Below are 72,089 nucleotides of genomic sequence, written 5' to 3' on the forward strand. Positions count from 1 at the left end.
TCAACTTGACCATTTATCAATAATGTAAAAAGTCACTACCAGACATTTGAGACACTAAGTTGAAGACCAGGAAAAGTAATGAAAACCTAACTTATAATTCTCAGATATGACATTGAAAAACTAAGATAACACGAGTAGTAAAAAGGATTGTTATAGTGCCAAAACAGATTTTCAGGCTTAGAAATGTTACCTGATGACAAAGTACAAATAGATTTGAATATTTATTCCAAAAAAGTTGAAATCTTTCTGGAATCTGCCAACATCACAATCAGACAGCGAAAACTATCAATCCTAGATTTTAAGATACTATCTACTTTCAGTTTATGGTGATAGTTTTACTATTCTTAAGTAAATATTACTAATTTGGGAACGAGTGTTATTTTCGAAGGGAGCGTAATTTTTACCATTGGTTTCATTGTAGTGTATTACAGGGCAATGTAACCTAGGAAAACAACTACTTATTCTTATAGAAAAAATTACGCTCTCTTCGAAAATGACACTCGTTCCCGTCGCAAATGAATAGTTTCAGAAATACATATACATCTATATCCACCGATAATGGGGGACCCCCAGTGGGAACTCGGGGTTTTGGGAGGGGAAAACATACTGGGGAATCGATATATAAATGTAAAACAAACCTTTTCTCCTCTATACACTACCTTCTTGAAATTATAATAACCGGAGGAAAATACAAAACAGTATATCTGGATAAACTTTGGAGGCGCCGTTGCAAAGATTGTGTCATGAAAAAATACAGTAACCAGTGGTGCCAACGTCCGATGTAGATCAAATGTTATTTTGTGACCTGTCATACTACTAGGCTAGGTTAGGTGGGTTTGTTAGGTTCTGTGCCCTTTTTGTACTTTTTATATATTGAGTAAAACTTATATGGAGAAATTATTTAAAATACGTATGGAAATATCTATCATTACTGTCGTTAGTAATGTCAGCGTGCCGTTGGTAACACTGTGTATTATTGGTAACATTGCTAATGTTATCGTTCGCAGTACATTCGTAAGAGAAGTGACACTGTGCAACTAATTGGATGATCTGTTTGTTTCCGATTGAAATTAACATAAAATTCGGTTAATTCACGTTATTTACAATAGGAAAACATATATTTTCTGTTCGAAATCTCACCCTGTAATACAATACAAAATTACCGAAAAGGTAGTTGGTATCCTAGGTTACATTGCCCTGTAATACACTACAATGAAACCTAGGTTTTACTATGACTAGCTTACAAAATCAGACTTTCTTAACATTGAATTAAATTTAGAAACTAAGTAACATTATCATGACAAAAGCCATAGGGCCTAATGTGGACTTACCTGGCTGCTCAAGTCTGGAGGCTACGTCCTATTTAGTTTAGCTTGTCAAGCTTAAATATCCTTTTTCAGACAGTACCTAGTCTGAAATTATTGATTATCTTGTAAATAAAAACACAACACAAAAGACAGCTTAAATTCATCGCACACTTAATAAAAACATGACTTTGTAAACGTTCAAGGAAGAATTTTACAAATTACAAACGTTCAGGTTCTGGGGTGAGGCATAGCCTTTACAACGGCGCCTCTAACATTTATCTTCTTGTACTGTTTTGTCTTTTCTTCCACATTAGATTTAAAACTTCTTTTTTCTTTTCTATATTTGTTTCACTAAATAAAAATAATCCTACTATTTTCTTTAGGGCTTCGTCGTATGGTTGTTGTAGCTCAATTACTCCATTCCTTTCTTTTCTATATTCCTGGCAAAATAAAAAAAAAATGTATCAAATCCTCCTCCTCATTTTCACAAAAATTACAGTTTACATTCCCTCCATTGTGTCTATTTATGATATTTAGTTTTAACGTATTAGTTCTTGCTCTAAAACATATCACTGAAGCACATGTATTGTCATAAATTAACTCTTCTTTAATTTCTTTCTTCCACGTTCTATATATTTCTAAGCTCACTTTACTTTCTATTTCTTCTTTCCACTTTTCAGTATCCCACTTTCTGGTTTCCGTTTTTATTTCTGCCTTGTTCATTCTTCTTATTTGTCTTATGCCTAAACTTAATTCTTCCAAATACTTTGCAGGTTGTTTCCACCATCTTCCTTCTTTTTCTTGAATATCCTGGATAATTATTTTCAGTATTTCCTTCTTTCTATTCAGGGTACGATTTAAGTACTGCAGCTTCCCATCCATCACCCTTGCTTTCATAGAAGATGCACCTATCTCCCCTCTTAGAGTAGTATTAGATGTGCTTTTTGTGGCACCTAAAATCTTCCTGTATACCCCATTCTCTATTCTTTGTAGTTTCTCTATTTCAGTTTCTGTTAGATTTATAACACTTGTTCCATACAAAATAGATGGTAAAGCAATACTTTTCCAGAACGTTTTTCCTATCATTACTTTATTGCAACTTTTCTCTATAACTGAATATGTTAAATTAGCTAATTTTTGTGCCTTTTCTATCATTACCCTTTTCTGAGTTTTAAATATATTCCTACTATTGTCTAGCTTTATTCCTAAGTATGTCAAACTTTCTACTACTTTGATTCCCTCTATGTTATCTGGCTTTTCTTTCATATTGTAAATCATAAAATTACTCTTTTCTTTATTAATTTCTAACCCACGTTTTTTACGTGTCTACTAATATCTGGATGTTACGCTTTGCATTATGTATATCCTGTGCAATTATTAAGGCATCATCTGCAAAAAATAATGATTCTATCTCTATTAATTGATTTATGAAACCGTTTCCTTCCTCTTCTATTTTCTTCATAACAATATACGTAATCAATTTAAAAAGTGAAGTTGATCCTGTGCAACCTTGTTTAATTCCACTCGTAACCTCCATTTCTTGTTCTATACCTTCTCCTAAGTCAATGGCCGTAGTATCTCCTTGATAAATATTTGCAATTGCACTTATGATTTTGGTGTCAATTTTGTATTCTTTTAAAACTTCTATTAATACCTCCCTTTTTACAGAGTCAAATGCTTTACTAGAGTCTATCGCAGTTACTATTAGGGGTTTCTTGTTACTATAGCTCTCTTCCACACAATACTGTAATATAAAGATATTGTCCTCTATCCTGCCTCCACCTGTAAATCCTGCTTGACATTCATTGTCTTCTTCATTCATTCTTATGTGGTCTTCTGTTTCCTCTTTCACCATCATCATGAATATCTTAGAAGAAATATTTAATAGAGCTATGGGTCTTAGGCCTTTTGCCATTGGCCTTCTTTTTCCGATCTTCCTGGCTTCATTTTTTTATATTGTATCTCATTTTACCGTTTTTATTTTACTTATAGCCATATTAATACGAAAAATATATGTATTCTATTATATTTTATATCTTTTGTATGATAATTAGCATTATAATAGTATATATTATCTAACATATACTTTTTGTATAAAAGGAGATATAGGTGACACTACAATAATTCGTACTCATTCATGTGGTACCTTTTTGTTCAATCTTGAGAATGATGGACGTAATATATTATTATTATTATTATTATTATTATTATTATTATTATTATTATTATTATTATTATTATTAATAGCTAAGCTACAACCCTAGTTGGAAAAGCAAGATGCTATAAGCCCAAGGGCTCCTACAAAAAAAAAAAAGAAAAAAAAATAACTTAGTGAGGAAAGGAAATAAGGAAATAAATAAACTATATAGGACGTAATACACAATTGAAATACACATCTACAAATTTGTGTATTACATTAATGGATTAATTCCAAAGGTTTCTACGATGAAAATAGTAAATGAATTCTTTGAAATAAGCTTACATAGGCCACCCCCAACTCTCTGATATTGGCCTCATAAACCAAGCTAGGACCAGGGAGGGCCAGGCAGTGGCTGCTGGTGACTCAACAGATAGATCTGTAGGCTCCCCCAAACCAACCAACCCCCCACCTTAGCTCACAAGGACGGTAAGGTTGCAGACACTAATGGCACTAACGAGTCTGAGCGGGACTCGAACCCCCGACCGGCAAACACCACGCAGAGACGTTACCAATCAGGCCACAGCAACCTAGTTCTCTATGAATGGCTAAATTAAAAAGGTATATAAGAACAGAGGTTTTAAGGCTTCCCATGAGGCAGAAAATGTATTTTATGGCTTCCATTATTACAAAAGATTTAAAATATTTAAATTCATAAACTATGAGGTAAGACCTCCGCCATTGCAACCATTTTGAATTTTTAAAAGTTCCATCGATTCAACTGCCAGATGAGGAAGAATATTCCAGGACCTGGTTAAAACTGGAATTAAACTAATGGTGATTAGCTATAATTAGTGCTCTCTCTCTCTCTCTCTCTCTCTCTCTCTCTCTCTCTCTCTCTCTCTCTCTCTCTCTCTCTCTCTCTCTCTCTCTCTATCTGCTCAAATGTCTGACACCAATGGATGCAATAAATTGATTAAAATAAAAATTTCTCCTCTCTCTCTCTCTCTCTCTCTCTCTCTCTCTCTCTCTCTCTCTCTCTCTCTCTCTCTCCCCTCTCTCTCTCTCTCTCTCTCTCTCTCTCTCTGTCTCCCTCTCTCCTCCTCTCTCTCTCTCTCTCTCTCTCTCTCTCTCTCTCTCTCTCTCTCTCTCTCTCTCTCTCTCTCTCTAGTTATGCAGTTAATTCTAATAATCATGCCTTCTCCATCATGAGGCTCAACACTAGGCCTACACAATAATTTATAAGTTTTATTCCACCTGCGACCAGATTATGGAATGATCTTGCAAATCTGGCAGTTGAATTGGTGGAAATTCAAAAGTTCAAACTTATATCTTATGAACCAAACAATTATTATTATTATTATTATTATTATTATTATTATTATTATTATTATTATTATTATTATTAGATAAGCTAAAACCCTAGTTGGAAAAGCAGGATGCTATAAGCACAAGGGCTCCAACAGGGAAAAGTAGCCCAGTGAGGAAAGGAAACAAGGAAAAATAAAATATATTATATCTGATAATGAAGAAGACGTAAGAAACTTAATCCTGATTGGTCCGGGACTAAAGTTACTCTCCACCAATCAGAAATAAGATAGAAGAGTTTCAGTAGGCGATGGGTGCTAGCAGTGCACCTTGTGAAGTGCACCGTGGGCAATTCCTTACGGACTCTGCATTATCCCCTATGACTATAGTTGCACCTCCTTTTTTGCTTTCTAATTTCCCTATGTTCCCACTATATGGGGAAAAATTCGTGAATTAAATATAATAAATATAATGTAAAATCAATAATAGAGACATATTTTATAAAACATTGTATTAGAAATTATGAATTTTAGATATATCAAAATAGATAACCGATTTTTTGTAAGATCATAAAAATTTCAATATATTTGTTAAAAACTTAATATTAGATATGAACTATAATAGGTCTAGAAATTAGTAAAACGTTTATGATAAAATATTTGAAATCAATGATTAGATAAAGATATTTTTGATAAATATTTATAACTTATTTACATTTAAAATATATTCAGTTTATTTGAGAAATAAAAATAATCGTAATGGTTTAATTCTACGTCACTGATAAGGCCAAATGCCAACAAATTCTGTCAGGTGGTAAATTCGAGTTTATATTTCTAAGCTTTTGGTTATGTATAATTGTTTTTTTTAATAAATATATAGATAATTTTATTATAAATAACATTTATTTATACCCATAAACCACTTAAATGCCTTAGAATAACTTATAAAAGGAATAAAGTAGAGAAAACAGTTGCTTCACAGGATGCGCAAGAATTTGATAAATATTTTTTTTACGGTTATGGCAATATATAATTACTTTTATAAATGAATAAATATATTATTTGTTAATAATATAATTTAAGTAAAGCACTTATATGCCTTAAACTTACTTATAAAAGCAAAAATCTAAATAAGAATATCAGAGTGTGCACGAAAACCCACAAGAAAAGCTGATGACGTCACATGTAAACAAACATGGCTCACCTTTTCCAAGTTGATCGAGTTCGCCTTCTCTGTTCTTGCGGCCTTCCGAGGCCCATTACTTCAATTTACTTTTGCAGGCATTGTCTTAAACTGCGATGTGGGAACTGCGTGTCACACGAGGTGAGAATTTACCGAAGAAATTATATTTTAAGGCTATTTTAAGGTTGTCCTATGTAGTTTTCTGCTACGCCGATCTGTCTTATGACTCTTGGTTAGATTGACCCGGTATCGTAAGAATAGTAATTATAAGGGTAATTATTATTAACCTGTGGTAGTTACCTTGAGGGTTATTACATTAGTTGATGGTTTTGGTGGTAAACTTTAATTAAACACTGTCATTGGTAGTAGGTTAGTGTATATATATATATATATATATATATATATATATATATATATATATATGTATATATGTGTGTGTGTGTATGGCAAGGCATTTCCGCCTACAGTAACCATTATATCGTAACATTATCATTTACCAATATATATAAAAATGTTAATTTTGTTATTCTCCTTTACGAAATGTTAGGCTTAAGTGTGTAGTCGGATTCTAATTGCTGAAAGCATCTTAATGATGTATATATTACTCTAGGGGTAGTTTGTAGAATGACGGGAACATCCTCGGGGTGTATATATGACAGCGGCTACCTGTATGTATAATTACGGCTAACTTAGAATATGGCAATGGAAGGGGGGGTCGCATGGGGGCGTTAACCCCCTGTTAGGTAAATAGGTAAGGACACGGCTTGTAGGTTAGGTTGGCGGGGAAAGTTTAGGTTAGTTGATGTCCATTTGTAATCCCAATAGAAGGAACTGTCCACTGATATACAAATGGTTTGTGGTTTGTAGAATGTCAAGAGTATCTGCTAACTTGTTTTTTAAGATAACTTTGTGGGTTGTAGAGCAGCGTAAGCTCTATTTGACACTGTTGGTAGTAATATACAGTATATATATATATATATATATATATATATATATATATGTATATGTATATATATATAATATATATATATATATATATATAGATATGTAATATAGATATATTAGTGTGTTAGTCAAAACTGCTGTCGTTAAAATTTCTTATTAATGACTAGTTATGATGCATTTGGTCAATATTTACTGTACTATGAACAATGCATATATAAATGCTTGAAGGAATTAATTATTTTTAAAATTGTAAAAGTTATGACTAGAATATCAAGTGTTAAAAGGGAAACAAACTTAACCCAACTTAGGAGCCGTATCCGTACCTGCTTGCAACACCAAGGGATCATCTTTGTCTTAGTCTGATGTATCCTTAGTTTACCTGAAGACTTAAGTTACAATCTTATGTCTGCTTCCCAACCAGCTAGACTGATGAAACAAACTTTTCTCTGATTTATTTCCCAATTTTGCTCATATATAAATCTTGAAAAATAATTATTTGGGGTCTTTGTATAATGACGGACAGGACTTCCCTCGTTCATAGAACACCTCCTAACCTATAAACCGTGTCCTTACCCATTTACCTAATTGCCTGTGCCCTCTCCTTAGACTGGCGTATTCTTAGCGATACGGTTTTATATAAGGCAGTTAAGTGGTATGGCCGTCATCATACATCGCAAGTATGTTTGACGATTAACTACGTCGAAACTGTTCAAAATAACTATAAGTACTTATTATTTCCTTCAAAAGGAAAATAGCCACTTGTTTTGGGATGATATTTATAAGCACATCTGGTTTAAATGATTATAAAAAAATTGAAAAGGCTGTTGTTGTCCAGGGATGAGTTAGTATTAAGTGTTGGAGCTTCTATTGTAGTTGTGGAGGGGTGAGCTTGGGCAAGAGAAGATCACATGACAGTTAGAACAACTCTTGATATGAGACTGGAAGTGGTTAAAAGTACTAATAATGCAGAAAATGATAAATCAAAGATTGAAAGAAGCGCCACTTGTCTGGAATTTTCTGAACTGTTCTCAGGAGATGCTTATGTCAAAACAGCAGGATTGAAAGATTTTTTTTTTTTTCAATGAAATTATATGCAGTACAGTAAACCCTCGGCTATCATCAGTGTTATATATTAAACTCCCTTCCCTGTGATAGCTGAAAAACTGCATAGTAAAAACTGAAATTTACTGTATATTTATTTTGCATTACTTTTATAATTTTTCATTATTTTATCTATAAGTTAAAGGTTTTATAAATTCCAAAAGGACTATGAACAAAAATAATCATATGAAAAATACTGTATACCTGTGCTGAAAAGTTTATCTGCCCTGAGAAACTCATGATATAGAGAGGAAGCCGCCGTATATATTTACATATATAGTTATAAATCTGCAATACAGTATGGCAAGGGATTGCTGTATCTTTGTTATGGTTTTCAAACAAGCTCTTTAGTAAAGTTAAATCACTTTAATTATATTGTATTATAGTAAAGTAAAACCACTAATCCTTGTTGAGGTGACTTTAGGCCCACTCAAACGTCCTTCTGGTAATTACATTGATCTAGGTTAGATTACAAGGGTACCTTATGCTAGGAACTCCCTCTCTGATATAGCAGAATAGGATTTAGGTTCCCTTTAAGCCTCTGGTAATCCTGGCTGTGACAAAAGAGTTGCCAGACTCGGGACTTTAGCCGGGGAACAATGATGTCACTTGTCAACCCACTTAACGTCGATGTTTCGTGTCATTAATAAAAATTGTTTGAAAATAGAAAAAACTGAAGATTGCAATAGAGCTGAATATGTCTTCTATATATCACTTATGGTAACATGGACAAATGTTTAATTAGTTAATAGTCTTTGATGTAGTATGTTGGATAATTTTGGACTTTCAGATACAGTAATTATCTTACAAAATTCTGTTTCAGGTTAATTTCCGTTTGATATGTGTAGTTTCAGAGATAGAGAATCCCCTTGGAGTAGAGTAAGACCCTGGGATTGTTTGGCGAGAGAAAACGGTATACGTAAAATACAGAGAAGCGTCAGCCTTTAGCAGCGCACACCTAACCTAACTTGGGGCATACCAGGTGCTCTTCACTTAACACAGGGGGAACTTCATCATTCTTTGACCCCATTTTCCTAATTTCACTTAATATTTAATTTTGAGAACCTTACATTAACAACTTGCGTAGTTAGGTGTGTGACTCCTGTATTATTCAGAACAAGACGTTGTCGATCTATATCTTCCTGGCTTAAACTTTAGAATAATTTTACTGATTTTGTGTTAATTTGGAATTTTCAATATTAAACTTACCCGATAATCATGTAGCTGTCAACTCCGTTGCCCGACAGAATTCTATGGAGGGATACGCCAGCTATCACAATACTAGAAGGGGGTGTATTTACCAGCGCCACCTGTGGCCAGGTACTCAAGTACTTCTTGTTGACACCTCCTCAATTATTCCTCTGTCGTGCTTCCGGCAAGACGTTCTGGGATACGCTTATGTTCTTGGAGTATTTTCACGACTTTGGTGAAGTATTTCTCTTTGATTTCGGCTGTCGCTTTACTGGAAAACTTCTATATTAGCTTAGTTAGCTTTTGGAATTAATTTGATTAATTTTGGTGACGAGAGAGTATGAACTCTCGTTCACCTTTCAATGGCCGACCCTTCCCTTAGACGGAAGTGTTGGTGTCTAAGAGAGTATAGACTCTCTTTCTTAATTTTGCTTAACAAAAGTTATAGATTTATTTTATATCTCTCCGCCTCTTATAGGCCTCTTCGATTAACTTCCTTTTATTATAAACTCATTAAAATTAATTTTTATATTTGTTTATATTCGACCTTCCTAATAGTAGGCGGTCTTTTACCGAAGTTAATAAACTTTGAGCCCGTCATTTCGGTTTTACCTGTTAACATATTATGCTATTTCCGCCACAGAGTTTGAAAGATTTTCTTTGACAGTCTCGTACTGTTTTCAAAGCTGAACTAACGTTTTGTTTTGTCTCTGCAGTTGTTGACGTTCAGAACGTTCAACTTGCACTCTATCGTTACGATAGAGAAAGAATGTTCACGGTTTCACGTTGCAGTAAGAGTAACCGTGTCTAGCGTTTTGTTCATTCTTTCTTAACTTAATGGTTTTGATCCTAATAAAGGAACTTTTCAGTTTTTTTCCTTTAACAATAATATGTTTTAACGATATATATGATTGGGCTCTTCTCTCAGGTTCTAAGTCAAGAGAGAGAGAGAGAGAGAGAGATAGAGACGGAGGGAGAAAGAGGATAAACGTTTCATTCAAGCCTGCCAGGCGTACGAGTAACGTCGTTATCGTTTTTTTTTTTGCTCTTCTCCCTAGTCTCTTTAGGGGAAGAAACTAAACGTTTCTAGAGTGATCTAGTGTTTAGTCTCTTTCCAACCACTGATTTATCTTTCTTTAGATTTTTCTGTTACATTGTAATTCTGTTTTCGCAATTACTAACTTTGAGAAAGGATAGAATTGCGTATTTCAGGTACAAACCACTTAAAGTTTCGAGTTCAGTGAAATAAGTGCAAACAGAAATCAAAGTGATAAGTGATTAGTGCGTGAGGGTACTTTTGTGCGCGCCAGTCGTCCTCCCAGTCCGGGACCTCTTGCAAGCTCCCAAGCCCAGGGGAGAAGCAATGTCGAAGGGCATAAGGGTTCAGCAGGCCTTGATCGGCGCACAGAAGTATTCTCGGTGGTTGTGGGCGTGTCTTACCGAGACCGTCACTCCCACCCGCAGACGATTGAGCCCTTATTTTGCTCGTCTGCAGAAGAGATTAGGGGAGAAAATAAAGGCAGAGTAACGCTGGTCTCAGGTCTCAAGACTTCTTAAACGTTAAGTCCAGACCTATGCCAGACGTACGAAGTTAAAGTTCACAACCCGAATGCAGTCATTGGGTTAGCTCTGACTCTCCTCAGTCATCAGTTGATTACACTCCGACTAAGAGGAGTAAGGTTCTGCCACAACAGATCTCTGCTGTTAAGGCTTTACCTCAGCAGAACTTAGTGTCTGCCGACCCCAAGTTAACTCTACTGCAGTCCATACAGTCACAACTTTCGGTCTTGATGCGTGAGTGTCGGGCTGAGAGTGTTGCACCGCCTGCACTCCCTCCACCTGTTCTCGCTGCACCTGTGCTCTCCCAGCCTGCACCTGCTCCGCCTGTGCTCGCCCAGCCTGCACCTGCTCCGCCTGGTCGCAGCACCATCTGCCAGGCGTACGATGTTGTGAACTCTACTACAGTCCATGCAAGCACAGCTTTCGGACTTGATGAGTGAGTGTCGGGCTGAGAGTGTTGCTCCTCCGCCTCCGTCTACACTCCCTCCTCCTACACTCGCTCCGCCTGATCACAGTACCATCTGCCAGGCGTACGATGTTGTGGACTCTACTACAGTCCATGCAAGCACAGCTTTCGGACTTGATGAGTGAGTGTCGGGCTGAGAGTGTTGCTCCTCCGCCTCCGCCTACACTCCCTCCTCCTACACTCGCTCCGCCTGATCACAGTACCATCTGCCAGGCGTATGATGTTGTGGTCTCTACTACAGTCCATGCAAGCACAGCTTTCGGACTTGATGCGTGAGTGTCGGGCTGAGAGTGTTGCACCTCCTGCACTCCCTCCACCTGTTCTCGCTGCACCTGTGCTCGCCCAGCCTGCACCTGCTCCGCCTGTGCTCGCCCAGCCTGCACCTGCTCCGCCTGGTCGCAGCACCATCTGCCAGGCGTACGATGTTGAACCACTTTCGGAGTTTGCTGTTCACAGTGTTGTTCAGCCTCAGCCTTCTTTAAGGCAACCCTTGCTTTGGGATCAGGAGAGTTACACTCTTCCTCCTCCTCCCCTTGCTGCTCCACCAGTGGTGCAACTCTCGGTTGGGGTACAACAACCTCTCCCCTCCGTGAGTCTGTCTGCTCAACCAGCGCTGCTCCGAGTTCAACCCTCATCTAGGCAAGCTCATCTACACCATGCACTTGCGCCTCAGGAGCCTCAGCTTGCTAGAACTTTACCTTGTTCTGCGCAGCCTCAACCTTCTCATGCTCCACTCATCTCTCAGGAACAGGAACGGACTACTCCGCCTCCGTCCTCCGCTCAGCTGGTGCAATCCTTGGGTGCAACTCTTGCTAGGAGTCAACCTCCTTCACCCTTGCACCTGCCTTCTGCTCCGTCTGTTGTTCAGCCTATGCAGTCTGAACCTCAGGTTTTCCCTCAAGTTGAGGAAACCTCTGTTGTTGTTCCAGCTCGTTCTGACTCTGCTGTTCAGCATACCATGGTTTAAACCCATGCAAGCATGCATAAAGCACTCTAGCACTGGTCATGGAATTTCTGAGAAATGTTAAACGCCATGCACACGCTCTGCTTTCCTTTCAGCAGGCTCTGCTTACAGCAGGCTCTACTTCCTACATGCTCAGCATTCAGCATGCTCTGCATTCAGCATGCTCTGCATACAACATGCTCTGCATACAGCATGCTCTGCATTCAGCATGCTCTGCATACAACATGCTCTACATACAGCATGCTCTGCATACAGCATACTCTGCATACATCATGCTCTGCATACCTTACCGCATGCTTCTCAACATCTTGGGTTGTTGCCAACTCACTAGACTGTCAAGCAGTTTCATAACGTTGCCTTCTAGTCTGCTGCTTTGCACCAGTGAACCCTCACTCAGAGAACTTAGCTTTTCTAGGATAAGGTCCCTGTAGATGAGAAAGTTCTTTTCTCCCTCCTTCTGATATTCCCTTGAGGACTCTGTCATTTGGAGGGAGCCTTTAGCTGCATAACCTCTTATGGACTTTTATTTAAGCATAACATGCTTACAGGGAAGGTAATGGTTACACTTCAGCCGCTAATCCCGTCTGTTACCACACCTGCTCCCATAGGCCTTGAGCTGTGTTGCATGACATGCAGTCCAAGCTTAGTCCTTGTTAGAGGATTTTTTGTTTACGGAGTCAATGTGTCACGGGGAAGACGTTCAACAACCAACAGAAGGGACTTGTTGTGACGCAGTGGGCAACCTCAGCAACCCGTTAAGGAGTTGTCTGTACGACCCAGACAGTCTAGACAGATTCGGGTTGTCACTGTACTTCCTCGCTTGCCCATGATTGACAGTTTACAGACTGTGCAGCAGTATCATGATCTTGTGTCCGGCTCCGTCAGACGACTGGCTTTTAAGAGCTCCCTCAAGTCGTCGCTGTCTGGAGATTTTCAAATGGGCTATGGATCTGACCAAGGAACTGGGCCTCCTGGTCAATTTTGAGGAGTCTCAGCTCGTTCCATCCCAGACCATTGTCTCCTTGGGTATGGATCTTCAGAGTCGAGCTTTTCGGACTTGTCCGTCGGCCCCAAGGATCTTCCAAGCCCTAGAATGCATCCAGAGCATGCTGAGAAGGAACCGATGCTTAGTCAGGCAGTGGATGAGTCTAACAGGGACACTTTCATCGCTGGCCCTGTTCATCGAGTTAGGGAGACTCCACCTCCGCCCCCTTCAGTATCATCTAGCTGCTCACTGGATAAAGGACATGACGCTAGAGACGGGCTCAGTTCCTGTTTCCGAAGAGATGAGGTCTACTCTAACGTGGTGGAAGAACAGCATTCTTCTCAAGGAAGGTCTACCATTGGCTGTTCAGTCCTCCGACCACCGTCTCTTCTCGGACGCATCGGACACGGGCTGGGGTGCGACACTGGACGGACAGGAATGCTCGGGAACATGGAATCAGGAGCAAAGGACACTTCACATCTATTGCAAGGAGTTGTTGGCAGTTCATTTGGCCTTGATAAACTTCAAGTCCCTCCAGCTTAACAAGGTGGTGGAGGTGAACTCCGACTACACCACAGCCTTGGCTTACATCTCCAAGCAGGGAGGGACTCATTCGAGGAAGTTGTTCGAGATCGCAAGGGACCTCCTCATTTGGTCAAAAGATCGAAAGCTCACGCTGGTAACGAGGCTCATTCAGGGCGATATGAATGTCATGGCAGATCGCCTCAGCCGGAAGGGTCAGGTCTTCCCCACAGAGTGGACCCTTCACAAGAATGTTTGCAGCAGACTTTGGGCCCTGTGGGGTCAGCCAACCATAGATCTATTCGCTACCTCGATGACCAAGAGGCTCCTCTTGTATTGTTCTCCGATTCCAGACCCAGCAGCAGTTCGCGTGGATGCCTTTCTGCTGGATTGGTCCCATCTCAACCTGTATGCATTCCCGCCGTTCAAGATTGTCAACAGGGTACTTCAGAAGTTCGCCTCTCACAAAGGGACACGGCTGACGTTGGTTGCTCCCCTCTGGCCCGCGAGAGAATGGTTCACTGAGGTACTGCAATGGCTGGTCGACGTTCCCAGGACTCTTCCTCCTAGAGTGGACCTTCTGCGTCAACCTCACGTAAAGAAGGTACACCCAACCTCCACGCTCTTCGTCTGGCTGCCTTCAGACTATCGAAAGACTCTCAAGAGCTAGAGGCTTTTCGAAGGAGGCAGCCAGAGCGATTGCCAGAGCAAGGGCGACATCCACTCTCAGAGTCTATCAGTCTTTATGGGAAGTCTTCCGAAGCTGGTGCAAGGCCAATGCAGTTTTCCTCAACCAGTACCAATGTAACCCAGATTGCTGACTTCCTGTTACATCTAAGGAACGTAAGCTCCCTATCAGCTCCTACGATCAAGGGTTACAGAAGTTTGTTGGCAGCGGTTTTCCGCCACAGAGGCTTGGATCTTTCCTCCAACAAAGATCTACAGGACCTCCTTAGGTCTTTTGAGACCTCAAAGGAACGTCGGTTGTCCACTCCAGGCTGGAATCTAGACGTGGTCCTAAGGTTCCTAATGTCATCAGGATTTGAACCGCTCCAATCAGCCTCTTTTAAGGACCTCACATTAAAAAACTCTTTTCCTCGTGTGCTTAGCAACAGGTAAAAGAGTAAGTGAGATCCACGCCTTCAGCAGGAACATAGGTTTCACATCTGAAACGGCTACATGTTCCTTACAGCTCGGTTTTTTGGCTAAAAACGAGCTTCCTTCCCGTCCTTGGCCTAAGTCGTTCGAGATCCCAAGCCTGTCCAACATGGTGGGGAACGAACTGGAGAGAGTACTTTGCCCAGTTAGAGCTCTTAAGTACTATCTAAAGGTCAAAACCATTACGAGGACAATCAGAAGCCTTATGGTGTGCTATCAAGAAGCCTTCTCTACCAATGTCTAAGAACTCAGTTTCTTACTACATCAGGCTTCTGATTAGAGAAGCAAATTCTCATCTGAAGGAAGAAGACCTTGCTTTGCTGAAGGTAAGGACACATGAAGTGAGAGCTGTGGCTACTTCAGTGGACTTCAAACAGAACCGTTCTCTGCAGAGTGTTATGGATGCAACCTATTGGAGAAACAAGTCAGTGTTCGCATCATTCTATCTCAAAGATGTCCAGTCTCTTTACGAGTACTGCTACACCCTGGGTCTATTCGTAGCAACGAATGCAGTAGTAGGCGAGGGCTCAGCCACTACATTCCCATAATCCCATAACTTTTTAACCTTTCTCTTGAATACTTTTTATGGGTTGTACGGTCGGCTAAGAAGCCTTCCACATCCTTGTTGATTTGGCGGGTGGTCAATTCTTTCTTGAGAAGCGCCAAGGTTAAAGGTTGTGATGAGGTCCTTTAGTATGGGTTGCAGCCCTGTATACTTTAGCACCTTTGAGTTGATTCAGCCTCCCAAGAGGAACGCTGCGCTCAGTAAGGAAGACGATCTTATTAAAGGCAGAGTAACGGTTCAAGTCGACTTCCTTACCAGGTACTTATTATTTCATTGTTATTGTGGATAACTGATTATATGAAATATGGGATACTTAGCTATCCTTTAATCTTGTACACTGGTTTTCACCCACCCCCCTGGGTGTGAATCAGCTACATGATTATCGGGTAAGTTTAATATTGAAAAATGTTATTTTTATTAATAAAATAAATTTTTGAATATACTTACCCGATAATCATGATTTAATCGACCCTCCCTTCCTCCCCATAGAGAACCAGTGGACCGAGGAATAATTGAGGAGGTGTCAACAAGAAGTACTTGAGTACCTGGCCACAGGTGGCGCTGGTAAATACACCCCCTTCTAGTATTGTGATAGCTGGCGTATCCCTCCATAGAATTCTGTCGGGCAACGGAGTTGACAGCTACATGATTATCGGGTAAGTATATTCAAAAATTTATTTTATTAATAAAAATAACATTTTTTATGACTGAAAAACTTTTCGCTTTACCCAAAGATTTTTCCTACACGGCTAAAAACCCTCGTCCTTTAATAGTTCTTCTGTTTTCAGCGTGGCTGAGACTCGTCTGTTAAAATTATAACGAGTTGTTGGTAATTACTGGCAGGTGGGGGGGGGAAGCCTTTACATCCTCCAGCATTCTTTGAATGGTCACTTTGTTTTCAGTCTGTGTAGTAAAGGTTTACAGCACCCTACTGACTATTTTTTATTAAATGTTTTGCAGCTTTCCCAATAACTGTAGTTGATTGACGGTTTCTGTGGACTTGGTGTACATGTACACTTTTTGTTCCAGTTTAACATCATGCCTGTTGCTTTTTATTCCCTCTTAAGTGTGGACTGGGGACGACGATGTAAATCGTAACTAAGAGGTGAAACATTGTCTTTTCGCAATGAGAGCGGACCCACGATTTCATCGGGCATTGCCATGTGGAAGAAGAAATGGATCTGCCCTTCTTTTCTCCATGTTACATAATTGATTAGTCTTTAAAGACTAATCTGTAGGCATTACATATACTTGACTCACCACTTCAATCATGGTGGGAGAGACAGTTTCCCCATCGTTTTGCCATGCGCTCTTGTGCTCCCATGGCAGTGCCACTTAGCCTGTTTGTGGTCGTACTTTCTTATAGGAGTGCCACTTCACCTGTTGGGTATTGGGAACACCTAAGGAAGCTATAGTATTCAAATTGACCGTTGTGCTTTAGATGTTGAGAATTCACTTGACTGCAGATTCTTATGCACGTGCATTTACCCATTCACACAGTGTCCTATGAGAGCTGATTCTCCAGACACTCGTGTAACACTGATAGCACTCTTAGCACACCTTCATCTGATCTTAATGTTACACCTACTGTTCACGCACACAACATATTTAGCGGGATTTCTTTTGAACTGGAAAGAGCTCCTTTAGATGAGCGCCTGCTTGTTAGCGCTCGTTCAATTCTTCTCGCCCTCTCATGTGTATTCGCTTTCGCCTTTTCATACGCAGTCTTGGGGGTGTGAACATTCTGTTGTTTGGGCTACCATGTTGGAATGCATTAGCTAATTAGTGTACGTGACCAAGAAGAATGGCACGCACTTAGGACACGCCTAACTTTCCACTTAGAGTAAACTGATGTGCTGTACCAAGAAAAATGGTATGTACCGGGAACACAAGTTCTTTTATGTACTGTAGTTCTTTTGATTACTGTAATCTGTTCTGTACCAGACCAACATTTGCATCCAGGAAACTATTCGAGCGACACCCCTTAGATGATGCCCAACGAGTAGTGAGCAAGACGTTCTCGTCTTGTAGTTATAGTCGACCAATTCTACTGAGACCATTCAGTGGCTATAGCACATTGAAAAATCCACTTCTTGTCTGTACAGCAAGGTTAGGTATTTACTGTACTTAGATTAACTCACTTAGAATAAATATTGCTGGCTTTCCCAATCTGCTTATGCTTCAGGGAAGGGAATATTCAGGGCACAATGCATCTCTCACATACTATACTTTTATTCAATGTTATGCTGATGTTGCAAATGCATTTCTAAGAGCATATGGCTGTCTGGCGCTCCTGGGACGATTTTCGGTATGAAATTATCACCCTTCAGATCCTTATTGCAACAAGGGACCTTTCCACTCATCCTCGGTTTTAATTTGAAGCAGGTAACTTCTCTTGACAGCTCTGCATGTGCTTATGGTCATCTAACGCCACAGTGCTTTCATACTTCCCCTCTGGAGAGGAATTTGCGACCTTTCATGCTCTTCCAGGAATCAAGCACTCCTACGGGCGGTGGAGAGAAATGGCACCACCCTTTTGCCCACTTCCTGAATGAATGACAGGGAAAAAAAGGGGAACACATTCACTTTACCTTATTGTTATTCTTCTCCTAAAGTCTTCAGAAGTCCCATCTTAATTAGGAAGAGCAATTAGCCACAGAGACACAAGATGTCTTATCGTATTCAGACTCTTAATGACACTGACTGCTCCTCAATATGTGTTTGTGGGAGGAGCTAAACTGTAACAAAATCCTCCCTTTCCCTGGAACAAGTTACAGTAGGAAATACAGGACTTGAAAATGCTGCTGTGAGTTCTACCTTGCAAGGTTCATGGGAGACCAGACCCAAGCACTGCTGGTTAGGATGTTACCAACTGCCATTCTTCCCTTTCCCACTCCATGACTTTTCAAGGACACTTCGACGACTCCAATCCTTCAGTACGTTCCGTCAGCGGACTTATCAGGGAAGGTTTTCCTGGGTCACTCCCCTCGTACACGAGACGAGAGGTTTATATTGGGAGTGGTTCCTTCCTTAGAGATACTATAAGTTGTTGGTATTAGTCAGGACGTTTGCAGTGTCCCTTGTACTTCTCCCACACCAGGGTGATTCCTTGGACAATTTTATGATGCCAACCGCTAGAAAGCCTGAGAATTCAACATGAGTATCGAGAACGTTCCCTTCCGTGAAGATAATTGCATTACGTTCCCGCTTGGTTCGCCAGGCAAGACCTTTTGTATGGGGGACTTTTCCATCCCAGAAAACACATTCTGGTACTCATTACAGGTTCACACTTTTTTCCCGTCGGGGGATCCCTTCTGGGTGAACCCAGAAACTGGCTACAGTCAGGTTTCTCCTGTTCCTTTCGATGACTGCCCTCAGCCTGAGTCTCTTCAGCCGGCTGAGGGTATGCAAATTTGCTTCCACAGTCAGCCAAAGATCGCTCGTCACGCCCAAGAGTTCGACGCCCTTCTCTTGATTGGTCTCTTCCCAGAGGATTTTGCGAGAGTACGAGACTTCCTCCATGTTGCCTTCAATCCCTTCGGAGCATAGCTTGTCAGAGTGAGATGATGAGAAGGTTTGAGGGTTTTTACAGCTCCCGCCCCTCGCCGTCATGTCCGTAGGACATAGCAAAATGTTTACCGTTCTGCTACGGCTACTTCTTCAGGAGTATCGCCTAAGGTTTTTACTTTTGACAAAGTAAAATCTTCTACTCTGCACACAAGTCAGCACGAACTACAACAGTCAATGTCTAGTTCATCTCTTCACAGTCGAATTGGCACAAATTCTCTCCTCGCTAGGGAACACGCCCATTCACCTTCTCATAGCGAGGTGGGTGGGCGAACTCTTCCTAGGCAAGAGTTTTAATGCATCCACAATCTCCTTGCTAGTCTAGAGTAGCGAGTTCACTAGACCATAGTAACTCCCAGGCAAACCTTCGGCTTTGACGATTTTTCAAGTACACTGTGCACAACCAACAAGGTCACACAACACCTTACCCGAGTACAGCAAGCAGTTGCACTTTCCTCGCTGTCGCTCGCCTCGCCAGTATTCGGCTTAACAGCGTTCGTTTCATCAGGGGAGTAGACCTCTCTGCTCCCCTGGAATTTGTGCTTTTTACAGATGTGCCAAAAGAAATTTGGAAGGCTCACGTGTTGCACCACACGGCCTCCAGACTGTGGTCCAAGTCAGAGAGACAGTGCCACGTAAACCTCCTGGAAATGAAGGCAGCTTTTCTAGCCCTCAAGCAATTCCACCAGCTCCTTTCAGGACACTGTGGCGCTGATGAGCGACAACACCACGGTAGTGGCTTATGTCAACAAAACAGGAGGTACTTTTTCACTGTCCCTCTTCCATTTAGCTATGGAAATTTTGAGATAGATGAAAGACAACTCGGTAGCCCTCTCGGTCTGAATCATTCCAGACAAGAGGCATGTTCTGGCAGATAAACAGAGCTGGAAGACTCGGATAGTTGGCGCCGAGTGTTGTTTGATTCGTCAGATTGCGAACAAAGTTTTGGTTTTGAAACTTTAAATATATAACGATGATAAAAAAACTATGAATTATTTATGCATAGATTATTCTGCGCATCTCTGAATTACAGTAAGCGTCATTTTTGGTACTTTATGTACCAGACTCTGTTATACATTACTGGTTTGGAAGTAGATAATCTATTTGTTTAGATACTCTTTATGTTTTTCTTTCTTTCCTAAGTTTCCACAATTGTAAATGTTCCGCTAAGAGCTGTTGCAGAAGGAGAAAAAGGAATATGGTAACAAAGTACAGTATATTTTACAAGAGCTGCATACTTCAGTGATGTTTTTTATTTACCAAGTTACAGATGTTAGTACTGTAATGTCCTTAGAAAATATGGAAGATTAGATGTCTCTTAGAACATGTTTCCTTAATTGAATCAAAATTGGAATGTTTTTCCTTCCATACATATTCCAAATTGTTTCAGAGTTTTGGTTCCTAGACAACACGGCACCTTTACTAACTGACTGCCGCCTATTCTCGGTTTATTTTGTACCTCGTGGTAGTGAGTTTTAGAAACTGGTTAAGTACTGAAAGAAAACATTTGCTACTACACAGAGTAAACTTTGCAATCTTTATTTGTGGATGCATCTAGTCGAGCAGTCTTTAGCTGGTGCCTAGAATGAAAGTGTAGTGGTAATGCCTACGTTATGCCAGACTTCTAGCCGCAAATTGACTCCTTCTTGCCTTTGACATTGTCCTGATTGGATGTCTGTCTTCTCTCTTAATTCCCCTGAATTCAACGTGTTCAGCTGTGTCTACACCTCATATTTATAGATGTTAAATGGTGTGCAACGTTGCATGAGCTACTTTCATCTTGATATCGTGGAAGGTCCTCACAAGGATGCTTTGAAGAAGTTTCCAGGCAAGGGTAGGGAACTGCCCCTATATTGAGTTCATGCTGGAACTACCCTGTGCTGTGTGCTGTGGCTGGTCCCCTTCACGAGGAGGTAACTGTGTTTCCGTCAGGGTTGACACTCCTCCGAACCCTCAAGATAACCTCTGGATTCTTTCTTTCTCGATCTGGATGTATGAAAGACTTCGGTTTTACCGTTGAAATACTGAGGTGGATAATTCTTTTACTCCTTTGAGATCCTGCATTTCCCTTTTTGTTTGATTCTGGCGTTTCACTTAGTCATGACTGATACCCCAGATTTTGATGACTCTAAGGTGTGTTATGGCTTCATCGTTCCTGATGCTAACGATGCAGGAGAGATCTCAGCCGCTGTTGGGACATCCTTTGGGTACCTGCCTTTCTCATGGGTTCCGGTACTGCTTAGGTGCCCGAAATGCCATTTTCACCTACCTATGGTAAGCAGCTCTTCTAGGAGGACACTCCATAAATCAATCCATTGTTCTGTAGTGCCATAGCCTCTGTACCATAGCCTTCCACTCTCTTGGATTAGAGTTTTCTTGCTTCTAGATACACTTGGGCATGCTGTTCTATGTTATTTCTCTTCCCCTTGTTTTTGTAAAGTTTTTATAGTTTATATGTGAAGAATCTAATTTAATGTTTCTACTCTTCTTGAAAAATGTTTTGATAGTTTATTCTTCTCTTGTAGTTTATTTATTTCCTTGTTTCCTTTTCTCATTGGGCTTTTTCCCCTGTTGGAGCCCTTGGGCTTCTAGCATTTTGCTTTTTCAACTAGGGTTATACCCTAGCTTGTAATAATGATAATAATAATACTTTGTGTATTACCATTAGCCAAATGAAAAGTGTAGATGCCTGTGTTCCCTCTACCCTCCGTCAACATGTTGGAAGCTGCTCCGTTCTCCTTTCTGTCTTGGGCTGCTGTGGTATCACGTCAAGGAATGAATGCCCAGGCTGTAGAAGTCGTGTCACGACTGTTGGGTCTTGACAGATCTCATGTCGACACTTCATATTGTGGCTGTGCCTCCCCTTACAGCAAGTAGAGAGTCCTTCGCTGCATTTGTATGAACGTAGTAGTGGTCAGGAACGTGCGCATGGAGTGCTAGTTTACACATACACACGAACACAAGCACAGTCAGCGTTTGCGTATGTGCGAACGTGGTTTCCGTTCTTATTTCACTCTTTGAAAATGTACCTTAAAGAATGCTGACTTTAATTGTCTCTGGGGAATTGCTATCTTAGACTGTAGAATTCTACAGATGTTTACTTTAGTTCTAATGGTGGTATCACCTTGTCTCCATTCGCATGGATACGTATGGGGAGGCATCCCTTTAACTGGGAGGGCCCAGTGTATACTGAGGGGAAGGAATCAATTCCCTAAAACACAGCATTTGGTTTTCTTGCTGAATAGCTTTGGGCTTATGCAGATATAAAGTCTTTTATCGTATATCACAATACACACAAGTAAAAATTGATGTATTTACTAAAACAATGGCATCATAATGAAGGTGACAGTATACAAATAAAAAAAAGGTGGAGTTACCGTGTACAAGTGCGTCACGCACTCTCACTGGCCGTTCCCTTTCCTCGCCTTGCTAGAACAAAGGACTATATGTAATCACCATAACAGCGAATGTAGAATAAGTTTGTGTGAAATAAATAATATAGTTATACGGAAGAAAGGGAACTAGAATAAAGAGTTAAAAGCTAGCGAGAGAAAATATGCTTACTATGGAAGCGCTCATCCCGGGCCCATTAACCTTTAGCCTTAACACATGTCAAACACCACCATAGGAAAAGAATCAAGCCATTGATGTGCGGAGCATAAACACCTCCATCGTGAATGTGTAACGTAGTTGTGTACGAGAATTTGCTGGGAATACACACCGTAGAGCAATCTCCAAAACTACCACAATACCACATCGTGTATGTATAATGTTGTACACAGTTATGTAATAGGTTAATGTATTAACAACTGTAAGTTAGAGGAGGCTATAACGATCAACATACAAATCATTGTGTTATTCATTGTCTGACACATGGATTTTAGATCAATAACATGTCAATTTGTAATGATACTAACTCGCATATTGTCTGTCACCATATTTGATCACAATAAATAAATAGTGAATTTAACACTGCGGTATCAATTACTCCACCAATAGTCGCTAGAGAAAGAGGCGATTAAAATCAAATACGATGCGGTATTGTGGTAGTTTTGGAGATTGCTGTACGGTGTGTATTCTCTGCAAATTCTCGTTTACAACTACGTTATACATTCACGATGGAGATGTGTTTATGCTCCGCACATCAATGGCTCGATTCTTTTCCTATGGTGGTGTTCGACATATGTTAAGGCTAAAGGGTAATGCGCCCGGGATGAGCGCTTCCACAGTAAGCATATTTTTTCTCGCTAGCTTTTAACTCTTTATTCCACATTCGCTGTTATGGTGATTACACTATACCCACATATTAGTCACATTGTATAATATACACAGGTAATTCAGTACAGGGAAGTCCACAATATCAAGTAATAATGAAGACAGACCGGCTCTGGTAAAATGTATATAAAACAATCGAGTATAAATCTCCCTACTTCAGAAGTCGAGCGAACATTTTCTTCCTCCCCGTAGGAGTACTCCAAGGCCGTTGGTCCCGTCACAACTACTTGTCATAATAGAACAATCCAGTTACTGAGCCCTTTTTCTAAACAATGTCTGTTATTCATAAAAAGGTTATGTTTTCCTAAACGAAATAGATTTAACTATCAATTTTACAGTAATCAAACTCTGGGGAAAGTCTCGAATATTATATGTATACCTGTCTCCAGTAGATCCATTTCAGTTTTGATCATGCACTTAACGCTTGCTACAGTGTTGAGGAATTAACGTAATGTTTTAAAAGGAAGTTGGCAGCTCTTGACATGACATCAGGAAAAAGATATGTAAATAAGAGAGAAATAAATAATTGACATTTTTCACATGTCTTGATCTGAGGATTGTCATGAATTCGAAGTCTGCTTTCAAGGAAAGGATAGGAATGAATATGTGGATGTGCTTATAGAAACAGCAGCAGCTTGCCTTGTGAGTTCAGGAAGGAAGCAAAATCTTTTCCAAGTGTTCAGGAACAACTTGCCTGGTGGTGGGAAGTTATCCTGGGTATTTGTCATCTCTCACGAAGCTAAGCTCTCACACTGGTCTTCTCTTCTGTGAAAGTTGAGCCCTCATTCTATCTCTGTCCCTGGACTGGAATTTGAATGGGTTGGGGGATGCCCGACAGAAAACAGGCGATAGAAGTTCTTGTCAACGCCTCCCTTGCGGAGATGCTTATGTTCTCGGACGCATCGCAGGTGTTGGAAGCCACACCTAGAAGACCTAGTTGATTCAAGAGTTTGGACAGAGGCTAAAAACCGTCATTGGGCCACTTGACGAGGCAAATTCATTCCTGGACGTCTCTCTGAGCTATAGAGTTGTCAGCCCGATGCATTCCAGTTAAGCGGAATTTTCATGCCAATCAACTCTTCTGTGTGGAGCACCTTTTCAGAAGGTAGTGAAGGTTTGTGGATTGTCTCGTATTCCTTTTGTCGTGAGAATTGTCTCTTGTTCTCTGTCATGACAGTTTATTATTTCACTCAGGACTCTGTAGTAAGGCATTAGCCTTTCCAAGGCTCCGTTTGAAAAGCCACAAAGCGAGTTGGACGGAGGTCTCAATCTCGTGACTTTTTAAGACAGCCTTGGGATCTGCAAAGCAAGCAAGTATGACCCATTCCGAAGGTTGGAAATCTTTGACTTTTTTCTTTACTTCAGACTTTGTTGTCAAGACTAAGAACCTAGTGGTTCAAATCACTTTTGCTTTCTCTCCTTCTGGAAACCCTTGATGTTGTTAAAAGCGAGATGGTGTTTTGTCCTGTGTTATCGCTTTGCCATCTGAAGAGGACTTGTCACTTTTGAATGACATCTTCTGTTAGTGTGGGCAGGACCAGTAAGAAAGTGAAAGGAGTAATATCTCCTCTTGCTTCTTGGGATAAAAACTGGCTCCTTGCGCAATAGCTTACAAGGTGCGGATCATATTACCTCCCTTAGTTATGTCACATATGTTGAACGCTTTATCTGTGAAGCATCAACCGACCTACTCATCTTTTTACCCAAGGAATGCCACCCACAAGATTGGAGACAGTCTCCTTAGGACCTATGGTGGTTGCTCAACAAGCTGTGTATTGTCGCCAGCTTACTTTAGTGGCAGATTGTACTATATCTCATCCAATGTAGGCAATTTGTGTTAGTGTGAATGATAAGACAAATATTGTCTAACATCTTTTTTCCAACGTCTTTAATGTGTGTACTTGCACATCTGATGTTTGAAACTTCTGAACCTTTGAGTTCTGGTCTTGTGTATTTGTCACAACTCCGCCAATCTCTTGTGACAAGGGAGAGAGCGTGTAATTTCTTTTGCATTAGGATAGAATTGGCAGCTTTATCTTCTCGTCATTAAATGTCTACGTTTTTTAAAAGCTCTGGCATAAGATCCTTTTAATTACATGGGCAATTCCTGTCATGTCAGTTTGTATTTACTCTGTATTTATATTTTGTTAATTTATATCTTTATATCTTGATCACTTATGGGTTCAGACGATAACATTCGGCGTAGGGGTTAAGCCCTATCAAAATTTGCCAAGAAGCAAGTCTCCTGTTTAGCATCCAAACGAATGACGAGTGTTTAGTCATCTGTATTTTTCTTTGCTTGAAAACTTTAATCTTTCTTGATGTGAGTCTTACCTTAATGTAAGAATGAGGCAGTTTGCAACTTTCAAGGATGCTTCTGTTGCTGTTGGTACTGTACCATGTATATCTTTAGCCCTTCAACAAGCAGCCCCAAATCTTAAGATATTGGTAATCTTCAGAGGTGCGTTTCTAAGCGAAATAGTCTTCCAAAGGAGTTTCTTATGGAAATAAATGGTGGATACTTCTAAAATATTGAGTGTTTTGGAGACAATAGTAAACAGGATAATTTACAAGAGTCCCACACTTGGAAAGTATTAGGAGCTAGAAATGCACGTCAGATGTTTCCCTAACTTGCTTGACGACAAACTTACTTTGGTCGATGACAAAATTACTTTGCTCGTTGAAAAACTTACTTTGCTCGTTAACAACCTTACTTTGTCTTTGTTTTCAAATTAACTTTGTCTGTTGGCAAACTTTCTTGGTATATAAGCAAACTTATTTTGTTGACAAACTTACTTTTTCTGTTGACAAACTTACTTTTTCTGTTGACAAACTTACTTTGTTGACAAATTTAATTTGTTTACAAACTTTCTTTGACTTTTGACGAACTTACTTCATCTGTTGACAAACTTACTTTGACTGTTGACGAAATTACTTTGTTAATTTACAAATTTACATTGTTGACAAACTTACATTTTATGCTGACAAACTTACTTTGTCTGTTGACAAATTTATTTTGTCTGTTGACAAATTTACTTTGACAGTTGACAAACTTTTTGTATATTAGCAAACTTGTGTGTTGACAAACTTACTTTGACTGCTGACAAATTTACTTTTGTGTGTTGACAAAGATGCTTTGTCTGTTGACAAAATTACGTTGTTAACAAACTTACATTGTTAACAAACTTACTTTGTCTGTTGATAAAACTACTTTGTTAACAAACTTACTTTGTCTGTTAAATAACTTACTTTGTTGACAAACTTACTTTGTCTGTTGACAAACTTACTTTGTCTGTTGACAAACTTACTTTGTCTGTTGACAAACTTATTTTGTCTGTTGACAAACTTACTTTGTCAATTGACAAATTTACTTTGTCTGTTGACAAATTTACTGTCTGTTGACAAATTTACTTTGTCTGTTGACAAATTTACTTTGTCTGTTGACAAATTTACTGTGTTTGTTGACAAATTTACTGTGTCTATTGACAAATTTTCTTTGTCTGTTGACAAATTTACTTTGTCTGTAGACAAACTTACTTTGATTGTAGACAAACTTACTTTGTCAGTTGACAAACTTACTTTGTCAGTTGACAAGCTTAATTTGTCAGTTGACAAGCTTAATTTGTCAGTTGACAAGCTTACTTTGTCAGTTGACAAACTTTGTCAGTTGACAAGCTTACTTTGGCAGTTGACAAACTTTGTCAGTTGACAAGCTTACTTTGTCAGTTGACAAACTTTGTCAGTTGACAAACTTTGTCAGTTGACAAACTTACTTTGTCAGTTGACAAACTTTCTTTGTCATTTGACAAACTTTCTTTGTCAGTTGACAAACTTACTTTGTCAGTTGACAAACTTACTTTGTATGTTGACAAACTTACTTTGATTGTAGACAAACTTACTTTGTCAGTTGACAAACTTACTTTGTCAGTTGACAAACTTACTTTGTCTGTTGACAAACTTACTTTGTCTGTTGGCAAACTTACTTTGACTGTTGACAAACTTACTTTTGACTGTTGACAAACTTAATTTGACCGTTGACAAACTTACTTTGTCAGTTGACAAACTTTGTCAGTTGACAAACTTACTTTGATTGTAGACAAACTTACTTTGTCAGTTGACAAACTTACTTTGTCAGTTGACAAACGTACTTTGTCAGTTGATAAAAGTAATTTGTCTGTTGACAAACTTACTTTGACTGTTGATAAACTAACTTTGACTGTTGACAAACTTTCATTGTATATTAGCAAACTTACTTTTTTATTTGAGTTGACAAACTTACTTTGTCTGTTGAGAAACTTACTTTGTCTGCTGACAAACTTACTGTGTCTGCTGACAAACTTATTTTGGCTGTTGACAAACTTATTTTGTCTGTTGACAAACTTGCTCTGTTTATTAACAAACTTACTTTGCTCGTCAACAAACTTATTTTGTTTGCTGACAAACTTACTTTTATTCTGACAAACTCAATTTGCTCGCCATCAAACTTAATTTCCTTGCCGGCACACTTAGTTTTGCTCTCTGACAAACTACTTTACTTTTAGACAAATTTCCTCTGTCTGTCGACAAACTTAGCTTATTGGGAAACTTACTTTTTTGACAAACTAACTCTGTTAGTTGGGAAACTTGCTTTGTTAGTTGACATATTTACCTTGTCTGTTGATAAACTTCGTTAGTTGAGGAACTTACTTTGTATATTGACAAACTCTACTTTCTTCATTGACAAACTTACTTTGTACGTTGACAAACTTCATTGCTTATTGGTGGACGAATAGGCGAGTTTTATGGAATACCTATAGTCGGAAAAAGCTTTTCATACACATTTCTTGACACTTAGCAAATCATAATTGTCACATCTCCCTATCATGGCCTCCCTGGCTAGACTGTATCCTATAGTAATTTTTTTTAGAGAGGCAGATTTGCACCGACGCGCAACGGCGCCCTTTTAGCTCGGAAAAGTTTCCTGATCGCTAATTGGTTGGACAAGGCAATTCTAACCAATCAGCGATCAGGAAACTTTTCCGAGCTAAAAGGGCACCGGTGCGAGTCGGTGCAAATGCGCCTCATTAAAAGAAATTGACTATAGGTTATCCAATATTACCTGTTGTAATGTTCACCTTTTAACAGGTTTTCAAAAACAGAAAAGCAAATTCAAATGTAGATGTAGGAATCATTTACTTTTAGGTAGTACCTCAGTCTGGTAATTTTTTAGGGATATTTTATGCCCTTTTTTTCTGCCTAAATCTAAATTCCTTTTTTTCTCCTTCCCGTGATCTTCGTCTTCCACGATACTTTCTGCCATTAAACTTTCTCTCCGCAATTTTTCACGTTCGTGGACCCAGGAAGGAGGGACCTTTCCATGTCACTTCTCGCAGTTACATGTTCAGGGCGGGATCTATTCAAGAGTAACTGATCAATCCCCGCATTGTTTTCTATTGCTTTAACGTAAATATCCCAGTCTGTTTCACGTTTCTTTCTTGTATAAGTTTTGACTTTATCATTTTATCCCTCTTACAGGCTGCCTTGGCTAGCGCAAGAGCCCGTGGCCTTGCACCTTCAGTGTAGGTCGATCTGAGACCAAACTCCTAACCTGAAATGCCCATAAACTAAAACAATTTTTCACGTAAGATATAAAGGAAATTCAATGTTTTCCAAACGTCTATAAATACACATATAGTACATAAGTTTTTAAAGGTTTGCAATGGTATTTATTGTTAAAATTATAACCACGGACGTCATAATGCAGTGTGGATATTTTTGCTCGCAGACAAATTCTAACGTGCGCTTGTATCCTATTATGACACATGAAAAGCAAGATGCTACAAGCCATAGGGCTACAACAAGGAAAATCTCTCTGTGAGGAAAGGAAATAAATATACTATATATGAGAAGTAATGAATAAAACATTTGAAATATCTTAAGATCAGTAAAAACATTCAAATATATCTGTCATTTGTAATCTTAGAATCCAAACAGTTGAAGTTCCACTGATTCAACTACAATATCAGGAAAATCATTCAGCAATCTGGTCACAGCTGGAATAAAATTCTTAGATTGACGTTATGCAACATACAAGAACTTCTGATATTCCGAGTTTGTTTCTTAAGTGAGTTAGAACTTAACACACTAATTTTCACCGCACTAAGCCCCTCGTTTCGTTGCAGGTGGACACGCTCTTCTGTCCAAATTGCTTGGAGAACATGCCGTCGACTGAGGCACGGCTCAAGAAGAACCGGTAAGAGAGAGTTTAGTAAAAATATTTAGTTGAACAGGTACTTAATAATCTCTCCTGCATGATAGTTATTGTCTGGCTGTATATATATAGATAGGTATACACTAATTTTTTTTTGGGTCATGCTTGGCTCTCCCCGTCCCTCTGGTAGGAGGGCAGGGAGTAGTTATGTCCTGGTGAGAGGGGTGTGTGTGTGTATCAATCTAAATGTGTTTAGTCGTCATTTTTGAGAGATGACATACACAAGTTTTGACATATTTCTGTAAGGAGAGTAATGTTCTGCCATTTAATCTATTGCTGTGTATGAATGTAAGTACTCTACAGAATTTGGTCTGTACAAAGCACAAAAATATATTTAAAAAACTGAATAAGGACCATTATAAAAAGGTGTGGAAGCAAGGCACAGTATTGCTGGGAGAATCTGTTTTACTTTTAACCTTTAAAAGGAAAAAGAAGAACTTTTATGAAGGAATCGTTGTCAATCTTTTGGAGGATTAGTTATCTGTAGAGTTGACTCATATTATTATTACCCATTTCAAAGTGCTGAGGTAGACGAGAGGAGAAAGGAACGATTCTATAGACATTTTGAAAATAATTAAAGAATACAGGAAAGTGTGCAATTAAATATTACAGGAGAGAGAGAATTTGACAGGGTATTGCATTACATTATCTTTCTAAATCATTAAGTCTTTGGACTTTTTTTATTATAGATTATGTTATGTATAGATTTAAAGTGACGTTTTCTCGTCATATTTCTGAATTGCAGTAACTATCTTATTTCAGTTGTTTTTGAATAGATTGTATATATATGATATTTTCAATTTTAATTGTTAATTTTTGTTTATTGATCTGCACATTGAAATAAACTAGAGAGAGAGAGAGAGAAAGAGAGAGAGAGAGAGTATGTAAGTAATGTACAGAGAAGGTTTGTCAACTAGTGCCTTCAGTGCTCCTCAGGCTGCACATTGTATGCATTATTCAAGGTTTGTCTGCATCTTACTTCCTTCTTCAGATTTCTACTCTCCATTTCTACCACTTTTTAGCCTTCTTCTGCATCTTTATTCCTTTTTTATCCTTCCACTCGACCCCTCTTCCACACGAAGCAAGTTAATCGACGGAAAATTTACTCTCGCTTCCGACAGATGCGCCAACTGCTTCGACTGCCCGAGCTGTGGCCACACTCTGTCCACTCGGGCGACGAGTATCCAGGCCCCTAATCCGGAGGACTCAAGCAAGACCGTTGCCAGGAAGGTCTATTACTTGGCCTGCACCAGCTGCCGGTGGACGTCCCGAGACGTCAACCTCAGCGACCAAACCGTCGGTAGGTTCTTTGTCTTTACAGATTTTTACGATCGGCTTTGGTCATCGTTAGTGTGAGCCAACTGCCTACTATTTGGGTAAGCCCTGTAACCATAAAAAGGAAATTTGTCCTTTGTAGAAGGAGAGAATTATTAATTATATATATAAAGAATAACAAAAAAAAGAATGAGATGAAAATCATACCTAGTTGATACCAGTGGGTGCTAGTAGAAATTAGGTATTTCTTAATGGAAAGTCCACAACTTGCGAACTTTGTAGGTTCTAGGAAGCTTTTTGTCATTCAAATTCTGTTTGATATCTACTGTCAAGTGACATTAGATATCAAACATATTTTAGTTGATTGTCCTGTTTTCAATCTTCAGAGAACTCAGTTTCTCCAGGACAAACTTTTAGGAGATATGTTAGGGGAATATTTAGATAATTTTATTAAATTTTTCTAATCGTTTTAAACCCTTTTTATTTTGCATTCATATATTATTGTATGGAAGTTGTGCAGTTGATTTTAGAAGTTAAAATGATACCAAATGTAAGAGTACAGGTAGGGTTGATTCATTTGCATTACACAGCCCTGAATGGTCTTTAATGCCCCAGTGCTTGGCTTAAGATCTAAATTTCATATTCAATTCAAGGCTTCACCTAACACATGCCTATGATTTTCAGCTGCAAGATTCAACAAAGAGTCCAGTTTCATATTGCAAATGTCATCTTATTTATATAGTTTAGTTTTATTACAATATTTCATGAATATTTTATACAATATTGAAGGTTTATGATTTCAGTTGTATTTGTAAGTTTATGACCTTCTTACAGCACTGTATAGGATACAGTTAGTTTATGATAGTTAATTCCTAGCAGTTAGTACTTTCGTGATGTTAGAAGCTCCTTCCTAGTAGGTGTCAATAGTTAACTATTACTAATGACAAGCATGTGTAGCTATTTAAACTGATTATAGACACAATTTTCCTCCGCATTTTTAACACCGTCGTCACCATATCTTGCAGCGACTGGTGGCTGGGCCGAGCAGGATAACGTCCACTACAAATACCTGCAGAGCCTGCTCGAGCACTACCGCTCGGTCGCCCAGCGCGAGAAAGTGGAGAGAGAGCGGAAGAGGTCCTCCTTCCGGAAGTCTTCGTACTTGAGCCTCTCCGAGAAGTTCAGCCTCTCCTCCACGTCCATGATCGGGCGGAAGTCTCTCTCGTCCTTTTCTTCCCTGACGTCCAAGGTGGGTCTCTCTCTCTCTCTCTCTCTCGTGTCATAGAATGGCTATTTTAAAGCGACTCTTATTCAACTAAAGAAGTGCAATTATCAATCTAGTATCAACTTAGGCTCATATACACTACGTCACTTACAGATATTATCAAACTGTCTCTTCAAGTTAGCAAACTTGTTTACTTATCACTCAAGTCTCTTAAATTACAGAAGTGTAAAGTAGTTTATTTTGTCTAGATACATATTTTGAATGTTCAAGTGTAGATTTTAACATAAGGTTTTTATTGTGGAACACCAAAAACATCCATTAAATTTCTCTTTGTTATTCTAGGGGGATCCTGGTCTGACCTCTGAGCTAGCCCCCTGCGTCGCCGAAGAAGAGGTGTACGGACTTCCTGACAACATATTCACGGAGGAAGTCGACCTCTCGAAAGGTCAGTCGAAGAAGAGGCATGTGTTTGCCTCGATGTCCTGGGTTCTCACATTATCCTTTGCCCTAAACTCTACTATTAATAGTTACAGGGATGCGACCTAATATAGCCGTGCATATAGGGCTCGGTGTGAGTTCCACCATGTAACCTTTAGTCAGTTGAAGATTTTAATGTCTTTTTGGCAGTTAGATTTTATTATTTTCAACAATTATTGTTTTTATTATTATTATCTTAAAATATTTTCTTTTAATTGTTCATTACTACTTTTGTAGTTTATTTAATTATTTCTTTTCCTCACGGGGCTACTTTTCCTTATTAAGAGCCTCTGGGCTATAGCCTCCTGCTTTTCCAACTAGGGTTGTAGTTTAGCTAGTAATAATAATAATGATATCAGCCAAGCTACAACCCTAGTTGAAAAAGCCAACGGCTTTAAGAGCAAGGGAAATCAGCGCAGTGTAGACAAGAGTTGGAAGTCAGGAATAAACAAAATATGTTCTCGCGCACATAGAAAACCTCATCTTTAATAGTATGATTCGATCATAGCTGGAATTTCTGTTAAGATTATAAAGAGGTGTGTTTTTGCGATGGAGAAAACCCCGATTGTACGTGGTGTCCTGCCCTGGGGTTGCCGGACGGAAATATGGCAAAGAGCCATAGGATTCACTTGCATCTCCATCCCTTGTGCGACTCTTAACCCTTTTACCCCCAAAGGACGTACTGGTACGTCCTACAAAACTCATCCCTTTACCCCCATGGACGTACTGGTACGTCCTTGCAAAAAACTGCTATTTAAATTTATTTTTGCATATTTTTGATAACTTTGAGAAACTTCAGGCATTTTTCCAAAAGAATGAGACCAACCTGACCTCTCTCTGACGAAATATAAGGCTGTTAGAGCAATTTAAATAATATATATTGCAAAATGTGCTTGAAAAAAAAATGCCTTGGGGTTAAGGGTTGGAAAGTTCCAAATTGCCTGGGGGTAAAAGGGTTAAGTTATATAATACTGTATTGTTTTATTATAGCATTTCATTATCGCATTACAGTATATGAATTTTTGATACAATACAGTATCTGAAATTTATGGTTTCAGTTCGATTTGTGTATGTGTCTCCAAATGTTTGTAAGTTGTGATTCGTTGAGTCTCGTTTCCAGTGACGACGATGGACCAGCGCATGGCATCTCCCGAGTGGCAGCCGGAGGAGACCGACTCCCTGTATCCGCTCCACAAGCACATACTGGTGAAGCGCTCCCTGCGTTGCCGCTACTGCGAGCACAACCTCTCGAAGCCGGAGTATAACCCTTCTTCGATCAAGTTTAAGATCCAGCTCGGCGCCTTGTGAGTAGGTTCTAGCATTCCTTGATACTACTACTACTACTACTATGACCGTAGTGTTATTCCCTAAGGCAGGTCCATTCATAGATTAGTCGCCCTCCATAATTCTCTATGTATGGCCACCTCTTTTAGCTCTCGGTTCTTTCTCACTCCCTCAAGGTCATCTAGCGTTGACTTCTTTTTCCGTCCTCTGGGTCTTTGTTCTTCAAATTTACCTCCTATAATATTCTCTCTTCTCCAAGTATTCTTAATACCTCTTCATTTGTCATGTGGTCTCTCCAATGTATTTTCAGCATTCTCCTCCATATCCACATTCCACGTTGCCTTTGCCAAATTCAAGGTTTTGCGAAGGACGAGTATTCACCCCAGTTTATCTATTTGTTTGTAACTTTACACTAAAACTAACATATTGATTTTGACCAAACTTGGTAGTCGTGTTGGCTATGACCCAACAATGAATCTGTAACATTTTGGATGAATTACATCAAAGTACAAGTACGCGGCAGTAATAATTGTAATATATTTTTTTTTTCTTTGTGAACATTACCAAAAACTTGGTGGACATGTGGGGTATGACCCAAAGACAAATCCATTAGATTTTGAATGAAATACATTGAAGTTCAAATACGGAGTGAAGTTAAGAGAAAAATAAGACTTCTTGTTCATGTCAGTCATTACATGTGAATAGATTCAGTACTGCACTTCGAATAGAAGCTAAGTAATGTGAATATGTGTATTTTATGTATGAAAGCTGGTTGTAAGGAGTTACTTGTGTATGGTATGTGTATATGGAACCTATAAGTCACTTTATAAGCGGAAATCCTTCTGCTTTGCCTCTGTTATAGCTATGTGTCTTCCATCTTGCTGTCCAAACCCATCTAACTTTTACTTCATAGCGTAACTAAAGGGGTTTTCTCACAGTTTAGCTTGGACAGTGAATGACACTAGAGGCCCCAGCCCCTGTCCACACGATCGAGTATGCCCGACGGGCAAACAGTGATACCAGACCACAATAGTTAGTAAGAATGAGGGGTGATGACTTCATAAGCGGGAAAATCACTGACGGGGATCTGGCATCATATAGTGTTGCCAGATCTCTGCCTTTAGTTTTCCCGCTTCTGACGTCATCACCCCTCATTCTTACTAACTATTGTGGCCTGGTATCACTGTTTGCCCGTCGGCCATGCTCGATCGTGTGGACAGGGCTTTAGAAATCAGCGGTCCAGTCTAATCAAGGCCACGTATGTATGATGATGATTAAGCATGGTTTTAAAGGTTTGAAGGTTGCTTTTGAATGGCAGATGCAAGGGACAGTGACATTGCCCTATCATGCAGGACAGTGCCCTGGAGACTGACCATATATACACATGATAATCACCCAAGCCCCTTCTCCACCCAAGCTAGGACCAGGGAGGGCCAGGCAATGGCTGCTGATGACTCTGCAGATAGACCCATAGGCTCTCCCAAACCCCCCATCCTTAGCTCACAGGGATGGTGAGGTTGTTGCGATCAAAGGAACTACCAAGGTTGAGTGGGACTCGAAAGTAGTCTGGCGTTCACCAGTCAGGGACGTTACCTCTTGCTGTATGAGCCGTTGAATAATAGAATAATGTACAATTTATTGTTATCATTATTATTAATATTATTATTATTATTATTATTACTATTATTATTGTTGTTAATAGCTAAGCCATAACCCTAGTTGGAAAAGCAGGATGCTATAAGCCCAAAGGCTCCAAAAGGTGAAAAATAGCATAGTGAGGAAAGTAAATGCGGAAATAAACCGGATTCCGTCGATTTGAACTGAAATACCTTTTATTACGACGAGGTTAAACTGAACTATCATCATCATCATCATCAGCCGTTACTATTCCACTGTAGCATAAAGTCCTCAGACATGTCCTTCCAATTGTGTCTGTTTATGGTCTTTCTATTCCAGTCTATTACCGCAAATTTTCTTAGTTCGTCAATCCCAGTTCGTCAATCCATGGTCTTCTTTTCCTTCCTCTGTTTCTATTGCAATCTTTAGGGACACATTCTGTTATTCTTACATACATACATACATATACCAAGGCACTTCCCCCAATTTTGGGGGGTAGCCGACAACAACAAATGAAACAAAAACAAAAAAGGGGACCTCTACTCTCTACGTTCCTCCCAGCCTGACAAGGGACTCAACCGAGTTCAGCTGGTACTGCTAGGGGTGCCACAGCCCACCCTCCCCGTTATCCACCACAGATGAAGCTTCATAATGCTGAATCCCCTACTGCTGCTACCTCCGCGGTCATCTGAGGCATCGGAGGAAGCAGCAGGGCCTACCGGAACTGCGTCACAATCGCTCGCCATTCATTCCTATTTCTTGCACGCTTTTTTGCCTCTCTCACATCTATCCTCCTATCACCCAGAGCTTTCTTCACTCCATCCATCCACCCAAACCTTGGCCTTCCTCTTGTACTTCTCCCATCAACTCTTGCATTCATCACCTTCTTTAGCAGATGTTATTCTTAACGTCCATCTGTTGACTGTCGTTCTCATTATATGTCTTGCCCATGTGCATTTAATTTTTTCTTACATGTTGTTAGAATATCCTCTACTTTAGTTTGCTCTTTTTCTGTCTCGGTGTTATTCCCATCGTTACTCTTTCCATAGCTCTCTTGATTCGTCCTTATCGAGGTTTATTACCATGATTGTATTTCAGGCCATACTTCAATCAATAAGACCTTGCTAAGTGTGGCGAAAGGAGGAGGTGCTGTAAAGTAATGGTTTTTCAATAAAGAAATTCTCTCTCTCTCTCTCTCTCTCTCTCTCTCTCTCTCTCTCTCTCTCTCTCTCTCTCTCTCTCTCTCTCTCTCGTGTACCATGATCTTCTTCCACTGTCTTGGGTTAGAGTTTTCTTGCTTGAGGGTACACTATTTTATCTTATTTCTCTTCATCTTTTTGGAAGTTTTTAAAGTTTATATATGAAAGATATTTTATGTTGTTTCTGTCCTTGAAATATTTAAGTTATTCATTACTTCTCTTATAGTTTATTTCTTTGTTTCCTATCCTTACTAGGCTATTTTTCCCTGTTGTAGCTTGGACTTTTTGCATCCTGCTGTTCCATCTAGGGTTGTAGCTTAGCTATCAATAATAATACTACTGTTGCCTGCTTTAATTTAACCTAGCATGATCTTCCTAATCAGGTAGTTGAATCAGTAGAACTTCAAAAGTTCAAAGTTGGAGCAAATGTTTTTATGTTGACCAGGCTGACATGAGTCTTTTTATAGTTTATATAGGACATATCTCTTTTGACGCTGTTACTGTTTTTAGAATGATATATTGTTAATTTATTCTCATCATTTATTTATTTCCTTATTTCTTTTCCTCACTGGGCTATTTTTCCCTGTTGAAGCCCTTGGGTTTATAGCATCTTGCTTTTCCAACTAGGGTTGTAGCTTGGCTAGTAACAATAATAATAATAATAATACTCTGCTTGAAAATTCACAGGGCTACAGACTTATATGCAATTCAGAGGGGTTATAATATTTTATTTTCACCACCACGCATATATTACCCTGACAATTTTCATTTCAGCTATCACGTGCCCGAAGTCCGGATGGTTCGGCAAGTGGAACTGAAGAGCGAGAAGGAGACGAACGTCCAGATTTCGCTGTGCAATCCCACGCCCCATGACATGACGGTCGCCCTCCTGCCCTTCGTTCCGGAGGCCTATCTCGCAGCCCAGCAGAAAGGTGAAATAGCTAAAGGAGAATTGCAAACTAGTATTAAATTAACTAAATAACTTTCTTCTTAACTGTGACCCCGTCGGTAACAAAATCCCTGGCCAGGGCACAATGTGTCGACCAACTTATGTTAACGTTTTGTAGCTCAAGTGACCAATGAATAATTATAGAAGGAACTGGAAATTCCAATAAAAAACCGAATAAACATTCTATAGATCTATGTGAACGGACGCGAGTCATTGGATTGAGTGTCTCTCGACGTCAATGACCTTCGATGTCAGGATGCCAGAAAACTTCAAATCGATCAGTCATTGGAGCAAAAAAAAAAGAGAGAGAGAGAGAGAGAGAGAGAGAGAGAGAGAGAGAGAGAGAGAGAGAGAGAGAGAGAGAGAGAGGAGAGAGAGAGAGAGAGAGAGAGAGAGAGAGAGAGAGAGAGAGATGAGAGAGAGAGAGAGAGAGAGAGAGAGAGAGAGAGAGGAGAGAGAGAGAGAGAGAGAGAGAGAGAGAGAGAGGAGGGGGGGGGGGGGGGGACGGACGGACGGACGGACGGACGGACGGACGTACGACGTCGAGAGGGAGAGGGGGGGAGAGGGGGGGAGAGGGGGTGTGTGTGTTTAGCTCCTACACGACATACAAACAATCCCCCTTTAGTAGGAGTATGACGTCTGCAGAGCTAAAATGGCCTTTAGGAATTTTAACAAGCTATACTAGTTGTTTGATAGGCAGAGCAAGCCTCGCTTTGACTAAGGATGTAGCTGCATACACACATACTCTGCAGTGTTTTTGACTTGTTTTTATTCCCTCTTTTTAGAGTGTGATCTGCCATATCCCCCCCATAATCAGACATGCTGCTTTGTCCTGTTATCTCTTTCGCCCCCAAAGGACGTACCGGTACGTTCTTGCAAAACACTGTTATTTATATGTTTTTGCATGTTTTTGATAACTTTCTGAGAAACTTCAGGCATTTTCCAAAGAATGACACCAACCTGACCTCTCTATGACAAAAATTAAGGCTGTTAGAGCAATTTTTAAAAAAAATATAGAGCAAAACGTGCTCGAAATTTAACCTTACCTTAGGGGTAAAAGGGTTAAGGAAGGCTGCCATTGTGGCAGGTATGTGAGCAGACCGGAAGTGGACCCCATCATGTGGTTTTTGCAAGGGAGCATAACTGCGAGGAGTGTAGGGAGTCGCCGCCTTTGCTGTGGCTGTTTCAATATATTCCGTACAGTAAAAGTGGCTACATGTCTGTGAACCATTCTCCCTGTGGTCAGAAAATGGCTGTAAGCGTCATTCTGCTGTTCAAGGAGCGCCTGAAGTGTTTTAGCACCTGCTGAATCATTGGAAATGGTGGGAATACACAAAGATCCGTCGAAAGACTTTTGTCTTTTTGTTCAGTGATGTGGCAAACTAGTCTGTTTGTGCAGGCCCGCCACTTCTTATTCTCCTGACAAATCAAGGGATGCAGAGACTTCGTTTGGTAAAATATTAGTCTTTTTCAATTCCCCGGAAGGAACTGCGGAATCAAAGTGGCTCCTCTTAGGCCCGGCTGTGATAACTCGTCTGCTGTCTGATACAGCGTAGCCAATTTTGTACTCCCCCTTTGGTTCCTGATTTAGGCTAGGGCTGTTATATAGTCCGAGAACACCGACACTGTTGTCCTTACTACTAGATTTTCCTGGTTTTAAGGAGTTTTGGTATTGCTAGTAACTCTAGACAATTGATGTGTGTTTATGTCTCCTGCCGGCCCATTTCCCCAGGAGAAGTAAATGGATGAGAGTTGCTCTCCACACATCCTGTGATGCATCTGTGAACAGTTATAGTTTTAGTATTTCCAACTCTAAAGACTCGCGGCTACTGTGATCGTGTGACCAACTAAATCGGAGAAGTTAATTTATCATTGGTGGCATAGAAACAGTATCTAAATCTGTCGCCTTGTCCCAATGCAACTCGAGATGAAATTGAAAGACCCTTATTTTCAGATGTCCGAGAAGGACGTGGTTCCTAGGAGCTTCCCCAACATTCACAGTGATGTGTCTTGAATCTTCGTAGCAAAAAGGAAGGAAGGACTTGAATCCTCCTCTTCAAAGGAAAAACCTGAAAAGGAACTGTTGCGATTATCATTCCCAAATATAATATCTTACGAATGAAATAGGTGGAAATTCTTGACTCTGACTAGACTCACAGCCGACCAAGCAATCTCGGTAACAAATCTCGAATCCTCTTTAGTGAATTGCTTAAAATTAGTCAATCATAGCACTTGTATTCCCTATAACTTTATCCAATTAGTGAAGGGGGTCATCATTCTGACGAGATACATCTTTCACCTATTGACCAAAGGTATTTCCTTGAACGTAGAAAAATTGGCATGCGAAAATATGCATCCGAGAGGTTTGTCGAAAACATCCAGTCCTGTTTGATTGCTCCCAGAACTGTTGAGTGTGTTTCCATGGAAAACTATGCGAACAGTCTAAACTTGTTGAGTACTGAGATATCTAGATATCTGAGCTTTTGGAGACAAGAAACGACTTGTTTAAGAGCTCTTCAAGTTTTACTGTTTCTAGTTGCAGTATTGGAAAGTTAACCTAGATACGGGACTGGGTTATTCGATAAAAGCAAGCTGGCGATCGGTAGTGTTAGGTAGCCTTCTTTAACCGCAACCAAGACCCATTGGACAGGATGTAGTCTTTCCCAAACGGGGAAGAAGTTAGATGCTTTACCCCCTACCGGACTTTAGTTGAAACTGAGATTTTTATGTTGGCAATCCTCTTGGAATGTTTACCTCGTTGGACCATCTGAGCTTGGAGAAATCTGACCCACAGCTGGAGAGTTGGGTATGACTAGATACCAACTGCAGCACATCATTTTGAGTTCTGTTCTCTTCTTGAGTTACTAGTTCAGTGTTAACTCCATCCAACACAGGTCCCAAAATACGAGTGAAATTGATTTTAATTTTTGTGCCTGTGGAACCGAACCTACCACAGAAGTACATACCTGTTCTCTTTAGGGTCATAACTCTTTGACTGTCCCATCTCATACCGCTTTAATCTAGGTAGATAATCTGAAAATACATTAAAAATACTGACGACTTGCAAATTTCTCTTCTGTGTGATGAAAAAAAACCCCTATTATAGAATCTAAAGGAAAGTAACTCAATTACAGTCTCTATTTGATTACTTACAAATATCATCTCCAGTCAACCAACTTTCATAACCAGAGTATAGAGAATTTTTTTTTACTAGGCAGAATGATTGGATCAAGGTCGGCTACTAAACCGCCATCCAAGACGGGTTTAGGTAACCGATTTGTCTTGTACAATCTAGGACTGTTGAAGAGGCACTAAATGTGAGCCTGAATCTCCAGTCTTTTTTGAATCCGAGATGACAATTCCTTGAATCTATCCATGATGAAGTTTGATAGTTGCTGTGTGTAAACTGTCTGTGACATAATTATTATTATTATTATTATTATTATTACTAGCCAAGCTACAACCCTAGTTGGAAAAGCAAGATGCTATAAGCCCAAGGGCTCCAACGGGGAAAAATAGCCCAGTGAGGAAAGGAAATAAGGAAATTAATAAATGATGAGAATAAATTAACAATATATCATTCTAAAAAAAGTAACAGCCTCAAAACAGATATGTCCTATATAAACTATTAACAATGTCAAAAACAGATATGTCATATATAAACAATAGAAAGACTCATGTCAGCCTGGTCAACATAAAAACATTTGCTCCAACTCTATTTTTGATACTCCTGAATTTACTTAGGGTACGTAATTTAAAAGGTAATACTTCCTCACTTTGATCGCCTGTTTCTGTGTTTTCCTCTTCATTTTTTTGTCTTGCTGGAGAATCCATGGGAATTTCAGCTTATTTCCCAGTTGGTTTACCATTGAAACAGGGACGGTTGCATAGCGTGTAGACTCGTACTAACTTTGAATGTACGAGCGCCTTCATAAACCCCAGTAGCGTTATAGTGAGACAAGTTAGTGACTGAGTTTGCAAGCAAATGGCAAGAACTTATCTGAAACCTGATGGAAAATGATCCAAAATAGTTGAAACTTAGTTCACTTCTTCAGAAGTTAAGGAAATCGTACATAATATGTGACTTTTTTCAATATTAATCTTACCCGATGATCATGTAGCTGTCAACTCCGTTGCCCGACAGAAATCTACGGTCGGGATACGCCAGCGATCGCTATCCAGGTGGGGGTGTGCTCAACAGCGCCATCTGTGGTCAGGTACTCAAGTACTTCTTGTCAACAAGACCTCAATTTTTCCTCTGTCGTGCCGCCGGCAAGACCTACATGGATACGCTGTTGATTTTGGAGTCTTTTGTTCACGATTTGGTGATGTATTTGCTCTGAAGTTTAGCCTTCGCTGTTCAGGAAGCTTTATCCTTAGCTTAGCAAGCTTTTGGAATTAATTTGATTCATTGGTTAACGATCTTTGCTTAATTTTGGAATTCCCCCTTGACTACCTCTAAATTCAAGATGTCTGACCATTCCCAAGTTCCTAAATACAGGCAGTGTAGTGTTAGGACTTGTACTAGGCGTCTTCCGAAGGCCTCTATAGATCCTCACACCGTATGTTCCAATTGTAGGGGAAAATCCTGTCAATTGGAAGATCGATGTGGGGAATGTGCTGGGCTTTCGGAATTCGATTTTAATGAATTCCTCAGATATGCACGTAGGTTAGAGAAGGAGAGAGATAGGAGGAGTTCTTCTCGCTCTGTGGATTTTTCCTCTCCCCATGCCCCTCAACCTTTTCCTTCCCCTGTGGTGGTGACTCCCGAACCTGCTACGAGTGCTCAGCCTGGAATGGCTGATATGTTGCGTGCCATTCAGGCTCTCGGTGAGAAGGTGGAGTCTTTGGTTAGTGACCGCAATCAGCTCTTGGCAGATGTCAGAGAGCTGAAAGCGAAGAGTGCAGTGGGAAGTGTTAGTGCTAGTGATGTGCATAGTGTCAGTGTCAGTGTTGCGCATGAGGGTACATCTGTGCGTGCCAGTCGTCCTCCCAGTCCGGGACCTCTTGCAAGCTCCCAAGCCCAGGGGAGGAGCAATGTCGAAGGACCAAAGGGTTCGGCAGGCCTTGATCGGCGCACGGATGTATCCTCAGTGGTTGCGGACGTATCTGCTAAGGATCGTCCCATCCACTTACAGACGAATGAGCCCTTACATTCCTCGTCTGTGGAAGAGGTTTCCAGGAGGAAACGGTGGACCAAGGTCTCACGACCGCTCAAACGTAAGGTCCCTTCCGAGCTAGTCCAACGGCCCAGGTGTAGCCACTGGGTCAGTTCGGACTCGCCGCAGTCATCTGATGACTGCACACCTCCCAAGAGAGGTAGAGTGGTCCCTCAACAGGCCTCTGCTCTGTCTGTTGTTGCTCCAACCACAGTAGACCCTAAGTGGTCCATGCTGCAGACTATGCAGTCTCAGCTTGCGGCTTTTATGCAGGAGTATCATGCCGAGAAGGTTAACACCTCTCCTGTTAACCTACAACCCGCAGAGGTTGTGCGCTCAGCAGATACTGCGGCTGCCTGCTCCCACACCCCACCTGTGAGAGCTCCTCCACCGATGCGCAGTCCTCACTGCCAGACGCATGTTCTTGCTGCACCATCTGCTAACATGCGTGAGCTGCCGCATCAGGAGTTGCCGGGTTCCAGCACTATGCGGCATTCTCCTCAGCCCATGCAGCATGCTCTGCAGACCTTACAGCATGCTCCGCATACCATGCAGCATGAGCCGCATACCTTACAGCATGCTCTGCATACCATACCGCATGCTCCTCAGCCCACCGCAGACCCTCCCACACACCAGCCCTCTGCTTTTGTTGTTGCCAGCTCGCAGACTGTCCAGCAGAGGCATGATGATGGATCCGCAGGTACGCATGCACCCGTTCTGCAGGATTCAGCCGTTCAGCTTGCTGCTCTGCCTTTGCCTCTCACAACTCAACTTTCGGATGATGATGTATCGGATGATGAAGCTGCTCATCTGGATGATCCTCACTCTGATGTTGAAGGACACAAGTCTTCGCCACCCTCCTTAGACTTTCGCAAAGTCCTTGCTTTGTTCAGGGATTTGTATCCTGAACACTTTGTGTCTGCAACCCCTCGTTCTCCTCCCTCCGAGTTTGCTCTGGGCATGCAGTCTGCTGCGCCTGCCTTCACCAAGCTTGTTCTCGCCAGATCATCTAGGAGAGCTTTGAGGGTTATGGGGGACTGGTTGCATTCCAAGAAGCAACTGGGAAGGACCTCTTTTGTGTTTCCTCCTCCCAAGCTGGCTTCTAAGTCGAGCGTCTGGTATGCCACGGGAGAGGAACCTGGCTTGGGGGTTCCTGCCTCTGCCCAGGCCGACTTCTCAAGTCTGGTTGACTCTCCCCGCAGGTTGGCTATGAGACGTTCGAAGATCTGCTGGTCCTTTTCAGATCTTGATCACTTGTTGAAGGGAGTCTTTCGTGCCTTCGAGATATTCAACTTCCTCGATTGGTGTTTGGGAGCCTTAAGCAGGAAGACTTCCCCTTCAGATAAGGACTCAGCCATGCTGATCATGTCTAGCATGGACAAGGCAATTCGGGATGGGTCTGGTGAACTTGCGGCTTCATATGTATCAGGAGTCCTCAAGAAGAGAGAACATCTGTGCTCCTTCTTATCTGCTGGTATCACTCCTTGCCAGAAGTCAGAGTTGCTGTTTGCTCCTCTCTCCAAGTGTCTGTTTCCGGAGGAGTTGATTAAGGGGATGGCTGCCTCTCTTATCCAGAAGGATACTCATGACCTCATGGCTTCTTCTGCACGTAAGGCTAAAACCTTACCTTCCGTGCCTAGACCCTTCCGCCCTACAGCAGTTGATACACCTGCTTCTAGGTTCATCCCGCCCTTTCGTGGCAGAACCTCCAGCAGAGGAGGTACCCGTGCAGACAGTCACCGTGGCAAGTCCAAGAAGGGTTCCAAGTCCGCAAAAGGCAAGTTTTGACTGCCTTTCTCTCCAGACAGCAGTAGGAGCCAGACTCAAGACCTTCTGGCAAGCTTGGGAGAGCAGAGGTGCAGACGCTCAGTCTGTGAAGTGGCTAAGGGAGGGATACAGAATTCCGTTCTGCCTCAATCCCCCTCTAGCTACATCTCCCATCAACCTCTCTCCCAACTACAAGGAGAAGGACAAGAGGCTAGCGTTGCAACAAGAGGTGTCGCTCTTGCTACAGAAGGAAGCAGTGGTCATAGTCCGGGATCATCAATCCCCGGGCTTTTACAACCGTCTCTTCCTGGTAGCCAAGAAGACAGAAGGTTGGAGACCGGTGCTGGACGTCAGTGCTCTCAATGCTTATGTCACCAAGCAGACGTTCACGATGGAGACGACGAAGTCGGTCCTAGCAGCGGTCAGGCAGGAGGACTGGATGGTCTCGTTAGACCTGAAAGACGCATACTTTCACGTCTCCATCCATCCAGACTCCCAACCTTTCCTAAGATTCGTCTTTGGAAAGGTTGTGTACCAGTTCCAAGCCCTGTGCTTTGGCCTAAGCACGGCACCTCTTGTGTTTACGAGACTGATGAGGAATATTGCGAAATTCCTTCACTTGGCAGACATCAGAGCCTCCCTCTATTTAGACGACTGGCTTTTAAGAGCTCCCACAAGTCGTCGCTGTCTGGAGAATCTCAGATGGACTATGGATCTGACCAAGGAACTGGGCCTCCTGGTCAATTTAGAGAAGTCCCAGCTCGTCCCATCCCAGACCATTGTTTACCTGGGTATGGAGATTCAGAGTCGAGCTTTTCGGGCTTTTCCGTCGGCCCCAAGGATCAACCAAGCCCTAGAGTGCATCCAGAGCATGCTGAGAAGGAACCGATGCTCAGTCAGGCAGTGGATGAGTCTAACAGGGACACTTTCATCGCTGGCCCTGTTCATCGAGTTAGGGAGACTCCACCTCCGCCCCCTTCAGTATCATCTAGCTGCTCACTGGATAAAGGACATGACGCTAGAGACGGTCTCAGTTCCTGTTTCCGAAGAGATGAGGTCTACTCTAACGTGGTGGAAGAACAGCATTCTTCTCAAGGAAGGTCTATCTTTAGCTGTTCAGACCCCCGACCACCGTCTCTTCTCGGACGCATGAGACTCGGGCTGGGGTGCGACATTGGACGGACAGGAATGCTCGGGAACATGGAATCAGGAGCAAAGGACACTTCACATCAATTGCAAGGAGTTGTTGGCGGTTCATCTGGCCTTGATAAACTTCAAGTCCCTCCAGCTAAACAAGGTGGTGGAGGTGAACTCCGACAACACCACAGCCTTGGCTTACATCTCCAAGCAGGGGGGGACTCATTCGAGGAAGTTGTTCAAGATCGCAAGGGACCTCCTCATTTGGTCAAAAGATCGAAAGCTCACGCTGGTAACGAGGTTCATTCAGGGCGATATGAATGTCATGGCAGATCGCCTCAGCCGGAAGGGTCAAGTCATCCCCACAGAGTGGACCCTTCACAAGAATGTTTGCAGCAGACTTTGGGCCCTGTGGGGTCAGCCAACCATAGATCTGTTCGCTACCTCGATGACCAAGAGGCTCCCATTGTATTGTTCTCCGATTCCAGACCCAGCAGCAGTTCATGTGGATGCCTTTCTGCGGGATTGGTCCCATCTCGACCTGTATGCATTCCCGCCGTTCAAGATTGTCAACAGGGTACTTCAGAAGTTCGCCTCTCACAAAGGGACACGGCTGACGTTGGTTGCTCCCCTTTGGCCCGCGAGAGAATGGTTCACAGAGGTACTGCAATGGCTGGTCGACGTTCCCAGGACTCTTCCTCTAAGAGTGGACCTTCTGCGTCAACCTCACGTAAAGAAGGTACACCCAAGCCTCCACGCTCTTCGTCTGACTGCCTTCAGACTATCGAAAGACTCTCAAGAGCTAGAGGCTTTTCGAAGGAGGCAGCCAGAGCGATTGCCAGAGCAAGGAGGACATCCACTCTCAGAGTCTATCAGTCTAAATGGGAAGTCTTCCGAAACTGGTGCAAGGCCAATGCAGTTTCCTCAACCAGTACCACTGTAACCCAGATTGCTGACTTCCTGTTACATCTAAGGAACGTTAGATCCCTATCAGCTCCTACGATCAAGGGTTACAGAAGTATGTTGGCAGCGGTTTTCCGCCACAGAGGCTTGGATCTTTCCACCAACAAAGATCTACAGGACCTCCTTAGGTCTTTTGAGACCTCAAAGGAACGTCGGTTGTCCACTCCAGGCTGGAATCTAGACGTGGTCCTAAGGTTCCTTATGTCATCCAGATTTGAACCGCTCCAATCAGCCTCTTTTAAGGACCTCACATTAAAAACTCTTTTCCTCGTATGCCTAGCAACAGCTAAAAGAGTAAGTGAGATCCACGCCTTCAGCAGGAACATAGGTTTCACATCGGAAACGGCTACATGTTCCTTGCAGCTCGGTTTTTTGGCTAAAAACGAGCTTCCTTCACGTCCTTGGCCTAAATCGTTCGAGATCCCTAGCCTGTCCAACTTGGTGGGGAACGAACTGGAGAGAGTACTTTGCCCAGTCAGAGCTCTTAGGTACTATCTAAGAAGGTCAAAACCTTTACGAGGACAATCAGAAGCCTTATGGTGTGCTGTCAAGAAGCCTTCGCTACCAATGTCTAAGAACGCAGTTTCTTACTACATCAGGCTTCTGATTAGAGAAGCTCATTCTCATCTGAAGGAAGAAGACCTTGCTTTGCTGAAGGTAAGGACACATGAAGTGAGAGCTGTGGCTACTTCAGTGGCCTTCAAACAGAACCGTTCTCTGCAGAGTGTTATGGATGCAACCTATTGGAGAAGCAAGTCAGTGTTCGCATCATTCTATCTCAAAGATGTCCAGTCTCTTTACGAGAACTGCTACACCCTGGGACCATTCGTAGCAGCGAGTGCAGTAGTAGGTGAGGGCTCAGCCACTACATTCCCATAATCCCATAACCTTTTTAACCTTTCTCTTGAATACTTTTTATTGTTGTTTTGGGTTGTACGGTCGGCTAAGAAGCCTTCCGCATCCTGGTTGATTTGGCGGGTGGTCAATTCTTTCTTGAGAAGCGCCTAGGTTAGAGGTTGTGATGAGGTCCTTTAGTATGGGTTGCAGCCCTTTATACTTCAGCACCTAAGAGTCGTTCAGCATCCTAAGAGGACCGCTACGCTCAGTAAGGAAGACGTACTTAATAAAGGCAGAGTAATGGTTCAAGTCGACTTCCTTACCAGGTACTTATTTATTTTATATTTGTTATTTTGAATAACTAATAAAATGAAATACGGGATACTTAGCTTCTTTGTTAACATGTATGCTGGTCTCCACCCACCACCCTGGGTGTGAATCAGCTACATGATCATCGGGTAAGATTAATATTGAAAAATGTTATTTTCATTAGTAAAATAAATTTTTGAATATACTTACCCGATGATCATGATTTAAAGGACCCGCCCTTCCTCCCCATAGAGAACCAGTGGACCGAGGAGAAAATTGAGGTCTTTTTGACAAGAAGTACTTGAGTACCTGACCACAGATGGCGCTGTTGAGCACACCCCCACCTGGATAGCGATCGCTGGCGTATCCCGACCGTAGATTTCTGTCGGGCAACGGAGTTGACAGCTACATGATCATCGGGTAAGTATATTCAAAAATTTATTTTACTAATGAAAATAACATTTTACTATCTTTAGGGTGAGAAGCACTGACTCTTAAGATTTTAAGATCAGTACAACGTGTTCATTCTTCTGCCTCACAATCTAATTTAGCTGCCTTTATAGAGTGTGGAATTGCAAGGTTTTGGGTGTGGAAGGAAATGTCCATGCACGGCGGGAGTTCAAGACCCACTCAAACTCAGTAGTTTCCTGTAGTTTGCTCAACCTCGCCTCCCTCGTGAGTTAGGAATGGGGAGTGTGGGAGAGCCTATAGGTAGGTCTACCTGCTGAATCATCAGCAGCCTTTGCCTGTCCCTCCCTGGTCCTAGCTTGATATGTATACAGTACATTATAGTCAGTTTCTAGGATATGGTCTTGTCATTTGCCTGTGCCATTCATGAGTGACCTTTAAACTTAGGATTTTTACCTTTACTGGTAAGAGGATGTATTTATTGAAGCTAAAAAATTGGGGAAAATTTTTTCAAAACTTTTAAGGGTAAGATTTGATTAAACCAAGCTGCTGGAGAAGAAGCAATATGAACAACAGGGAAGATTCATAGAAAAAAAAATAGTATATTCCTTACATTTATTGTGAAATTTATTATTATTATTATTATTATTATTATTATTATTATTATTATTATTATCATCATCATCTAAACTACAACCCTAGTTGGAAAAGCAAGATGCTATAAGCCCAAGGGCTCCGATAGGGAAAAATAGCCCACTGAGGGAAGGAAATAAATGATATGAGAAAAAATTAACAATAGAATATTTAAAAAAACAGCAACAATAGCAAATAAAATATGTCATATATAAACTATAAAAAGGCTTGTGTCAGCCTTTAGTTTCTGTACTCGATTTGAATGACCCATTCAGTCTATCGTAAAAACAAGTCATTCAATCAGTTAAAATTGTAGTGGTTCTTCAACCACTACAATTTTAACTTATATTTTATAATTTATAATTAATAAATTTATAATTTATATTTCCAATACTAAATTGAAACTCATTGAAACTGTTTTTAAATTGATGTTTTTTTTTTTTTTTATTTTGAACTGTTCATAGTTTATACTTAAAATATCTATCTAACCATTACTGATTTTGAAGATTGTATATTTTTCATTGATTACTTTTCATATATAGTTTGTTTATTTCCAATGTTTTTAATGATTTTCATTATATATTTATTCATTATTTCTCATATATAGTATATTTTCTTATTTCCTTTCCTCACTGGGCTATTTTTCCCTGTTGGAGCCCTTATAGGGCTTATAGCATGCTGCTTTTCCAACTAGGGTTGTAGCTTAGCAGCAGTAATAATAATAATAATAATAATAATAATAATAATAATAATAATAATAATAACATTATTATTATTATTATTATTATTATTATTATTATTATTATTATTATTATTATTAGCCAAGCTACAACCCTAGTTGGAAAAGCAAGATGCTATAAGCCCAAGGGTTTATGATAATAATAATAACAATAACGTATCTGATATTTCCAATATGATAAATGACGTCACTATATACGAGCCTTCCCTGCGTTGCGATCTTAACCCTCGTGAATAATTCCAGGCGAGGAGCTAGCGGAGGCCGCCAGCCTAAACACGAGCAGCCTGGTCCGCGTGGTGGAGATTCCCCGCGAGAAGGATGACTTGACCCTCTCGGCCGAAGTGGCGTTGCCCCAGGGACAGCTGGTCTTGGCGGCTCGCGACGACACTGCAGAGTACGACGACCAGGATTCCAATTCCACATATAAGGATGATCCTCAGTAAGTCGGATGTTCTGTATATGTTATTAACCATTATTAGTTACAGGATGTTCTTGATATTATTAACTGTTATCTGTTACAGGATGTCCTTAATGTTATTAACTATTATCTGTTACAGGATGTTCTAAATGTTATTAACCGTTCTTTCTTACAGGATGTTCTTAATGTTGTTAACCGTTCTTTGTTACAGGATGTCCTTAATGTTATTAACCGTTCTTTGTTACAGGATGTTCTTAATGTTATTAACCGTTCTTTGTTACAGGATGTCCTTAATGTTATTAACCGTTCTTTGTTACAGGATGTTCTTAACGTTATTAACCGTTATCTCTTACAAGATGTTGTTATAACTGGTTTTTGTTACTGTATGTTCTTAATGTTATAATCCATTTCTTGTTACTGTATGTTCTTAATGTTATTAACTGTTATCTCTTACAAGATGTTGTTATAACTGGGTTTTGTTACAGGATGTTCTTAATGTAATTAACTTTTCTTTGTTACAGGATATTCTTAATGTTAACTGTTATTTGTTACAGCAGGATATTATAAAAGTCTAAGGGCTATGAGAGAAACTGCAATACATTTCAAGAAATTATTATCATTATTATTATTATGGGCCAAATAGCAAGAGTGTTAATGAGTCCTATATGGGGAAAAGAAAACTGAAATAAAAGATTAAGAAAATTGAATTATAAAATGCAACTGATTTTAAACGAGGTCACTTGATTTAGTTGCAGACACAGGTGAATTCTTCCTTTAAAACTCTTTGGTTATGTTAAGGTAGAAGAGCAGATCTTCTAGATGGTAGAATGTTCGTTACTTTATGAATGCACTGGACCCAGGAGCAGGTATTTTCAGGACAGTAATATAAGTCTAGACAAAGGCGGCTGAAATTGTTGGGGAGTTGAGACTTCTTACCATCACCGAGGTCCTACACAAAGGACCTCGGTTAGACCCCGCCAGTCGTCTCTATCTTGAGCTTTTAAATCGATACTCCTCCATTCATCATCTACTTCATGCGTCATAGTCCTCAGCCATGTCGGCCTGGGTCTTCCAACTCTTCTAGTGCCTTGTCGAGCCATGTCAAACGTTTGCTGAACTAATCTGTCTTGGGGAGTGTGAAGAGCATGTCTAAACTATCTCCATCTACCCTTCAGCATGATCTCATCCACACATGTCAGTGTAATCCCATATAGTTTCATTTCTAATCCTGTTCTGTCTTCACGATATCAAAATATGGGGGTCTATGTAGTTAAAAACAAGAATTTCTTTTATTTCAAAAAATTTACATACCCGCTTAGAATCGCGTACTATTGCACAACAGTCCAACATATAGAAAACACTTGAGACCGTGTATTATTCGTTGCCAACATACTAAATATCCAGTCACAAATATATGCCGATCGATATTGTCCCGTGAAAAATAGATCTGATAAACAGTTTTGTGTTGGCTGATGGATCTATAATGCATAACTAAAATAGCAGTCTGGGAATTGCAATCTTATATACTTCCTTTGATAAAAAAAAAGGGATCCTATAGAGTCGAACAAAATAACTATGATTCCATGGACCACCATTCACTGAACTTTATTTTCGTACAGAACGTGTAAAGTACTTGTAAACAATCCTTGCATCCATGATAGATGAGCACATGTCACTTGTAGGCAGTTTACGTCTGACAATATTTAACAGCTGTAAATAAAAAAAGTGTATCACCTGTCTTATTACATATTGAATACCTTGGTCTCTCGCAGGTTTTATGTGAAAGGGCTTTACTCTCTCTCTCTCTCTCTCTCTTTCTCTCTCTCTTTCTCTCTCTCTTTCTCTCTCTCTCTCTCTCTCTCTCTCTCTCTCTCTCTCTCTCTCTCTCTCTCTCTCTCTCTCTCTGTCTTTTCCTTCGTATACAAACATATATAGAAACAGTAGGGTTTTAGGGGTGGGAAATATGTTGCAAAAATCTCTCTCTCTCTCTCTCTCTCTCTCTCTCTCTCTCTCTCTCTCTCTCTCTCTCTCTCTCTCTCTCTCTCTCTCTCTCTCTCTCTCTCTCTATGGTAATGCCGTGATTACTTGGTTCTTCAATGTATTTGTTTCTTGGCCAAATTCTCCCCTTTTGTAAATCAAATTTAAATCTTAAGGAAAAGTCATTGGTCATTGGAGCCTAGTATGATTGGCTCTCGACACTCGCTCCCTAAAACACTGTTATTTAGCGTAGAAAACCCAGGAATGTGTGCATCCCCCTTTTCCTATCACTTTAAACATGGGAGAAGTACAAGAGGAAGGCCAAGGTTTGGGTGGATGGATGGAGTGAAGAAAGCTCTGGGTGATAGGAGGATAGATGTGAGAGAGGCAGGAGAGCGTGCTAGAAATAGGAATGAATGGCGAGCGATTGTGACGCAGTTCCGGTAGGCCTTGCTGCTTCCTCCGGTGCCTTGGATGACCGCGGAGGTAGCAGCAGTAGGGGATTCAGCATTATGAAGCTTCATCTCTGGTGGATAACGAGGGAGGGTGGGCTGTGGCACCCTAGCAGTACCAGCTGAACTCGGTTGAGTCCCTTGTCAGGCTGGGTGGAACGTAGAGAGTAGAGGTCCCCTTTTTGTTTTTGTTTCATTTGTTGATGTCGGGTACCCCCAAAATTGGGGGAAGTGCCTTGGTATAAGTATGTATGTATTCCCTTCTGTGTAGCCTGACTCGGAAAAAACTTCTAATGCAATCTCTTCTCCCACAGAGTGGTCGCATGGCGGAGAGCCAACAAGGTCGGCGTGAACCTCCTCGTGACTCCGAAGGCAGACGCCGACCGAGCATTCGTGGGATTCATCCTGCGATACGACTACACCAACACCGTTGCGACGGCCACCGAGTCCCGCACCGTCACCCTGAACATGCCTATTATTGTAGACGTTGGTCCCGTGGAGAAGGAGTAATGATGGATGGTATATTAATTAGATGATATTGTCTACTGTATATTTATATTTAATTTAATTCGCTATAGGAAGGGCAATATATCCTCTGGCCAGTGAAGGCAACCCAACTTCGACTGTAGCCTGAGTAACCAGTAAAAGCAACTCGCTCTTTCAGGTGCGACCATGATAACTCTAGGCTGAAGTGACCTCGGTGTATTTGCACGGTTTATGTCTTATGTCTTTCCAAGTTGCTGGATTAGAGGCCCAGTGGTGCGATCTTTTCGCTTAGCTTACACAGCACATTTTTAGATTGTTGCTTTTCACGTTAATGGCATCTAGAAGGTTGTCTGCTTGTGCGCTTCACTTCATAATGATTTGACTGAATACGCTATGTGAAATCTGTAAGTGGTGATTTCTAATTTTATTATCTTTACATTTATTATCTTTAGAAATTACTGTATGTGATACTTAGACATTACCGTTAATTCCAGTTTAGATTTAGGCCTAACTTGTAGGTGATTGTGTTAATTATGGTGACTGCTGGAAATTCAATAGGATTATATAAGATTGTATTTAAAGTGCTTAGAAATGTGGAAGCCTTTTTGAGATTCGTGTAATCTCTCCCATTCTAATTGGATTGGAATCTTGGTTGGCGATCATAGGTAAGATTTAGGTTTACCTTGATGGTTTGGATGTGTTATGGGGAGATTGGTCGCAGCTCATTTGACGAGATTGGTGTTAATAGACGTTATAAGCTTGACCTAACGTGCATTATCCAACGAGCCCTTTGTACCTTGGTGGGTCTCCCAATTAATAGCTTCCTGCTGTGTTGCCTTAACCCTTTTACCCCCAAAGGACGTACTGGTATGTTTCACAAAACTCATCCCTTTACCCCCATGGACGTACCGTGCAAAAAACTGCTATTTAAATTTTTTTTTGCATATTTTTGATATTTTTTTGAGATACTTCAGGCATTTTCCAAGAGAATGAGACCAATCTGACCTCTCTATGACAAAAATTAAGGCTGTTAGAGCAATTTAAAAAAAAAATATACTGCAAAATGTGCTTGAAAAAAAATAACCCCTGCGGGTTAAGGGTTGGAAAGTTCCAAATAGCCTGGGGGTAAAAGGGTTAAGAATTCCTTCACCGATGCTTGATCTATAATCAATTTGACAAAAGCTGCAACTGATGGATTATAATTTACTGCTATTTAAATTTTTTTTTGCATATTTTTGATAATTTTTTGAGATACTTCAGGCATTTTCCAAGAGAATGAGACCAATCTGACCTCTCTATGACAAAAATTAAGGCTGTTAGAGCAATTAAAAAAAAAAAATATACTGCAAAATGTGCTTGAAAAAAAAATAACCTCTGCGGGTTAAGGGTTGGAAAGTTCCAAATAGCCTGGGGGTAAAAGGGTTAAGAATTCCTTCACCGATGCTTGATCTATAATCAATTTGACAAAAGCTGCAACTGATGGATTATAATTTACTTGTCGAGTCTCTTCAGTCAATATTTTCGTCCCTCTCTGTATCAGTATTTTCATCGGCTTTAGTACTCGGAAATCTTTGAATGCATCCTGCCATCAGGTATCTTCATTGCATTCTTAATCTAGTCTTGGAAGACGTCTGTCAAATCATCGTTGTTTCAATTTTTAGAATTCAAGCAAAGCTTTCGTCTTCTTTCACCGTATTGACTTGTTCGGTAACTGAACAAAATATCACCTAGATAAGAAGAGTTTCTTTACTCTGTCATTTCCTCCCTCTACTTTCGAAAATGTATGAAATATTGAATTTGTGACTACATTGAATATCCCAAAGAAACATTTCTACACTAACCGATCATGAAGCTATTTTACCTATGTAGAGCGAACACGTCGGTACAACTCGCTCCGTTTCTGTAAAATGGCATAGCAGTAGAGCTTGCTTCAACCTAATGGTATATCTTGATATCTTGTCTTCACTATTCACATAATGTTTTTGAGCTTAGGGTAGTATAAAAATTAATGGGATGTCTTTTAAGCATACTTTAGACTTTGAGAATAAAGAAGGGTATGGGACAACTATTGTGGATGATATATTCAATATAGAAAGAACAAAACTGGCTCTGGTAAAATGTATCGCGTACTCTCTACGTTTTTACTAAATGTATGTCATACATTTTCCCTCGTCTTTGCAGTATATTGTGAGGAATTTAGAAAATTTATTTTGAGAGGAGAGTTAACTATCTTGTCATTATCTCAGTGTGCAAATAATTTGACAATTTTAAAGCATTGGCAGTTAGTTTCAGTACGGGCAGCGTCTTTCTTTGTATCAGTATGGTATATTTGAATTTTAGAGTGACCGATGCGAGAAAATCAAGTATAATTTACCATTATATAAAAGTTTCTCTAGAAAATATAGTGATTACACTTATTTGATGTATTTCTTTAAACCAGAACTGGATTTGTTCACTGGGTGTTTATTGCCAGAATTAATTATTACAATTTGAATTCAACAAAATGTCATAAACATCTTGTAGTGGATAGTTACTATTAATATTTACAATAGGACATAGGTTGGAGACCACATTTTTCTAGCTTTGTAGACAAAGAGAAGAACTAAAAAAGAAGTGATATATATTTATTTCAAAGGAGTTTTAAATTGGTTGCGAAACGTGTGTATATATTTCCTCTTGTTCCGATGTCGTGTGTTCTTTTCAAAAGGGTATTTTTTTCAATTCTTGTTAAATCAATTGGGGTCATGAGTCTAAGTCTCCTACTGCCTCCCAAGAATGTGGATTTAATATTATGCTGTTAAAGAATTAATGATATTTTAACTTGGAGAAGCTTCAGTGTTTCTGATTGCTTATTTAAGAGATGTGGGTCATGGGCATGATTATCTAGATTAAGGCTTTCATATGGAATTATAAAATTATATATATATATGAATTAAATCTCGACGTACGCTGTTTCATTTATCCTAAGAGTCATTACGGACGAACCAGTGTTCACATTCGACGTGTCCCAAGGCCTTTCTCTTTTGCTTGATGTCTTTTTTTGCCAAAAACATTTAACGCATAAAAAGAATTCCTACATGACTTGTTCCCAATGTCTGTATAAATCACACTACCCTTTCTCTTATACTACTCAAATACACACAAACTTCAATCATCGAAACCTTGCAAGTATGCAGACACATGCAATACACGTTGATGTCAAGTTACGGAAGCGGTTAGCGAGGAAGCTTTTGATCAAGCACTCCCTGAACATGTGTCAGTGACTAAGCTAATTGCGGTGTAACTATTATAAAAGAGAGGTTCCTGCAGACCAATTGTATCCGTTTGCTTCTATGAAACTCCCCCAAGGTTCATGTGGCTTCATCCTCGAAAAGCTGCCCTTGCGTCGAGAAATCTCATCAACGGCTATCACTTCAAATTTACCTGTGTTCCTTCTCTCCCCATCGCTAACCTCTGCCTATATACTATTGCTGTATGGATGGCTTTGTTTAGAAAGAAGCGAGAAACATCCTATCCTCGGATAAAGTTCCAAATATCCATTACACGTGTGTATTTATATATACAATACATACGTGTCTATTTCATACAGTTTTCCGTGATGTTGCCATCACTTCGTTGTTGTAATCTAGCCAACTTATTAATGCTTTCTCCTCTCTTTGGTTTATTATTATTTTAGTATTATGGTTAGCTTACTCAAGTCTTATTTTTGGCATTGAAATGCATTCGTGCATTATTTGTGCTAATAGTTTATTGCTAGTGGGTAATGATCCAAACTAAATGTCTCCGGTCAAAGACAATTCTACAATGTAAATAATAGATATAGACAATTACATTTGTCATCTCTGCATTGGTGACGTTCGGTTGACATACAAGTTTCTACTAACTGGCCAGCATGAGCCATATTGCAATGACTGTTGAGTACAATTATTGACAGTGAGGTATTTGTTGACCGAATACCCCACTTATAGCACCTTAAGAAATCGATATCTGTTTGAGGCTGGAGGTAAGAATGGCAGGTTCATCCTTGCCAAGGTTCTTGGACATGATGTGACCTACCATGTTAGCGATATTTTTAGATTTATTCCAGAAGCAGGTCTTCTGAAAGCTATATAACATTTATATCTTTAATTTTGTTATTTTAAATTGAATTTCCTTTTATTCTTTATTTATTATAAATGTCATTGACATCAATGACCTTAGGTGTCAGGATGCCAGAAAACCCTTAAATCAATCAATCAATCAATCAATCAATCGTGTGTACAGTACTTGAAATATGAATAGGAAAACATATTTAAAGTTGGGGGAGAATCCAGAGATGTGAGTTGTGCAATTATACTTAATTTACAATTTTCACACAATGGAAATTTTTGCAATGTATTTGCAATCTGAAAAGGTTAATATTCCTTCAGGCTGTAGAAGGGCTTCTAGCATATCCTTCTGCTTTACTTCCATCCATAGGTTAGCTCCCGTCGTTTTCCCAGCGGTTCTAGTTTACCAAATAGTAAGGGTTCTGATGGCTTATACTCGATGCTTGAATTATCTCTGCTCCAGATGCTTCTATTACAGAGCCATAGCGGAATCCCTGCCTTTCTAAAATCCAGATACGTGTAGACTCCTGGATTCCGAGATAGATGAAGAGGTAATGTTGGCCGATTATCGTATCCTTCCCCGTGCTGGAGCAGACTATGATGAGCAACTGTTTCGAGCCCTCATTGATAACTAGGCTTGCCCTATGGTAATGGCTTTAGCACCAGGCTCATGGGTTTAAAAAGCAGCAATACCCTGCCCTATGCCATTTATTATTATTATTATTATTACTTGCTAAGCTACAACCCTAGTTGGAAAAGCCAGATGCTATAAGCCCAGGTGCTCCAACAGGGAAAATAGCTCAGTGAGGAAAGGGAAAAAGGAAAAATAAAATATTCTAAGAAGAGCAACAATATTAAAATAAATATCACTTTATAAACTATAAGAATTTTAACAAAACAAGAGGAAGAGAAATAAGATAATAGATAGAACAGTGTGCCTGAGTGTACCCTCAAGCAAGAGAACTCTAACCCAAGACAGTGGAAGACATCTGTCAACTAAGTTAGCAGGAGGTTATGTTTGCAAGTTGGTTTATTTATTTGTCTGTGTATCTGTGGACAGGATCATGTCCAAAAAGGACAGGATTATGTTAAAACTACTCAACTGATTTTGACAAAATGTTCACCATAGATAGATCTTAGGTCATGGATGACCCCATTCAATTTTGGAAATGATCAGGATCCGGATCCAGATTTCCAATTTTTGCCGTTCTAAAGATAACGTCAAAACAAATTGACAAATTTTGACAATTTCCACCACAGATCTTAGGCCATGGATGACTTCATTAACCTTTGGCGGAGGTCAGAAAACTCCGATTGCTCTTATTATTATTACTACTGCTAAGCTACAACCCTAGTTGGAAAAGCAGAATGTGAAAAGTCCAATGGCTTCAACAGGGGAAAATAGCCCAGTGAGGAAAGGAAATCTTCTTCCCAGCTGGTTCCCATTTTTATATGGGGTTGCCGTTGCGGATGAGCCGTTTCCATCTTTTTCTATTCTGCGCTTCTGCCTCATCAATCCCCTTCTCCTGTGAGTCTCCTCTCACACAGTCCCTCCATCTCTTTCTTGGTCTCCCTCTTCTTCTTTTTCCTTGAACCTCCATCTCCATAGTATGTCTCCCAACGTGGTCCTCATCTCTCCTCATCAGGTGTCCTTACCATCTCAGCCTCCCTTCCTGTACTTTCTTTGATATTTCCACCACCTTTGTCGAGCCCCTTATGTAGTCATTTCTTATCCGATCCTCTCGTCACCCCAGACATCCACCTAAGCATTCTCATTTCCGCCACATCCATCTTCTTCTCCTCTGTCTTCCTCATGCTTGCTCTTTCCGTTCCATACAGCATTGCTGTTCTCACCTCTGTCATATGAAATTTTCCTTTTAACCTCAGTGGCATTCTTTTGTCACAAAGAACTCCTGAGGCTGCTCTCCAGTTGTTCCAGCCTGCCTGTACCCGATGTTTGACTTCATCTTCCATACCTCCTCCAGCGTTAACAAAGGATCCCAAATACTTATTAACTTTCTTTATCTGTTCTTCCCTAAGATGAATACTTTCTCTTTCATCCCCCTCACTGGTGGTACACATCTTAGATCTACTTATTCTCATTCCTCTGTCTTCCAGTACTTGCCTCCACCTTTCCAATTACATTTCCAGATCTTCCCTGCTCTATGCGCACAGAACAATATCATCTGCATACAATATGTTTCATGGTACTGCCTCCCTTACCTCTTCTATCAAAACGTCCATCACTATGTTAAAGATAAATGGGCTCAGAGCTGACCCTCAAAACCCTCTGTCTCCCCAGCACTACTCCTAACTAGTAAATACGCTACGGTACATCTCGTGTCAGTCGAACGTACTTCTCTGACACCCTCCTCTCCCTCAGACTCCTCCATACCTCTTGTCTTGGGACTCAGTCATAAGCCTTTTCAAGGTCAATGAATACTACATGGAGGTCTCTTTGCTTTTCCCAGAATTTCTCCATTAGTTTTCTCAGACAAAATATACCATCTGTTGTTCCCCTCCCTTTCATGAATCCCATCTGCTCTTTACCTATTTATACTTCTTCTCTTAGTCTGGCATCTATCATCTTTTCCAGTATCTTCAAAGTGTGGGACATCAATTTAATACCTCTGTAATTCCCAAGATCAGTAACAACGTTGGAATAGGTCTGTCGTATAAACTACAAAGAGAGACTTGTGTCAAACTGTTTAACTTTGCACTTTAAAAGTTCTGCTGATTCAACTACCCGATTAGGAAGATCATTCCACAATCTGGTTGCAGCGGGAATAACATTTTTTAGAATATTGGTTCGGATTTTCACCCTATAGGGTTCGCTATGCATGTTCTGAACATAAAAAGCACTTATGACCTGGTATCAATTTATAGAAGCCAGATACTTAGGTTGATCAACTTCCAAGTGAAGTACACTACAGTACTTGGGTTGATAATCTTCTAAGGGATGTACACTAGTACTTAGGTTAATAAACTTCCGAGTGAAGTACACTACTGTACTTAATCATTATTTTATAACTGAGACAGATGTAATGTTGGTTATTACTGTAAACAATTGGCAACATCTGCTCAAGTTAATAAACAGCTGCTTCATACGAGTTGTAACCAAAGAGACCCTAATGTAGGATTGGACTCGACATTTTTGGTTGGCATAACATACTTTTTAATGACTTAAACTTACCGTATATTCCCTAGGGATAGGATGTGGCGTTACTGCTTAGTGTGATGACCAGGATTCCTCAGTAAGTTGGGGTGTAATGTAATTTCAAGATAGGATCCTTCTCCAACTGAAGGAGCTGATGAGGATGACTACAATTGGGAGGATGTCGAGATGGTTGATGACGATAGTGATCCCCCACCATGCCAGATTTTTGATAAGAGTTATTGTTAGTTCTGAGAATGGCCACTTATCATCCGCATCTTCACACTTCAGGTTTGCTAAAAATGTAAGTCGCAATTTTCAAGACTTTCTTACTGGCGAGATGAAATGTTTTGGATTGCAAGGAAACCGGCCGCTGGCATTTATCCTGGTTGTTGGCGATGACTCGTTTAACAAGATGTAGGATGTCTTTGTGTAAAATAGGTCCAGGACATAACTCTACTTTTTATGAATAGTACTTACCTGGCAGTTATATATATATAGCTGATATCTCTAAATCGGCAGAATTTTTCAAAACGAGGCAACCGTCTTGTGGTGGTTGGGAGGTAGGTGGTAACACCCGTCACAGGGTGGTCCAAGGAATCATTCCCGTGTCCAAGACTTCAGTTCATCTCTGCCGGCTGGATCGAAAACATCGTCGGTCCACCATTGAGAGTTTTTCGAATCTTTTTCCCTTCTTCGCTTTTTTGGACTTCGTTTGGTGAAGTACACTGATTTAGGGATTTGGCAATCGTGTTTTGTTATTTTTATTGTACCATTTACTTTGTTTATTATGAGTGAAAACTTAATTTTTGTTTGTGCACTATATTTTAGGTGCAAAGTTTCTAATCCTGATGACGGAAATACGTTCCGCCAACTCTATGACGTCACAGTCGTGTGACTTAATCTTCATTGTATGACTTGCAAATTCTCTTTATTTGTTTTTTCATGTAAAGAATGGGAGGAATTCTACTTATATAAGTTTTTTACTTTTAATGTAAAATTTTTAATGAAATATTTGTCCATTTAGTATTCGTTCTTTAAATCATCGATCTAATTTCATAAATTAAATAGAACTAGTGTATGGTTAATTTACGCTGTTAGTTCTCGTTACTATCGATGCAGTCCCAACATGCCTTGGTAGCGTTCTTTTCGATATGGGAATTAAAGTGTTGGCTATAAAACTCCAACAACAATGATATGGGAATTCTAGTTTTAGTATTTTCATTTATATGTTCCTATTGTTTACATTTATATATATAGATACGTTATTGCTATATCTGTTCTTTTTATCATTACAACTCGCTTGTTTTTGAAAACCCTTTGAATTAATTGTGGATTACATTTGTTTTCCCTTTTTCTGTTCATTTTAATCTTTAACGTATAACTTTCCCGGCGTTTGTATGTAACTACCGGGTAGGTATTTATGACATTTAATTTTACCGGTGGTTATATGTAACTACCTGGTGAGTGTGTTCAACATCTATTTTTAATCTCAACTCTTGCCCGGTGGTTTTTTCTTTTTGTGACTTCCGGGTAAGTATGTTTGAAAGTTTATTTTATTATGGAAATGTCAGTTTAATATTTTATAAAAATATTTTGTTACAGTTTATATAGCAAGTACTAGAGACGATTTTGCTTTCTCATTCAAGCCCGTGGCAGAAGAATAAGTTCTCTCACAACGGGCAGGACTAATTATGGTCTTTTGTGTAAGAGTTTAATAGTGCAAGTTTCAGTGCTAAATTAGGCATTGGATTCTTTCAGCACAGTGGACGTCGTTTTCCTAGCCTTAGACCTCTTCCAAGCTCCCCGGCCCATGGGAGAAGGAACGTCGATCGGCGAAAGGAAACGAGAGGCGTTAGCTCACGAGCAAACGCCCTCGCGAGCGTTCCTGTTAACGTTCCCAAGAATGCTCGTCCTTGCCATGGGAAACCAAAGAGCGTTGGACGTTAAGATTCTTACACTTCTTTTAGAGTTTCGCATTGCATCACTTTTGATTTTAATGGCAATACTGTACTATAAGTCATAGATATCCGCTGATAATATCAATGCTTACAAACCATCATTGACTCGGTTTTTGTCCCAGAGCGCCAGTCGGCCTTATGAACCCTCTGGTCGGAACCGAACGAGCCGAGCGGCATAATGAATATCATTTTGCCTTAACGCTCGGCGCTAAGTCTTTCAAGACAGGACGAATGCAGCCTCATCTTTCAGGGCGAATGCAGCCTCGTCTTTCAGGGCGAATGCAGCCTCGTCTTTCAGGGCGAATGCTGCCTCGTCTTTTGGGACTAATGCAGCCTCGTCTTTTAGGGGGAATGCAGCCTCGTCTTTCGGGGCGAATGCTGCCTCGTCTTTCGGGGCGAGTGCAGCCTCGTCTTTCGGGGCGAGTGCAGCCTCGTCTTTCGGGGCGAGTGCAGCCTCGTCTTTCGGGGCGAGTGCAGCCTCGTCTTTCGGGGCGAGTGCAGCCTCGTCTTTCGGGGCGAGTGCAGCCTCGTCTTTCGGGGCGAGTGCAGCCTCGTCTTTCGGGGCGAGTGCAGCCTCGTCTTTCGGGGCGAGTGCAGCCTCGTCTTTCGGGGCGAGTGCAGCCTCGTCTTTCGGGGCGAGGGCAGCCTCGTCTTTCGGGGCGAGGGCAGCCTCGTCTTTCGGGGCGAGGGCAGCCTCGTCTTTCGGGGCGAGGGCAGCCTCGTCTTTCGGGGCGAGGGCAGCCTCGTCTTTCGGGGCGAGGGCAGCCTCGTCTTTCGGGGCGAGGGCAGCCTCGTCTTTCGGGGCGAGGGCAGCCTCGTCTTTCGGGGCGAGGGCAGCCTCGTCTTTCGGGGCGAGGGCAGCCTCGTCTTTCGGGGCGAGGGCAGCCTCGTCTTTCGGGGCGAGGGCAGCCTCGTCTTTCGGGGCGAGGGCAGCCTCGTCTTTCGGGGCGAGGGCAGCCTCGTCTTTCGGGGCGAGGGCAGCCTCGTCTTTCGGGGCGAGGGCAGCCTCGTCTTTCGGGGCGAGGGCAGCCTCGTCTTTCGGGGCGAGGGCAGCCTCGTCTTTCGGGGCGAGGGCAGCCTCGTCTTTCGGGGCGAGGGCAGCCTCGTCTTTCGGGGCGAGGGCAGCCTCGTCTTTCGGGGCGAGGGCAGCCTCGTCTTTCGGGGCGAGGGCAGCCTCGTCTTTCGGGACGAGGGCAGCCTCGTCTTTCGGGATGATAGGACAATCGCCGCCTTGTTCTTTCAGGGTGACGCCACGTCTTATAAGATCTTTGTCAAGGATGACTTTAGTGATCACTTTTCTCCTGTTGAATTGTTTGAGGTTAACAGAAGGAGAAGATCCTAAGTTCTGTTGCTCCATGTTCCCCACCCTCTGAGTTTTCACGTGGTCATTAATGGAGCTTTAAGAATATATTAATTTTTATTTCTTAAAACAGAAACCTTTGATGCCAGCTTCCTTATCAGATAGGCCAGGATAGCAAGGGTGGAGGTCTAGCCACGTTTAGGTCGAAGACCTTGTGGCAGCCCCACAGAGATTTTTTATGGCCCCCTTGGTGGTTTGCTGAGTCTCTTAAGGAATACAGGCAATGAGGCTGGATAATTTTGAAATCAGAGGTCATAATTAAGGTACGTTCTTCTCCTTTTTTCTTTCTCTCTTCTCCCTCAAGAGTTGGTCAAAGACAGGTTTTGGTGTCTTAATCAGCAAGAAATTTTCTGCATGCTTTTTCTATAACCGAATAACAACAGTAGGAGCCAGACTTTGCTTCTTCCGGCAAGCCTGGGAGAGGAGAGGAGCAGACCTTTGGTCCGTGTGTTTACTAAGGATGGATGCGAAATCTTTTTCCTAGTGAATCCTCCTTTGTTAGTTACTCCGATAAGACTTTTCTGCCTAACCGACTTTGCAACTTCAATGTCTCTCTTTTGGGAGAGGGAGTCTTTTGTCCGGTCCTGGACGTAAATGCTCTTTACGCCTTCGTTCAGAAGTCAAAGTTCTCCATGGAGACATCAAAATCTTTGGAGAAGAGGGGAGCAGACCTTTGGTCAGTACTTCTTCTGAAGGAGGATTACTTTTTCCTTTTATAGGGAAACCTCCTTTAGTTTTTAGCTACAATGATTCTCCCTCCCAGTTCTAGAGAGGAGTCTAAGTGGCAGGCTATGCAATCAAACTTTATCTGAGGTTTGTTTACAAGAAAGAACGGGTGTAGAATGGGTCAGTTTCGGGCCGTGTGTTTTGGTCTCAGCTCCACCCCTCTTATGTTCATGTAACTTTTGGTTAATGTAGCAGAATACTGCACTCTAGAGAAATCAGAGCATCCCTGTATCTGGATTTTTAGATAACGTTGAGCCTATCAAATAATTAGGTCTTCCTGTCAACAAGAAGAGTCTCTTCTGACACCAGGACGCTCAGCACCACGTCTTTTAGAACGTTCAGCGTCTCGCTCTGTTAACTTCTCGGCTCCACGTCTTACAGGCCTTTTGGCACCACGTCTTACAGGACTATCGGCGCCACATCTTACAGGATGATCGGCGCCTCGTCTTTCAGGACGCTCGACGTCAAAGTTCTAGCATGAGGCATGACTTTGAACATGAGAATCTAGGACTTCGTGATGACACTAGTCGAATCGTGTGTCGAGATCAAGGACGCCTTCGTTCTGATCTCTTGGATCTAGAAAGGAGGTTTGTTCTAGGGCAAGAAACATCGGGGCAAACATGCTCAGCAGGAAGAGACTTGTTTTTCCCTCAGAATGGTCTCTCAACCCGCAAGTCTGTCAGTCTCTGGATGTTGTGGAGCAGACCTGTAACAGACCGTTTTGCCTCCAACTGGAAGAAGAGGATCCCCTACTGCTGCTCCCTAGTCCCGGACGAGGAAGCTGTAGCAGTGGACTCCTTCTTGATGGATTGGACGGGGGTGGACATGTTTGCGTTGCCCCCGTTCGAGATCATCAATCTGGTCTTCAGGAAATTCGCTCTTCTCGATTCGGGGCGAATGATCCTAGCGGCGCCATTCTGGCTTGCTAGAGAATGGTTTTCGGAAGTGATGGGCATGTTGATGGACTTCCCAAGAAGACTTCGGCAAGTCCGGATCTTCTCAAACAGCCCCACTTCAAGAGGTGTCATCTAACCCCCCTTGCTCTCAACTGACTTCCTTCAGACTGACTAGAAGCTTGTCAGATCTCGAGGCTTTTCGGCACAAGCGACGAAATCTATCGCCAGAGCAAGGAGGATCTTTTCACAAAGAGTCTACCAATTTAGGTGGTAGACCTTTAGAGCTTGGTGCAGGCGGCACAAGTTTTCCTCATCCACTACCTCTCTGAGCCAGATTGCAGACTTCTTCTTGTACCTCAGACAGGATGCTAAAGCTGGCTGTATCTACCATCAATGGATACAGCAGTATGCTCTCGGCCGTCTTTAGGCATAGAGGCCTAGAGTTGTCCCAAAATAAAGATTTGCAGGACCTCATTGGGTCTTTTCAGACGACGTAATAGGTACTCTTAAACCTGGATGTGGTGTTTAAGTTTCTGTGCTCCAAGAAATTTGAACCTATCTCGCTAGCCTCTCTTCGAGTTGTAACGAAGAAAACCCTCTTCCTTATGACTCTAGCGAATGCCAAAAGGTCAGCGAAGTCCAGGCGATTGGGAAGAGGGTGAGCTTCAATTAGGATAGGGCAGTTTGTGCCTTAAGGTTCATCTTTCTCGTAAAGAGCGAGAACCCTTCGTAACCCTGTCCTACGACGTTTGATGTCATTAACCTCACGAACCTAGTGGGTCGAGAGAAGGAAAGACTCCTCTCCCCAGTTAGGTCCCTCAAAGTTATTTTTGGCTCACATTATGAACGTGAGCTGTGCATCCAACTTGTTATGGTGTTCAGTGAAAGATCCGCCAAAAAACCCTGTCTAAGAATGCTTTGTCCTTTTTCCTGAGGGAGAAAATTAGGGAAGCCCACCTCTTATGTGAGGAGGAACACTTCGCCCTGTTGAAATTACGGGCTCACGAAGTGAGAGCCATTGCTACCTCTCTGGCATATCAGGAATATATGTTAGTTAGGCTATTCATGGATGCAATTTTCTGGAGGAGCAACTCTGTCTTCGCTTCTCATTAACTTAGAGAGGTGAGAGTAGACTTTGGCAAGTGCTATACCTTGGGCCCATACATAGCTGCGGTTTCTGTATTAGGCAAGGAGTTAATAACCCCACTCAACCTTAGTTTATATGCATGTATGAGGGTTTGTGTTTTTATGATAGTCTGAGGACTTCGTCTTGTGGTGCGGTTCCCTCAGTCTAGATAGATAGTTTTTGTCTATGTTGCAGGGTTAGGTGGTTAGTTTTAGTAAGGTTGCAGTTTTTATTATATGGGGCGAAGGTAGTTTCTGAAGTCTAGTCAAGTTGTTGGTCTTATCCCTTTGACAGACTCGATTGAGTTTTTTGCAGCATTGCAGGCTTACTCCTGGATAAACACTCCTAAGGGAAAGCCACTAGAGGCTGTACCTTTGAAATCAGCTACCTTAGCAGGCAAGGAATCAAGGTGTTTTTATCTCCTACAACTCTTTTGTTGTTTCCCCAACGATGTTTACTGTCTGTTTCCCTCCTCCAAATGTGTGAATCAGCTATATATATATAACTGCCAGGTAAGTACTATTCATAAAAATGGAGTTTTTATGATAAAACAAAGTTTTGTGAATACTTACCTGGCAGTTATATATATATTCGAAGGCCCACCCACCTCCCCTCAGGAGACAGGTCGGGCATAGATGAACTGAAGTCTTGGACACGGGAATGATTCCTTGGACCACCCTGTGACGGGTGTTACCACCTACCTCCCAACCACCACAAGGCGGTTGCCTCGTTTTGAAAAATTCTGCCGATTTAGAGATATCAGCTATATATATATAACTGCCAGGTAAGTATTCACAAAACTTTGTTTTATCATAAAAACTCCATATTTCTACAAAGATTAATCTACTGGAGTCCCTGATGAAGTGTTAATGGAGAAAATTGTTTAAAACCAGCAATGAGAGTTGGACAACTATGGAAATTCTGTTATGGGAATTTAGTGGAAACCCTTTCTTATGCTGATATGTTAGTATGCATTTTTTCATTTCTTATGAAAGAGAATTTCACAGGACACTCAACCCCTAATATGATATTGAATCAGCTTCCTTGGGTATATATAACTACGGCGATATTCTCAGAGAATTTACCTTAAGGTACCCAGAATTCTAACTCCTGGAGCAAATATCCCTAATAAAAGAACCAGGGATATCGCTAAATATCAGAGGACGTATTCTTGACACGCCACATAGCAATCTGCACCCCGAACAGAGTTAACACTTCGAAGGGGTCAATTGGCAAGAAAACGAAAAACGAGAAAGAAAGGAGAGCCGCTCGCAAGGTATCTCTCCTCTCCCGTTTCGTAAGCGTGCATTGCGCCGCTCACGGCGCCATCTGTATTCCTTGTAGCGATACACGAGGTGCTACAGATACTGTATGTAGGGAGGGGACCTACAGCCCTTTAGAAGAAAGGGAAGGGCGGGTCCATCAGGACGACATGGCCATCTCACCCAAAAAGATTTTTCGCTTCGCTCAAAATCCATTTTTTGGGCTCAAGCCATGTCGTCCTGATGGAAGTATACCAGAGCATTACTGTATCTGTGGATTCTCAAAAGGTGCCGTACTCCCCGAAGGTATTTCCCGGCCAACTAGACCTAGAGACCTAAGGTGTTACCGTCATACATCTTTTCAACTAACCATAGACCATGTTAGTGCTTCCTGCCCCCTACAGGGAAGAAAGAGTCATACTAGACTCTGGAAAAGTCTCGAAGAGTACATATACCTATGTATGAATAACAGACAAGCCAATATAGTGGTCTCACCCTATATCATATAAAGCATAGTTTGTAAAGAACCACCGAGTCAATATGAAATATCGACCAGTTCCCCATTCATTACTGGATTGGACAAAGGTTTATATCCGAGTAGGAGGAAAACTTGCATATCCGCCACCGTCCCCTTAGGGCATGGAGTCCTCCCGCCAGGGGAAAGCATAAACCAATGCAAAAAATGCTTGCATAAAGGAACAATCTATTAGAATTATCCCAGATAAATATACATAGTAAACGTAATGCTAAATTATTTCAAATAAATTGACACAGGTGGAGACGCAAGGTTCACAAGAACTAGTTTATTGACAAACAATAAATAAAACAGGTTAAACAACAATTATATACTGTATATATAAGAGGAGGATAACCAATAAACAAGCATAAGCATGATAGTAAACAGAAAACTTGTTTATCTGAAAGAAAAACATTAGTGCCACTTTTAACATACCGAGGTATCAAAATCATAAAAGTCTGTATTACTAATCAGTTACATTAGCGTTGGAAACGCTCGGCACACATGTCTGCACTTATGCTAGGTTCACCTTTGAATATGGAACAGTCAATGTGGGCAACCCAGTTCCCTAACACTTAGTTTGTAGAACAGTTCGTAACTACACACTCACCCCGGAATTAAGCGTCCCAATTAAATCCACTGTTCCTCGCAGAGTTAAACAGCAGAGTTAACGACACTACCCACTGCTACCACAGACCTCTTCAGTTGCTCCACTTGCTTCGCATAGTAACGAAAGAACACTCTGGAAGACTTCCAGCCAGTGTATGAGCGAAGATGTTCGAAATCCATACTATTAAAGAAATTTAAGGATGAGGCAACTTTCCTCGGATCGTGACCTGCGGATGTACTGTCTGGATCCGCTCTGCGAATAAAATAGGTGATTTTCGCCCTAAGTTGTTTCAGTGATGAATTTGAGCCTGATGTTTCTCCCCAGAATAGTTGACCACCCCTGAAGTCTGAAGTTCTACGAAGATAGACCTTTTGGCATTCCACTGGACATAGAGATGCATCTTCTTTCAGAGGGCAGATTCTCCAGGGACCCCACCTGTTGGTGGGTAACTCGTTCTTGGCGAGAAACGTAGGATCCGGAAACAGGTTCAGTTCTCCCCCATCCAAAAACTGAACACGACCCTCCTCTCTCGAGAGGGCTACAATTTCACTAACCCTGGCCCCCGACGCGAGTGCAAACAGGAAAATAACTTTTTGGGTCAAATCCTTTAAAGCACACTCCTCATTGTTCAACAGCGAAGCGAAATGAAGAACTTTATCTAAAGACCATGAAATGGGCTTTGGAGGTGCTGATGGTCTGAGCCTAGCACAGGCTTTCGGAATTTTATTAAAAATATCGTTAGAGAGGTTGACCTGGAAGGCATATAAAATGGGTCTTGTCAAAGCAGATTTACACGTTGATATTGTGTTGGCTGCTAACCCTTGACCATGGAGGTGGATGAAGAAAGATAAGCAGAAATCCGTCGAGATCTTTTGCGGATTCTTCGCCTTGACAAAGGCCACCCATTTTCTCCATGATGACTCATATTGCCTTCTAGTAGATTTGCACTTATATTCCTCTAGGAAGTCTATACTGTCTTTCGAAATCCCGAAACGTTTTTCTCACCGCTAGGGAGAGAAAATCATGAGCTGCAGGTTTCGGGTTTTCTGTGATGAAGCGCAGACAGTCTACTTCTGAACTCGCTGGGTCAGAACTGGATCTGGTAACAGTAGACACTTCAGCCGTAGTTCCAATGCCAGAGGGAACCACACGCTGTTCGGCCACTTGTGAGCCACTATTGCCGCTACTCCCTTGAAAGATCTCAGTTTGTTGAGGACCCTCAATAGAAGGTTGTGAGGAGGGAACAGGTAAATCCTGGACCATCTGTTCCAGTCGAGGGACATCGCGTCCACTGCTTCCGCCAAGGGATCCTCGTACGGGGACACAAAGGGGTAGCTTCTTATTGTCTTTCGTCGCAAAGAGGTCTATCTGCAGTTCTTGGACTTGACTCAAGATGAAGGAGAATGATCCTGCGTCTAGGGACCATTCCGACTCTATCGGTGTGAACCGCAGTGAAGGCCTTTTCCAGAAAGGGGAAGGTCGCATTGTCTGGTGCGACGAAGGTCGGGTGCTTTTTGCTAAGCGCCGGCATTTTCGAGTTGGTGAAGCCCCTACTTTTCACCGTGCTGGCTAACATAGCCTGGGCCTTCGAGAGATCGAACACGATAACCTCCTTTGGTTCGGTCTCTTCTTTAGAGGCGGGTTCGGACCTAAGTCGGACGTAACAGTCCGGGTAAGCCTCAAAGTTCGGGAAGAATTCCACTTCTTCCAACGCGATCGAGCCGACCTTCTCACTGATAAAGGTCTTGCCCGTGGTGATCGGCATGTGCTCGGCATACCTCCATGGGTTAGTATCCGAGCATGCAGGGAGGTCCTTAACCGAAATCCTTTTCGGTTGCTTCGAACTTCCGAGGTTGGACCTGAAGAATTCATGCGTCTCGCGAAGTTTCTTATCCATGAGAGCTTCAAGCATCTTGAAGATCTCCTGAGTGCTAGATGGGGTAGGGTCCGGGGTAGCGGATGTAGAAGGAAGTGATACTTCCGTCGGTGTAGGAGTTGGTGCAGGGGTAGAAGCTGGAGCGACCTCATGCTCCGAATCAGGTTATTCCACCTGATCTTCCTCATAGTCGAGCTTGTCGCCCATGAGGTTCCTCTTCGTGGTCTCCGACACTTCCGACATACGGTCCACATTGTCGGAATCTAAACGGCACTCATGCATGGACTGAGCCATGACCACATCAGGTTCCACCACTATCTGGACGGTGGGAATCTGATCACTAGGGACCACTGAGTCTTTTGATGCCTTTGGAAATAGCAAGGCCCTCAAATCTTCGGTAGCGAGATACGGTCCGGTGGCGTTCTTCTGGAAGCCACGCACCCACTTGCGTAGCTTCTCTCGAGCGTTGTCCCTTACCTCCGCTGAAGGAGGATCGTCGAACGCTTCGACCAGACGACTCTTGCAGACTGTACAGTGCTGCGGGTCCCAATACTTTAGGTCGCCTTTCTTGGCGGCGCAGGGGGCGTGGGTCCGACACGCCGTGTGCCCGTAGAAGTCCGGGCGCTTCACTCCACAGAAGTTGTGGTCACACTTGATGTACTCCTCCTGTAAAAGAAAGAGATCATGAGTATACGGAAGGATTAAGAATGACTTACATTACTCTAAAGTTAAATTTTAAGTAGTTAAACTTTCACTTAACATTAAATAATTCAAGAATATTGTAATGTTAAAGAGAGGAGCGGGAAAGGAAGTAGATAGACACATACTTGTGGATCCCGCCCAGTTGGTTACCGTAACCTTATCAATAGGCAATTTTATTTGTGACCGAGGACACAAAAACGGAAATCTTCATAGATCACCGTAGTGGGTAGAAGATAATTCTAGCAGAGATTGCCTGCGAGGTGTATCAAGGACTGAGACCACTCAGACCCTTAGGGTAAAGGGGTAGCAGGAGACCCCATATAGATTTAGGTTCCGGCAACCAACCGTGCTAAGACACGCACAGTATGCTGGAAATTTGTAATATACAAGAAGGCAGCACAGCCACTAATAGAACGGTAAGACAATACCTATCCATCGGAGTAGCCAAGCTATCTGGTTGCAGTGTAGGGCTATCGGCATGTAGCCGACAGCTAGTAGAAGGGGTGCAAGTCCCTTGGTGCTTCCGGGGGGCGCCGGCAGACCGGAGGCACGACGGATGCCGCTCCAGCTGGGTTTATGGCATTAAGGTAGACACATTGAGGATTCAGGCATAATGCCAGCTTGGCGGCTCCGCGGCTTGGTGACCAGTTCATAAGATAAGGCAGAATTGGTTAGTATACCCAGACCGCCGGCAATCAATGCCGGCACGCCGGAGGCCGGCCCGAAGGACGGACAACCGAAACTAGGTAATGGATGGGTGGGCCATCGGCTGTACGCCGACGGAAGGCGGCAGCCCTCCGGCACACGGAAGGCTGGCGACTTAGGGGAGGGAGGGTATCTCAAGAATGTGTCACCAAGGGAAGGGCGGTATCGCCGGCAGTAGAGGCGGCAAGGGACCGGCACCAGGATAGGTAGAGAGACAGATAAGGAGGGATTGGAGGGGTAAGATCACATACCCCTCTGGCATCCCACCTGAGTGAGTGTACTTATGATAGAAGTGGGTCCTATCATCCAATG

The 72,089-nt window shown here is 41.4% G+C and overlaps 1 protein-coding gene across 1 annotated transcript; it reads left to right on the forward strand.

Moving 5' to 3' along the window:
- Positions 1–5,911: 5,911 nt before the first annotated feature.
- On the forward strand, positions 5,912–53,012 carry LOC137618628 (dynactin subunit 4-like). The gene is made up of 9 exons (XM_068348739.1): positions 5,912–6,075; positions 29,395–29,465; positions 30,605–30,783; positions 31,784–32,007; positions 32,326–32,428; positions 33,581–33,764; positions 37,335–37,492; positions 49,705–49,900; positions 52,623–53,012. Exons 1-9 carry the CDS (start codon positions 5,947–5,949, stop codon positions 52,816–52,818), a joined length of 1,440 nt encoding a protein of 479 aa, XP_068204840.1. The 5' UTR covers positions 5,912–5,946; the 3' UTR covers positions 52,819–53,012.
- Positions 53,013–72,089: the final 19,077 nt, after the last annotated feature.

This window comes from Palaemon carinicauda, chromosome 25 (assembly GCF_036898095.1).
Source record: "Palaemon carinicauda isolate YSFRI2023 chromosome 25, ASM3689809v2, whole genome shotgun sequence".
NCBI classification, from domain to species: Eukaryota; Metazoa; Arthropoda; class Malacostraca; order Decapoda; family Palaemonidae; genus Palaemon; species Palaemon carinicauda.

Bases quoted from the DNA above. Each gene is read 5' to 3' on its own strand.
- LOC137618628 (XM_068348739.1), top strand. From the start codon at position 5,947: ATGGCTCACCTTTTCCAAGTTGATCGAGTTCGCCTTCTCTGTTCTTGC. The intron at 30,784-31,783 runs GTAGGTTCTTTG...CATATCTTGCAG, and splicing joins CCTCAGCGACCAAACCGTCG to CGACTGGTGGCTGGGCCGAG. The intron at 33,765-37,334 runs GTGAGTAGGTTC...TTTTCATTTCAG, and splicing joins AAGATCCAGCTCGGCGCCTT to CTATCACGTGCCCGAAGTCC.